The following is a 72,089-nucleotide window of genomic DNA, read 5'->3' as shown; positions in this document are numbered from 1 at the left end:
CCCAGTATCTGGATCATTAGTCCCAGTATCTGGATCATTAGTCCCAGTCTCTTAATCATTAGTCCCAGTCTCTTAATCATTAGTCCCAGTATCTGGATCATTAGTCCCAGTCTCTTAATCATTAGTCCCAGTCTCTTAATCATTAGTCCCAGTATCTGGATCATTAGTCCCAGTCTCTTAATCATTTGTCCCAGTATCTGGATCATTAGTCCCAGTCTCTTAATCATTAGTCCCAGTCTCTTAATCATTAGTCCCAGTCTCTTAATCATTAGTCCCAGTATCTGGATCATTAGTCCCAGTCTCTTAATCATTAGTCCCAGTATCTGGATCATTAGTCCCAGTCTCTTAATCATTAGTCCCAGTATCTGGATCTTTAGTCCCAGTCTCTTAATCATTAGTCCCAGTATCTGGTCATTAGTCCCAGTCTCTTAATCATTAGTCCCAGTCTCTTAATCATTAGTCCCAGTATCTGGATCATTAGTCCCAGTCTCTTAATCATTAGTCCCAGTCTCTTAATCATTAGTCCCAGTATCTGGATCATTAGTCCCGGTCTCTTAATCATTAGTCCCAGTATCTGGATCATTAGTCCCAGTCTCTTAATCATTAGTCCCAGTATCTGGATCATTAGTCCCAGTCTCTTAATCATTAGTCCCAGTCGCTTAATCATTAGTCCCAGTCTCTTAATCATTAGTCCCAGTATCTGGATCATTAGTCCCAGTCTCTTAATCATTAGTCCCAGTCTCTTAATCATTAGTCCCAGTATCTGGATCATTCATCCCAGTATCTGGATCATTAGTCCCAGTCTCTTAATCATTAGTCCCAGTCTCTTAATCATTAGTCCCAGTATCTGGATCATTAGTCCCAGTATCTGGATCATTAGTCCCAGTCTCTTAATCATTCGTCCCAGTCTCTTAATCATTAGTCCCAGTATCTGGATCATTAGTCCCAGTCTCTTAATCATTAGTCCCAGTCTCTTAATCATTAGTCCCAGTATCTGGATCATTAGTCCCAGTCTCTTAATCATTTGTCCCAGTATCTGGATCATTAGTCCCAGTCTCTTAATCATTAGTCCCAGTCTCTTAATCATTAGTCCCAGTCTCTTAATCATTAGTCCCAGTATCTGGATCATTAGTCCCAGTCTCTTAATCATTAGTCCCAGTATCTGGATCATTAGTCCCAGTCTCTTAATCATTAGTCCCAGTATCTGGATCTTTAGTCCCAGTCTCTTAATCATTAGTCCCAGTCTCTTAATCATTAGTCCCAGTATCTGGATCATTAGTCCCAGTCTCTTAATCATTAGTCCCAGTCTCTTAATCATTAGTCCCAGTATCTGGATCATTAGTCCCAGTCTCTTAATCATTTGTCCCAGTATCTGGATCATTAGTCCCAGTCTCTTAATCATTAGTCCCAGTCTCTTAATCATTAGTCCCAGTCTCTTAATCATTAGTCCCAGTATCTGGATCATTAGTCCCAGTCTCTTAATCATTAGTCCCAGTCTCTTAATCATTAGTCCCAGTATCTGGATCATTAGTCCCAGTCTCTTAATCATTTGTCCCAGTATCTGGATCATTAGTCCCAGTCTCTTAATCATTAGTCCCAGTCTCTTAATCATTAGTCCCAGTCTCTTAATCATTAGTCCCAGTATCTGGATCATTAGTCCCAGTCTCTTAATCATTAGTCCCAGTATCTGGATCATTAGTCCCAGTCTCTTAATCATTAGTCCCAGTATCTGGATCTTTAGTCCCAGTCTCTTAATCATTAGTCCCAGTATCTGGTCATTAGTCCCAGTCTCTTAATCATTAGTCCCAGTCTCTTAATCATTAGTCCCAGTATCTGGATCATTAGTCCCAGTATCTGGATCATTAGTCCCAGTCTCTTAATCATTAGTCCCAGTCTCTTAATCATTAGTCCCAGTATCTGGATCATTCATCCCAGTATCTGGATCATTAGTCCCAGTCTCTTAATCATTAGTCCCAGTCTCTTAATCATTAGTCCCAGTATCTGGATCATTAGTCCCAGTATCTGGATCATTAGTCCCAGTCTCTTAATCATTAGTCCCAGTCTCTTAATCATTAGTCCCAGTATCTGGATCATTAGTCCCAGTCTCTTAATCATTAGTCCCAGTCTCTTAATCATTAGTCCCAGTATCTGGATCATTAGTCCCAGTCTCTTAATCATTAGTCCCAGTCTCTTAATCATTAGTCCCAGTATCTTAATCATTAGTCCCAGTCTCTTAATCATTAATCCCAGTATCTGGATCATTAGTCCCAGTCTCTTAATCATTAGTCCCAGTCTCTGTATCATTAGTCCCAGTCTCTGGATCATTAGTCCCAGTATCTGGATCATTAGTCCCAGTCTCTTAATCATTAGTCCCAGTCTCTTAATCATTAGTCCCAGTATCTGGATCATTAGTCCCAGTATCTGGATCATTAGTCCCAGTCTCTTAATCATTAGTCCCAGTCTCTTAATCATTAGTCCCAGTATCTGGATCATTAGTCCCAGTCTCTTAATCATTAGTCCCAGTCTCTTAATCATTAGTCCCAGTATCTGGATCATTAGTCCCAGTCTCTTAATCATTTGTCCCAGTATCTGGATCATTAGTCCCAGTCTCTTAATCATTAGTCCCAGTCTCTTAATCATTAGTCCCAGTCTCTTAATCATTAGTCCCAGTATCTGGATCATTAGTCCCAGTCTCTTAATCATTAGTCCCAGTATCTGGATCATTAGTCCCAGTCTCTTAATCATTAGTCCCAGTATCTGGATCTTTAGTCCCAGTCTCTTAATCATTAGTCCCAGTATCTGGTCATTAGTCCCAGTCTCTTAATCATTAGTCCCAGTCTCTTAATCATTAGTCCCAGTATCTGGATCATTAGTCCCAGTCTCTTAATCATTAGTCCCAGTCTCTTAATCATTAGTCCCAGTATCTGGATCATTAGTCCCGGTCTCTTAATCATTAGTCCCAGTATCTGGATCATTAGTCCCAGTCTCTTAATCATTAGTCCCAGTCTCTGGATCATTAGTCCCAGTCTCTTAATCATTAGTCCCAGTCTCTGGATCATTAGTCCCAGTCTCTTAATCATTAGTCCCAGTATCTGGATCATTAGTCCCAGTCTCTTAATCATTAGTCCCAGTCTCTTAATCATTAGTCCCAGTATCTGGATCATTCATCCCAGTATCTGGATCATTAGTCCCAGTCTCTTAATCATTAGTCCCAGTCTCTTAATCATTAGTCCCAGTATCTGGATCATTAGTCCCAGTATCTGGATCATTAGTCCCAGTATCTGGATCATTAGTCCCAGTCTCTGGATCATTGGTCCCAGTATCTGGATCATTAGTCCCAGTCTCTGGATCTTTAGTCCCAGTCTCTGGATCATTAGTCCCATTATCTGGATCATTAGTCCCAGTATCTGGATCATTAGTCCCAGTCTCTGGATCTTTAGTCCCAGTCTCTGGATCATTAGTCCCAGTATCTGGATCATTAGTCCCAGTCTCTGGATCTTTAGTCCCAGTCTCTGGATCATTAGTCCCAGTATCTGGATCATTAGTCCCAGTCTCTGGATCATTAGTCCCAGTCTCTGGATCTTTAGTCCCAGTCTCTGGATCATTAGTCCCAGTATCTGGATCATTAGTCCCAGTCTCTGGATCATTGGTCCCAGTATCTGGATCATTAGTCCCAGTCTCTGGATCTTTAGTCCCAGTCTCTGGATCATTGGTCCCAGTCTCTGGATCAGTGGTCCCAGTATCTGGATCATTAGTCCCAGTCTCTGGATCTTTAGTCCCAGTCTCTGGATCATTGGTCCCAGTCTCTGGATCATTAGTCCCAGTCTCTGGATCATTAGTCCCAGTCTCTTAATCTTAGTCCCAGTATCTGGATCATTAGTCCCAGTCTCTTAATCTTAGTCCCAGTATCTGGATCATTAGTCCCAGTCTCTTAATCATTAGTCCCAGTCTCTTAATCTTAGTCCCAGTATCTGGATCATTAGTCCCAGTCTCTTAATCATTAGTCCCAGTCTCTTAATCTTAGTCCCGGTATCTGGATCATTAGTCCTGGTATCTGGATCATTAGTCCCAGTCTCTTAATAATTAGTCCCAGTATCTGGATCATTAGTCCCAGTATCTGGATCATTAGTCCCAGTCTCTTAATCATTAGTCCCAGTATCTGGATCATTAGTCCCAGTCTCTTAATAATTAGTCCCAGTATCTGGATCATTAGTCCCAGTATCTGGATCATTAGTCCCAGTCTCTTAATCATTAGTCCCAGTCTCTGGATCATTAGTCCCAGTCTCTGGATCATTGGTCCCAGTCTCTGGATCATTAGTCCCAATCTCTGGATCATTAGTCCCAGTCTCTTAATCATTAGTCCCAGTCTCTTGATCATTAGTCCCAGTCTCTTAATCATTAGTCACAGTCTCTGGATCATTAGTCCCAGTCTCTGGATCATTGGTCCCAGTATCTGGATCATTAGTCCCAGTCTCTTAATCATTAGTCACAGTCTCTGGATCATTAGTCCCAGTCTCTTAATCATTAGTGCCAGTATCTGGATCATTAGTCACAGTCTCTGGATCATTAGTCCCAGTCTCTGGATCATTGGTCCCAGTATCTGGATCATTAGTCCCAGTCTCTTAATCATTAGTCACAGTCTCTGGATCATTAGTCCCAGTCTCTTAATCATTAGTCCCAGTCTCTGGATCATTAGTCCCAGTCTCTGAATCATTCGTCCCAGTATCTGGATCATTAGTCCCAGTCTCTTAATCATTAGTCCCAGTCTCTGGATCATTAGTCCCAGTCTCTTAATCATTAGTCCCGGTATCTGGATCATTAGTCCCAGTATCTGGATCATTAGTCCCAGTCTCTTAATCATTAGTCCCAGTCTCTTAATCATTAGTCCCAGTCTCTGGATCATTAGTCCCAGTCTCTGGATCATTGGTCCCAGTATCTGGATCATTAGTCCCAGTCTCTTAATCATTAGTCCCAGTATCTGGATCATTAGTCCCAGTATCTGGATCATTAGTCCCAGTCTCTTAATCATTAGTCCCAGTCTCTTAATCATTAGTCCCAGTCTCTGGATCATTAGTCCCAGTCTCTGGATCATTGGTCCCAGTATCTGGATCATTAGTCCCAGTCTCTTAATCATTAGTCCCAGTATCTGGATCATTAGTCCCAGTCTCTTAATCATTAGTCCCAGTATCTGGATCATTAGTCCCAGTCTCTTAATCATTAGTCCCAGTCTCTTAATCATTAGTCCCAGTCTCTGGATCATTAGTCCCAGTCTCTGAATCATTAGTCCCAGTCTCTTAATCATTAGTCCCAGTCTCTTAATCTTGGTCCCAGTATCTGGATCATTAGTCCCAGTCTCTTAATCATTAGTCCCAGTCTCTTAATCATTAGTCCCAGTCTCTGGATCATTAGTCCCAGTATCTGGATCATTAGTCCCAGTCTCTTAATCATTAGTCCCAGTATCTGGATCATGAGTCCCAGTCTCTTAATCATTAGTCCCAGTCTCTTGATCATTAGTCCCAGTCTCTGGATCATTAGTCCCAGTCTCTGGATCATTGGTCCCAGTCTCTGGATCATTAGTCCCAGTCTCTGGATCATTAGTCCCAGTATCTGGATCATTAGTCCCAGTCTCTTAATCATTAGTCCCAGTCTCTGGATCATTAGTCCCAGTCTCTTAATCATTAGTCCCAGTATCTGGATCATTAGTCCCAGTCTCTTAATCATTAGTCCCAGTCTCTTAATCATTAGTCCCAGTCTCTTAATCTTGGTCCCAGTATCTGGATCATTAGTCCCAGTCTCTTAATCATTAGTCCCAGTCTCTTAATCATTAGTCCCAGTCACTGGATCATTAGTCCCAGTATCTGGATCATTAGTCCCAGTCTCTTAATCATTAGTCCCAGTATCTGGATCATTAGTCCCAGTCTCTTAATCATTAGTCCCAGTATCTGGATCATTAGTCCCAGTCTCTTAATCATTAGTCCCAGTATCTGGATCATTAGTCCCAGTCTCTTAATCATTAGTCCCAGTCTCTTAATCTTGGTCCCAGTATCTGGATCATTAGTCCCAGTCTCTTAATCATTAGTCCCAGTCTCTTAATCATTAGTCCCAGTCACTGGATCATTACTCCCAGTATCTGGATCATTAGTCCCAGTCTCTTAATCATTAGTCCCAGTATCTGGATCATTAGTCCCAGTCTCTTAATCATTAGTCCCAGTATCTGGATCATTAGTCCCAGTCTCTGGATCATTGGTCCCAGTCTCTGGATCATTAGTCCGAGTCTCTGGATCATTAGTCCCAGTCTCTGGATCATTGGTCCCAGTCTCTGGATCATTGGTCCCAGTCTCTGGATCATTAGTCCCAGTCTCTGGATCATTGGTCCCAGTCTCTGGATCATTAGTCCCAGTCTCTGGATCATTAGTCCCAGTCTCTGGATCATTAGTCCCAGTCTCTGGATCATTGGTCCCAGTATCTGGATCATTAGTCCCAGTCTCTTAATCATTACTCCCAGTCTCTGGATCATTAGTCCCAGTCTCTGGATCATTAGTCCCAGTCTCTGGATCATTAGTCCCAGTCTCTTAATCATTAGTCCCAGTATCTGGATCATTAGTCCCAGTCTCTGGATCATTGGTCCCAGTCTCTGGATCATTAGTCCCAGTCTCTGGATCATTAGTCCCAGTCTCTTAATCATTAGTCCCAGTATCTGTATCATTAGTCCCAGTCTCTTAATCATTAGTCCCAGTCTCTTAATCATTAGTCCCAGTATCTGGATCATTAGTCCCAGTCTCTTAATCATTAGTCCCAGTATCTGGATCATTAGTCCCATTCTCTGGATCATTAGTCCCAGTCTCTTAATCATTAGTCCCAGTATCTGGATCATTAGTCCCAGTCTCTGGATCATTGGTCCCAGTCTCTGGATCATTAGTCCCAGTCTCTGGATCATTAGTCCCAGTCTCTTCATCATTAGTCCCAGTATCTGGATCATTAGTCCCAGTCTCTTAATCATTAGTCCCAGTCTCTGGATCATTAGTCCCAGTCTCTTAATCATTAGTCCCAGTATCTGGATCATTAGTCCCAGTCTCTTAATCATTAGTCCCAGTATCTGGATCATTAGTCCCAGTCTCTGGATCATTAGTCCCAGTCTCTGGATCATTGGTCCCAGTATCTGGATCATTAGTTCCAGTCTCTTAATCATTAGTCCCAGTATCTGGATCATTAGTCCCAGTCTCTTAATCATTACTCCCAGTCTCTGGATCATTAGTCCCAGTCTCTGGATCATTGGTCCCAGTCTCTGGATCATTAGTCCCAGTCTCTGGATCATTAGTCCCAGTCTCTTAATCATTAGTCCCAGTATCTGGATCATTAGTCCCAGTCTCTTAATCATTAGTCCCAGTCTCTGGATCATTGGTCCCAGTCTCTGGATCATTAGTCCCAGTCTCTGGATCATTAGTCCCAGTCTCTGGATCATTGTTCCCAGTCTCTGGATCATTAATCCCAGTCTCTTAATCATTAGTCCCAGTATCTGGATCATTAGTCCCAGTCTCTTAATCATTAGTCCCAGTCTCTGGATCATTGGTCCCAGTCTCTGGATCATTAGTCCCAGTCTCTGGATCATTAGTCCCAGTCTCTGGATCATTGTTCCCAGTCTCTGGATCATTAATCCCAGTCTCTGGATCATTAGTCCCAGTCTCTGGATCATTAGTCCCAGTCTCTGGATCATTGTTCCCAGTCTCTGGATCATTGTTCCCAGTCTCTGGATCATTAATCCCAGTCTCTGGATCATTGGTCCCAGTCTCTGGATCATTAGTCCCAGTCTCTTAATCATTAGTCCCAGTCTCTGGATCATTGGTCCCAGTCTCTGGATCATTAGTCCCAGTCTCTGGATCATTAGTCCCAGTCTCTGGATCATTGTTCCCAGTCTCTGGATCATTAATCCCAGTCTCTGGATCATTAGTCCCAGTCTCTGAATCATTAATCCCAGAATCTGGATAATTAGTCCCAGTCTCTGGATCATTAGTCCCAGTCTCTGGATCATTAGTCCCAGTCTCTGAATCATTAATCCCAGAATCTGGATCATTAGTTCCAGTATCTGGATCATTGTTCCCAGTCTCTGGATCATTAATCCCAGTCTCTGGATCATTAGTCCCAGTCTCTGAATCATTAATCCCAGAATCTGGATAATTAGTCCCAGTCTCTGGATCATTAGTCCCAGTCTCTGGATCATTAATCCCAGTCTCTGGATCATTAGTCCCAGTCTCTGAATCATTAATCCCAGAATCTGGATCATTAGTTCCAGTATCTGGATCATTAGTCCCGGTCGCTGGATCATTAATCCAGTAAAACACTCACTCGAAAACGGTCCTCACAATCCATTAAAGGATGGAAATTCATTCACCTTCTCAGCAAAGTGCTCTCCACACTCCGTACCAGGAGCTGTTCTGTTCCTCCGTGACAAAGCATTCCATTCCCTCACGTTGACACCCAGTGCCTCAGTGAGCAGAACATCTCACTGAGAAATGACCATTTTTGGTCTTTTCAATTCCCCATTTCTCCTGCAATCAACAGGCTTTTAAAACACACTCTTGGTGTCACCAGGACCTTTCGATTCATCAGATCGTCTCTCCTCCTTTGTACAATCCAGAAGGCTGGCTGTATTTTAGGCCCGGCCTCATCGCTAGTTTCTCAATTGAAAATCAAAAACGTGGCTTGAAGTTTTAATCAGAACAATCCCAGCTCAGTTGTGAGGTCATTCAACATGCCCCAGATTATCACAGCACAGCCTCTCCTTGCAGAAAACTGACTGGCTGCTTAATGGTGAAATTTGCTTTTTAAATATCATTTTATTCCCACATCTGACTGATTACATCACTGTTTTTAAAGAGCACATTAAATCTCATGGAATTAAACTCTTCAACAAACAATTCCTCTTAATAGTGTGGAACTGTTTGAGTGGATCTTGCATTTCGAATGCCCTCTGGGTTAATTTTCATGATTTAGTTAAAAAAGCAAAATAATTTCCTATTCATAACCTCCAGGTGATTCAGAGACACATTTTTCACATTAATCTCACCGTTCAATTTCTGGGACATGTGTTAATGTACAGATACAACTCATAATCTTAAACATTATTATTGACGTACCTGTACACTGACAGGTGCCTCTCAGTCCCCTCTCTCTCAGGGTGATATCTGTACACTGACTGGAGTCTCTCAGTCCCCTCTCTCTCAGGGTGATATCTGTACACTGACTGGTGTCTCTCAGTCCCTCTCTCTCAGGGTGATATCTGTACACTGACTGGTGTCTCTCAGCCCCCTCTCTCTCAGGGAGATATCTGTGCACTGACTGGTGTCTCTCAGTCCCCTCTCTCTCAGGGAGATATCTGTACACTGACTGGAGTCTCTCAGTCCCCTCTCTCTCAGGGTGATATCTGTACACTGACTGGTGTCTCTCAGTCCCCTCTCTCTCAGGGTGATATCTGTACACTGACTGGTGTCTCTCAGTCCCTCTCTCTCAGGGTGATATCTGTACACTGACTGGTGTCTCTCAGCCCCCTCTCTTTCAGGGTGATATCTGTACACTGACTGGTGTCACTCAGTCCCCTCTCTCTCAGGGAGATATCTGTACACTGACTGGTGTCTCTCAGACCCCTGTCTCTCAGGGAGATATCTGTACACTGACTGCTGTCTCTCACCCCCTTCTCTCTCAGGGAGATATCTGTACACTGACTGCTGTCTCTCACCCCCCTCTCTCTCAGGGAGATATCTGTACACTGACTGATATCTCTCAGTCTCCTCTCTCTCAGGGAGATATCTGTACACTGACCGGTGTCGCTCAGTCCCCTCTCTCTCAGGGTGATATCTGTACACTGACCGGTGTCTCTCAGTCCCCTCTCTCTCAGGGTGATATCTGTACACTGACTGGTGTCTCTCAGTCCCTCTCTCTCAGGGTGATATCTGTACACTGACTGGTGTCTCTCAGTCCCCTCTCTCTCAGGGTGATATCTGTACACTGACTGGTGTCTCTCAGCCCCCTCTCTTTCAGGGTGATAACTGTACACTGATTTGTGTCTCTCAGAACCCTCTCTCTCAGGAAGATATCTGTACACTGACTGGTGTCTCTCAGACCCCTGTCTCTCAGGGAGATATCTGTACACTGACTGCTGTCTCTCACCCCCTTCTCTCTCAGGGAGATATCTGTACACTGACTGCTGTCTCTCACCCCCCTCTCTCTCAGGGAGATATCTGTACACTGACTGATATCTCTCAGTCTCCTCTCTCTCAGGGAGATATCTGTACACTGACCGGTGTCGCTCAGTCCCCTCTCTCTCAGGGAGATATCTGTACATTGACAGGTGTCTCTCAGTCCCCTCTCTCTCAGGGAGATATCTGTACATTGACAGGTGTCTCTCAGTCCCCTCTCTCTCAGGGAGATATCTGTACACTGACTGGTGTCGCTCAGTCCCCTCTCTCTCAGGGAGATATCTGTACATTGACAGGTGTCTCTCAGTCCCCTTTCTCTCAGGGAGATATCTGTACACTGACTGGTGTCTCTCAGTCCCCTCTCTCTAAGGGAGATATCTGTACACTGAATGGTGCCTCTCAGTCCCCTCTCTCTAAGGGAGATATCTGCACACTGACTGGTGTCTCTCAGTCCCTCTCTCTCAGGGAGATATCTGTACACTGACTGGTGTCTCTCAGTCCCCTCTCTCTCAGGGTGATATCTGTACACTGACTGGTGTCTCTCAGTCCCTCTCTCTCAGGGAGATATCTGTACACTGACTGGTGTCTCTCAGTCCCCTCTCTCTCAGGGAGATGTCTGTACACTGACTGGTGTCTCTCAGTCAGTCCCCTCTCTCTCAGGGAGATATCTGTACATTGACCGGTGTCTCTCAGTCCCCTCTCTCTCAGGGAGATATCTGTACACTGACTGGTGTCTCTCAGTCCCCTCTCTCTCAGGGAGATATCTGTACACTGACCGGTGTCTCTCAGTCCCCTCTCTCTCAGGGAGATATCTGTACACTGACTGGTGTCTCTCAGTCCCCTCTCTCTCAGGGTGATATCTGTACACTGACTGGTGTCTCTCAGTCCCTCTCTCTCAGGGAGATATCTGTACACTGACTGGTGTCTCTCAGTCCCCTCTCTCTCAGGGAGATGTCTGTACACTGACTGGTGTCTCTCAGTCAGTCCCCTCTCTCTCAGGGAGATATCTGTACACTGACCGGTGTCTCTCAGTCCCCTCTCTCTCAGGGAGATATCTGTACACTGACTGGTGTCTCTCAGTCCCCTCTCTCTCAGGGAGATATCTGTACACTGACCGGTGTCTCTCAGTCCCCTCTCTCTCGGAGATATCTGTACACTGACTGGTGTCTCAGTCCCCTCTCTCTCAGGGGGATATCTGTACACTGACTGGTGTCTCTCAGTCCCCTCTCTCTCAGGGAGATATCTGTACACTGACCGGTGTCTCTCAGTCCCCTCTCTCTCAGGGAGATATCTGTACACTGACCGGTGTCTCTCAGTCCCCTCTCTCTCAGGGAGATATCTGTACACTGACCGGTGTCTCTCAGTCCCCTCTCTCTCAGGGAGATATCTGTACACTGACCGGTGTCTCTCAGTCCCCTCTCTCTCAGGGAGATATCTGTACACTGACCGGTGTCTCTCAGTCCCCTCTCTCTCAGGGAGATATCTGTACACTGACCGGTGTCTCTCAGTCCCCTCTCTCTCAGGGAGATATCTGTACACTGACCGGTGTCTCTCAGTCCCCTCTCTCTCAGGGAGATATCTGTACACTGACCGGTGTCTCTCAGTCCCCTCTCTCTCAGGGAGATATCTGTACACTGACCGGTGTCTCTCAGTCCCCTCTCTCTCAGGGAGATATCTGTACACTGACCGGTGTCTCTCAGTCCCCTCTCTCTCAGGGAGATATCTGTACACTGACCGGTGTCTCTCAGTCGATCTCTCTCAGGGAGATATCTGTACACTGACCGGTGTCTCTCAGTCCCCTCTCTCTCAGGGAGATATCTGTACACTGACCGGTGTCTCTCAGTCCCCTCTCTCTCAGGGTGATATCTGTACACTGACTGGTGTCTCTCAGTCCCCTCTCTCTCAGGGAGATATCTGTACACTGACCGATGTCTCTCAGTCCCCTCTCTCTCAGGGAGATATCTGTACACTGACCGGTGTCTCTCAGTCCCCTCTCTCTCAGGGAGATATCTGTATAGTGACTGGTGTCTCTCAGTCCCCTCTCTCAGGGAGATATCTGTACACTGACTGGTGTCTCTCAGTCGATCTCTCTCTCAGGGAGATATCTGTACACTGACTGGTGTCTCTCAGTCCCCTCTCTCTCAGGGAGATATCTGTACACTGACTGGTGTCTCTCAGTCGATCTCTCTCTCAGGGAGATATCTGTACACTGACTGGTGTCTCTCAGTCCCCTCTCTCTCAGGGAGATATCTGTACACTGACTGGTGTCTCTCAGTCCCCTCTCTCTCAGGGAGATATCTGTACACTGACTGGTGTCTCTCAGTCGATCTCTCTCTCAGGGAGATATCTGTACACTGAGTGGTGTCTCTCAGTCGATCTCTCTCAGGGAGATATCTGTACACTGAGTGGTGTCTCTCAGTCCCCTCTCTCTCAGGGAGATATCTGTACACTGACTGGAGTCTCTCAGTCCCCTCTCTCTCAGGGAGATATATGTACACTGACTGGTGTCTCTCAGTCCCCTCTCTCTCAGGGAGATATCTGTACACTGAGTGGTGTCTCTCAGTCCCCTCTCTCTCAGGGAGATATCTGTACACTGAGTGGTGTCTCTCAGTCCCCTCTCTCTCAGGGAGATATCTGTACACTGAGTGGTGTCTCTCAGTCCCCTCTCTCTCAGGGAGATATCTGTACACTGACCGGTGTCTCTCAGACCCCTCTCTCTCAGGGAGATATCTGTACACTGAGTGGTGTCTCTCAGTCCCCTCTCTCTCAGGGAGATATCTGTACACTGACCGGTGTCTCTCAGTCCCTCTCTCTCAGGGAGATATCTGTACACTGACCGGTGTCTCTCAGTCCCCTCTCTCTCAGGGAGATATCTGTACACTGACCGGTGTCTCTCAGTCCCCTCTCTCTCAGGGTGATATCTGTACACTGACCGGTGTCTCTCAGTCCCCTCTCTCTCAGGGTGATATCTGTACACTGACCGGTGTCTCTCAGTCCCCTCTCTCTCAGGGTGATATCTGTACACTGACCGGTGTCTCTCAGTCCCCTCTCTCTCAGGGAGATATCTGTACACTGACCGGTGTCTCTCAGTCCCCTCTCTCTCAGGGTGATATCTGTACACTGACCGGTGTCTCTCAGTCCCCTCTCTCTCAGGGTGATATCTGTACACTGACCAGTGTCTCTCAGCCCCTCTCTCTCAGGGTGATATCTGTACACTGACCGGTGTCTCTCAGTCCCCTCTCTCTCAGGGTGATATCTGTACACTGACCGGTGTCTCTCAGTCCCCTCTCTCTCAGGGTGATATCTGTACACTGACTGGTGTCTCTCAGTCCCCTCTCTCTCAGGGTGATATCTGTACACTGACTGGTGTCTCTCAGTCCCCTCTCTCTCAGGGTGATATCTGTACACTGACTGGTGTCTCTCAGTCCCCTCTCTCTCAGGGTGATATCTGTACACTGACTGGTGTCTCTCAGTCCCCTCTCTCTCAGGGTGATATCTGTACACTGACAGGTGTCTCTCAGTCCCCTCTCTCTCAGGGTGATATCTGTACACTGACTGGTGTCTCTCAGTCCCCTCTCTCTCAGGGTGATATCTGTACACTGACTGGTGTCTCTCAGTCCCCTCTCTCTCAGGGTGATATCTGTACACTGACCGGTGTCTCTCAGTCCCCTCTCTCTCAGGGTGATATCTGTACACTGACTGGTGTCTCTCAGTCCCCTCTCTCTCAGGGTGATATCTGTACACTGACCGGTGTCTCTCAGTCGATCTCTCTCTCAGGGAGATATCTGTACACTGACTGGTGTCTCTCAGTCCCCTCTCTCTCAGGGTGATATCTGTACACTGACTGGTGTCTCTCAGTCCCCTCTCTCTCAGGGTGATATCTGTACACTGACCGGTGTCTCTCAGTCCCCTCTCTCTCAGGGTGATATCTGTACACTGACTGGTGTCTCTCAGTCCCCTCTCTCTCAGGGTGATATCGGTACACTGACTGGTGTCTCTCAGTCGATCTCTCTCTCAGGGAGATATCTGTACACTGACTGGTGTCTCTCAGTCCCCTCTCTCTCAGGGTGATATCTGTACACTGACCGGTGTCTCTCAGTCCCCTCTCTCTCAGGGAGATATCTGTACACTGACTGGTGTCTCTCAGTCCCCTCTCTCTCAGGGAGATATCTGTACACTGACCGGTGTCTCTCAGTCCCCTCTCTCTCAGGGAGATATCTGTACACTGACTGGTGTCTCTCAGTCCCCTCTCTCTCAGGGAGATATCTGTACACTGACCGGTGTCTCTCAGTCCCCTCTCTCTCAGGGAGATATCTGTACACTGACCGGTGTCTCTCAGTCCCCTCTCTCTCAGGGAGATATCTGTACACTGAGTGGTGTCTCTCAGTCGATCTCTCTCGCAAGGTCAATGAAAGCAGCATCAATGTGACGACATCAATAGAACGGAATTTCCCTTGAAAGTGGCTGTTCCATGGTGCTGTCAAACTAAACAAGGATTGTTGAAGAATTAATCTTTTAAAACTTGAAATGCCACGCCATTTATCACACACAAATTTAACTTCCAGTGGTAAAAGAAGCACCCCTGCCTGAGGAGTTTTCTTCTCATTCCCTTTTTAGCTCTTTGCTTCAGCGCAATAAGAAATAAATACAAATCCCTGTTCACAAGGAGCTTTCCCAAACCCACTGTACAGACAGCATGATTTTCCCCATAACAAAGCACCCATACCAGGGACAGGAAGGTAACACTGAGACTCTACCTGTCAGTTAGGGTTACCAACCCTGGTTAGACGTAACCCTGTAAATTTCATTGCATGACCTCCCACCTCTAACATTGCCCCCTCCACCCAGTAAAACACCCTGTTCCCCATCTCCAATATTTTTTAGAACTAACAATTAGAAACATTCAAAGGAATTGAAAGAAAACACATCATCCTTTTTAGTGCCCCTACCATTTCCCTTCTGGGTTTTTGCTCGGAGCAGTATCCCAGAGATTAATCATTAATTGCTGGAGACTCCAGGGCAACCCTAAGGTCAAGTGATTGCCAAGTTAGTGCCAGGCCCCCGTAATTTATTGGGAAGGTAATGGAGGGCATTTGAGATGGGCCTGGAGCAGGAGTGTGAGAGAACCAACACTGGAGACATGTAGGCAGCTTGCTGAACCTGCCATGATTTATGACAGTGGGACATGCAATGTTATGTATTCCCTAGTTGGCCCCATGGCCTGGCGCCATGGTAACTCACCTCTGAGATGGATGCTTTTACTTTAAGATGATGGCTGGGAGGGAAGCAGAAATAAGGAATGCCAGTACTGCTCTGAAATACCTCTAAGTAGAAACAGATCTTCCCTATGAGCACTTGAAATGCCATAGCATACAAGACTACGGGCCAAGTGATGGAAAATGGGATTAGAATAGTTAGGTGCTAGATGGTGGGCATGGACACGATGGGCCGAAGGGCCTGTTTCTGTGCTGTATGACTCTACAGTGGTTGGGGAGGGTTTAAAATAAAATGGCAGGGGGATGGGAACCTTTGCAAGGAGTCAGAGCAGGGGGGGAATCAAAGACAAGAACAAAAGACAGTAACGGGAATAAGAAAAGTGATAGGCAGAGAAATCAAAGGCCAGAATCAAACAGGGCCACAGTGAAAAATAGTGGGAAGGGGACAAGTAATGTTAAAAAGACAAGCCTTGAGGCTTTGTGCCTTAACGCACGGAGCATTCGCAATAAATTGGATGAATTAATCATGCAAATAGATGTAAATGGGTATGATATAGTTGGGATTACGGAGACATGGCTGCAAGGTGACCAGGGATGGGAAATGAACATCCAGGGATATTCAGTATTTAGGAAGGACGGACAAAAAGCAAAAGGTGGTGGAGTTGCATTGCTGGTTAAAGAGGAAAGTAACGCAATAGTGAGGAAAGATATTAGCTCTGATGATGTGGAATCTGTATGGGTAGAGCTGAGAAACACTAAGGGGTAAAAAACATTAGTGGAGGTTGTATATAGACCCCCAAACTGTAGTGGTGATGTTGGGAATGGCATTAAACAGGAAATTAGAGACGCATGCGATAAAGGAACATCTGTAATTATGGGTGACTTTAATCTGCATATAGATTGGGCAAATCAAATTAGTCACGATACCGTAGAGGAGGAATTCTTGGAGTGTATACGGGATGGTTTTCTGGACAATTACGTTGAGAAGCCAACGAGAGAACCGGCCATCCTAGACTGAGTATTGTGTAATGAGAGAGGAATAATTGACAATCTAGTGGTGCAAGACCCCTTGGGGAGGAGCGACCATAATATGGTAGAATTCTTTATCAAGATGGAGAGTGACGTAGTTGATTCTGAGACTAGGGTCCTGAATCTTAGTAAAGGAAACTACGAAGATATGAGGCGTGAGTTGACTATGACAGATTGGGAAACGTTACTTAAAGGGATGACGGTGGATAGGCAATGGCAAACATTTAAAGAGCGCATGGATGAACTGCAACAATTGTTTATCCCTGTCTGGCGCAAAAGTAAAACGGGGAAGGTAGCCAAACATGGCTTACAAGGGCAATTAGAGATAGCATTAGATCCAAGGAAGAGGCATATAAATCTGCCAGAAAAAACAACAGACCTGAGGATTGGGAGCAGTTTAGAATTCAGCAAAAGAGGACCAAGGGATTGATTAAGAAGGGGAAAATAGAGTACGAGAGCAAGCTTGCGGGGAAACATAAAAACTGACTGTAAAAGTTTCTATAGGTATGTGAAGAGAAAAAGTTTGGTGAAGACAAATGTAGGTCCCTTACAGTCAGAAACAGGGGAATTTATTATGGGGAATAAAGAAATGGCTGACCAACTAAATGCATACTTTGGTTCTGTCTTCACGAAGGAGGACACAAATATCATACCAGGAATGTTGGGGAACACAAGGCTTAGTGAGAGAGAGGAACTGAAGGAAATCAGTATTAGTAGAGAAATTGATGGGATTGAAGGCCGATAAATCCCCAGGGCCTGATGGTATGCATCCCAGAGTACTTAAGTAAGTGGCCCTAGAAATAGTGGATGCATTGGTGGTCATCTTCCAAGATTCTATAGACTCTGGAACAGTTCCTACAGATTGGAGGGTAGCTAATGTAACCCCACTATTTAAAAAGGGAGGTAGAGAGAAAGCAGGGAATTATAGACCAGTCAGCCTGATGTCGGTAGTGGGGAAAATTCTAGAGTCCATTATCAAAGATTTGATGGCAAAGTACTTAGAGAACAGTGGTAGAATCGGACAGAGTCAGCATGGATTTACAAAAGGGAAATCATGCTTGACAAATCTACTAGAATTCTTTGAGGATGTAACTAGTAGAGTTGATGAGGGGGAGCCAGTGGATGTGGTTTATTTGGACTTTCAGAAGGCTTTCAACAAAGTCCCACATAAGAGATTAGAATGTAAAATTAAAGCACATGGGATTGGGGGTAGTGTATTGCGATGGATAGAAAATTGGTTGGCAGACAGAAAACAAAGAGTGGGGATAAATGGGTCTTTTTCCGAATGGCAGGCAGTGACTAGTGGGGTACCGCAGGGATCGGTGCTAGGACCCCAGCTATTCACAATATATATTAATGATTTAGATGAGGGAACTAAAAATAATATCTCCAAATTTGCAGATGACACAAAACTGGGTGGGAGGGTGAGTTGTGAGGAAGATGCTGAGAGGCTTCAGGGTGATTTGGACAAGTTAAGTGAGTGGGCTAATGCATGGCAGATGCAGTATAATGTGGATAAATGTGAGGTTATCCACTTTGGTAGCAAAAACAGGAAGGCAGATTATTATCTGAACGGCTATAAACAGAGAGAGGGGAATATGCAGCGAGACCTGTGTGTCTCGTACACCAATCGCTGAAGGTAAGCATGCAGGTGCAACAGACGGTAATAAAGGCAAATGGTATGTTGGCCTTCATAGCGAGAGGATTCGAGTACAGGAGCAGGGATGTCTTGCTGCAATTATACAGGGCCTTGGTGAGGTCACACCTTAAATATTGTGTGCAGTTTTGGTCTCATCTGAGGAAGGATGTTCTTGCTATACAGGGAGCGCAGCGAAGGTTTACCAGACTGATTCCTGGGACAGTGGGACTGACTGTATGAGGAGAAATTGAGTCGGTTAGGATTATATTTGCTGGAGTTCAGAAGAGTGAGGGGGGATCTCATAGAAACCCATAAAATTCTAACAGGACTTGACAGAGTCGATGCAGGAAGGATGTTCCCGATGGTGGGGGAGTCCAGAACCAGGGGTCATAGTCTAAGGATATGGGGTAAACCTTTCAGCACTGAGATGAGGAGAAATTTCTTCACCCAGAGAGTGGTGAGCCTGTGGAATTCGCTACCACAGAAAGCAGTTGAGGCCAAAACATTGTATGTTTTCAAGAAGGAGTTAGATATAGCTCTCAGGGCGAAAGGGATCAAAGAGTATGGGGAGAAAGCGGGAACAGGTTACTGAGTTGGATGATCAGCCATAATCATAATGAATGGCGGAGCAGGCTCTAAGGGCTGAATGCCCTACTCCTGCTCCTATTTTCTGTGTTTCTATGTTTCTATGACTCCAGGTAAAAGTGATTAACTTATGTTATCATTAAGAGAAAATTAGGCCTCGAAAACTAGGAGCAGGTTTGAGAAGTGTCATGTCAGATTGAGCTTAGCCCTGAGAGCAGAGGATCCAAGACCGTGTGCTGGGAATTCCTTCTGCACACAGCTGAACCATCTCCTTCAGTGGGGCAGCTAGCAGCACTGCTCTGAAATTCAAAATAAAATAACCATTTTAAGCGAGAGAGAAATTTTTAACAAAAGTTTGCACTTGGCTCTCTGAGGGCAAACAGCTTTTTTAAAAATAATAAAATCTGGGCCTGGCCAGGCCAGCATTTATTGCCCATCCTTAATTGCCCTTGAGAAGGTGGTGGTGAGCTGCCTTCTTGAACCACTGCAATCCATGTGTGGTAGGTACAGCCACAGTGCTGTTAGGAAGGGAGTCAGTAGAGGCTTAGAGTACGAAAGCAGGGACGTTATGGTGAATATTTATAAAACACTGGTTCGGCCTCAACTGGAGTATTATGTCCAGTTCTGGGCACCACAGGTCAGGAAGGATGTTAAGGCTTTGGAGAGAGTGTCATGCAGGCCCCCACCTGCCAGGAATGAGGCATATTAATTTTGCCACATGGACATTAAATTTCAAATTGTTGCTTGGAAGAAGAGAAGGCCTGTTACAAGGGCTGCCAGACCTTGGCTGGAAAAAGACATTTGCATATTAACAGACAGTGTTTGGAAGAACAAAGCAGCCAATCCCTGACATTCAACCCACAATGGAATTTTCATCACCAGACATTGAAGGTGGGGTGGGTGGGTGGGGGGGAGCTCGCATTCCAGGGTAACTGCTAAGATGGCCAAATACACAAACGGACATGGTCAAACCAGCTAGTCACATGACTAACCTGCTGGGCAACCTGAGATTTTTGAATTTGTACAGTTTGGGAAGAAAGCTGTTTACTCCTGGACTGAGAAGATCTCTCCTGTCTGCTCCCATCTCTTTCCCACAAGCCTCTGAATCCACTGAAGAGAGAAAAGTCTCCTACAGTGAACAGGTTTAAGAAGAATACTGGGCCCCAAAGAAAAGCAAGATCTACCAAAATCAAGGACTCTACCGTGAGCTCAAAGAAATGTAACAAAAATTCTTCAGATATTGCCTCAAACTTTTCCACTTTATTTTTCTTCTGCTCTTTTCTGTCTCTATTTGCATGTGTGTATCACGTATGTATGCTAGCGTAGGCACGTTGTGTATCCGTAGGCATCGACCGAATTAGAGTTTAAGTTTAATAAATTGCAACTTTGCTTCTTTAAATCTAAGAAAGCCTGTTTGTGCTGGTTTCTTTGCCTTCTAATTGGAAAGCGGTGAACAAGGATTCACCAAGGGGGAGCTAAAAAAAAAGTGTTTAAAATTAAACCCTGTTAGAAAAAGACCAGGTGAAGGCTGAGAAGGAACCCTAGACCTCTTTCGCACCTGGTCGTAACACAATGCAGAAAAGATTCACGAGAATGGTTCCAGGGATGAGGAATTTCAGTTACGTGGATAGTTTGGAGAAGCTGGGTCTGTTTTCCTTAGAGAAGAGATTAAGAGGAGATTTGATCGAGGTGTTCAAAATCATGAGGGGTCTGGACAGTGTTGATAGGGAGAAAGTGTTCCAATTCCGATTGGTGGAAAGATCCAGAACCAGAGGACACTGATTTAAGGTGATTGGCAAAAGAACCAAAGGCGAGAAGGGGAAAAACGTTTTTACGCAGCGAGTGGTTAGGATCTGGAATGCAATGACAGAGTGTGGTGGAGGCAGATTCAATCCAGGCTTTCAGAAGGGAACTGGATAATTATCTGAAGAGAAAAAATTTGGAGGGTTATGGGGGAAAGGCAGAGTGGGACTAGGTGAGTTGCTTTTGCAGAGAGCTGGCACAGTCATGACTGGCTGAATGGCCTCCTTCTATGCTGTAACCATTTCATGATTCTATATGACCAACCAGGACTATCTTAAGTTCTACCCCAAGTCTGTGGGAATTACTAACAAGTAGTTAAAAAGTCAAACCTGATTGGACCCCCGATACTATTAGGTGAATGCACCAACTCTCATCCTTGCTTTCAAATCTCTCCTTTGCCTCGCCCCTCCCTACCTCTGTAACCTCCTCTGGCCTAAGCCCTCCAAGGTCCCTGCACTCCACCAATTCTGGCCTCTTGCACATTGGTGATTTTCATCGCTCCCCCATTGGCAGATATGCCTTCAGCTGCCTGGGCCCCGAGCTCCAGAATACGCTTCCTAACCCTCCCGCCCTCTCTCCTCCTTTAAGACGCTCCTTGAAACCTTTGAGCAAACTTCTGGCCACCTGCCCTGGTATCATCTGTGGCTCAGTGTCAAATATTTGCTCCTGTGAAACACCTTGGGGTATTTTTAAGTATGTTAAAGGCACCATGAAAATGCAAGTTGTTGTGTGGCACTGAGTCACATGAAGCAGGAAGATCCCAGCTTCGATCATTGTGCCCAGCTGATCTCGATGTTCCCAGACTCAGAACTGAGGAAAATCAGCTGCTGGCTCCACCTCCTGAGGGAGTCTCGTTGGAAACGTGGACATTGGCGGAGGTCACAATCCAGGACCCACGGGCTAATGCTTAGCTGACTCTCCCTCCTTAGGACAGGTCTCTGACCCACCTCAGTATCGCCCTGCAGGTAATGACTCACTTCCAACCCCCAATTGTACCTCCACTTGCAGAGATTTGAGCAGCGTGGCTTTAAATAAATGAAGCAGTTAAACGAGTGGTCCAGAATAGAAGCTTTCCTGCAGGCTCCCTGATGACTGACACCAGCGTTTAAACTAGGTGCCCTGGGAGCTGAGTAAAGCAGATAACACTGTCAATGATTCGCGAACCGAGCTCTCCCTCCCTGACCGATGTCTCCGATTGTCTGCAGTACACAGACTGCATTCCTCCACCAGACAGCCACTTGCTTTGATCTTTTCTCTGAGAATGGATTTGCCCTGGTGCCTGTTTAATGCAGCAAGGTTTTAAGCAGCATCACTCAGTGCCATACGCTTTTTTTAAAGATTGAGTGCGTAGTTAAATTCTGATCTGAACGATAACCCAGCCTTGAGAGACTCCAGGCTCTGTTACATTATGTATGGGGCACTGACGCAGCAGCCTGCCCCTCGAGAGGCACCAGCCTGGTACAGCAAGGGGGCACAGTTCTGTATCTACTTTAGATATGATAGTTAGCAATTTTCATTCTGACAGCACACAGGGTAGTTCAAATACCAGCATTAACCCATCTATTTTTATGCTTGTGCTGGAAAATGTATTAAATATTCACTTCCAGCCAGCATTACGAAAAGTTGTTAGTACTGGGGAACAGGACCTACAGAGGTACCTGTGTTAGCAGTTCTGATGAAAGGTCACAGACCTGAAACGTTAACTCTGCTTCTCTCTCCACGGATGCTGCCAGACCTGCTGAGTTTTTCCAGCACTGTGTTTTTACTTCAGCATCTGTTTTCTCTGGTAACACTTCCACAAAGCACCTTGGCACCTTTTACTAACTTAAAGATACAACAATGCCAGTTCTCCTGGAACTGTAAACCACTCTTTCTCTCGAGGAGATCAATGACTATTCCTGTAAGAACACAAAACGCAGTGACATTCGGATTTTAACAGCGATTTTATTGCAAAATTTAATCTCAATTTACACCAACATTGTGCACCCCAGCAGAAATGAACTAATTTTTCATCTTTAGATGCAATTATAAATTAGGGATGTAACACGGTTGTTCCAACCAATCATATGGTAATATCCCTCGAATACGAACATTGCCCTGCACTATTCCTAAAAGGAGCATTCCTAATCTGCCTGACTAATGGGATTTCTCTTCCCCACAACAGTTCTGTTCAAATTAGTCAAATCTATGAAATAGTACAATGGCCTCTTCCACACTTTTCTCACCTTCAAGTCAGGTGGTTGTGGGTTCAAATCCCACTCCAGCACAATACCTAGAGACACTCCCAGTGCAGTACTGAGCGAGTGCTGCACTGTCAGAGCTGCCACCTCTCAAGTGAATTGTCTGCCCTCTCAGGAGAATGTAAAAGATTCCAAGACACTATTTCAAAGAAGAGCAGGGGAGTTCTCCCCAGTGTTCTGGCCAATATTTAAATCACTCAAGCAGATCATCTGGACAGGGGACTGCAGTTATGTTGTGAGACTGGCAAAACTGAGGGCTGTTCTCCTCAGAGAGGTTAAGAGGAGATTTGATAGGGGTGTTCAAAATCATGGATGCTTTTGATTGAGTAAATAAGGAAAAACTGCTTCTAGTGGCAGAAGGGTCAGTAACCAGAGGGCACAGATTTAAGATCAGAGGCGAGATGAGGAGAATTTCTTTTTTAAAACAGTGAGCTGTATGACTCTGAACCATACCCAGCTCTTCAGAGAATAGGAAGGTGCTGGTCTATTACAAGATGGGGATGGTGGCGGTACCCAATTGTGAGGGGAAAATCACAACAACTTGCATTTCGAGGGAACCTTTCACAACTTCACGACATCCCAAAAGGGTTTGACACCCACTCAAGTACAGTTCAAAGAGTGGTCGCTGCAATAAATACCTCAATGCACCATTAAATCCCTCATTTTAACAGGTATGTCACCAGCTAACAGCACCAGATATTTCTTCTTAACATGGTAACCACACAGTCGCTCACCTGGATGTACAGAATGCTGAACGGGGAGAGAACTGAAAGGCAGCTCCATGCCACACAGTGCACCAGACTCCCCCATCAGAAGCCGACTGTAGTAGGGAAGCACGGCCTACTCCCCAGGCAGAGGAGAGGGGGGAAATCTCTTTGGAAAGGCACTGGGAGCAATGAAAGAGCAAGCAGGAAACATCCGGCGAGGCAACTTTTCCAGGTTTTTGCACTTATGGAAAATGAGGGAAAGGAGAGAGAATTCCAATTATTTTTGAAGTGAGGGGGAAAGGGAGATTAAAAGGGATGTTGGGATCTATAAATGAATGATTGGAGTTGCAACAGTTGCTATAGGAACTCAATCACTTCAAGTATTCAGACTAAAAGTTTCTGCTTGCTTTTAGCCATAAAAAGAATTCAAGTGTGACCAGTTTAAAATAACTTTTTTTTTAAATATGCACATTGTAACTTTAAGACATTTCGCTTTCTGAAATAGTTCAAGAACGGTAAATAAAACCCAGGTCAAGAATGAGAGAGATACTGGTCCCAGGCTTCCAAAACTCATCATGCTAGGCCCCCACCTGCCAAGAATGAGGCACATTAATTCTGTCATGAACATTGATTTTAAACTGTTACTGGAGTGAAGAAAGGACTTGTTAAACAGATCAGCCGTGGCTGGAAAAGATATTTGCATAGTAACAGATGGTGATTGGAAGGACAAAGGACCATTCCCTCACACATTCATCCCACAATGGACTTTTGAACCCCAGACGTTGAAGGTGGGGGGGGGGGGGGGGGGGAGCTCGCATTCCAGGTTGACTGCTAATATGGCCGAATACACAAACGGACATGGTCAAACCAGCTAGTCACATGATTAACTTGCTGGGCAATCTGGGTTTTTTGAATTTGTACAAACAGTTTGGGCAGAAAGTCAGTTTGCTCCTGGACTGAAGATCTCTCTCCTGTCTGCGCCCATCACTTTCTCATAAGCCTCTGAATCCACTGAAGACACATGAACCCCAAGAGAGAAAAGTCTCCTAAAGCGAACAAGGTTTAAGAAGAATACTGGGCCCCAATGAAAAGCGAGATCTACCTACAATCAAGGATTCTACAGTGAGCTCGAAGCACAGTAACAAAAAAAACCCACTTCAGAGATTGTCTCAAACTTTTCAACTTTATTTTTCTTCTCTTTTCTGTCTCTATTTGTATATGTGTATCACGTATGCATGCTAGTGTGGGGCACGGAGTGTATCCGTAGACATTAACTGAATTAGAGTTTAAGTTTAATAAATTTCAACTTTTCTTCTTTAAATCTAAGAAAACCTGTTTGTGCTGGTTTCTTTGCCTTATAATTGGAAAGCGGTGAAGAAGGATTCACCAAGGGGGAGCTAAAAACATAATGTGTTTAAAATTAAACCCCGTTACGGTAAGACCAGGTGAAAGCTGAGGGGGACCCCTAGACCTCTTTCTCACCTGGTCCTAACAAGCTGTAAAGGACAAACTTCAGTGTGTTTTTTATTTTAATAAAAGGGAAACTCCAGTCATTTTGGCAAAGTATTTCTGACTTCTTATCCCTAAAGTGTGGGTCAGCTCCCTTTATTGAGGCCCAAAAGTAAACTAAAGTCTAAAAATTAATTAAACAGTAGTTAAATAAAGATTTAGCCACAGATTTGTTTTAAAACCCGTTCCTGTTTCTTCACCTCATCTGGAAATTTAACAAAACTTTTTTCTCCCCGTCCTATCAGGTCTCAAGAATCACAGGCATTACCAACTTGGTCACCAACACCCGTTAGGATCGTCTTCACCTTCACTTTCCTCTGATCCCATCCCTTCTTCCGATCTCATCCTTTGCTGCGTTTGCACTGTCCCCTTTGACCTTATGCTCTTTAACCCTGAACAGTCTGTCCTCAGCTTCATCCCCTCACCCCTCCACCTCAATGCATTTCGAGCTCGGCCTGATGCTGAGCTCTTCTTCCGTCATCTTCACCTCCGCGCCCACTTCTTTGGCCAGAAATCCTCCCCCTGTTCAGCGGATTCTCACTGTGGCCTTCAGAATTCACAGCCCATATTCCCATATTGTATGGGGGACGTTGGGGTGCACGGCCAGTCCTTTTTGGGGGGGGGGGGGGGTGGATTATTGGGGTGCGCGGCCAGTCCTGTATGAGGGATATTGGGGTCTCTACAGGTTGCTCAGTGGAAGTAGTAGTGAAACCTGACACTGTAGTGAGGGTTGACAGTTGCTGAAGGTCACAAGTAAGATATCAATGAACGGGGCCCGTGTGTCTTTGGCCAGTGGATGTGGGGCTCAGAGAGAAAAAACTTCATCAAATTCCATTTATTGCAGAGAAAATTTGTTCCTTCATGAGAATCATTAGTCAATGATGAATGGTCAGTGATCACTAACTCCCAACTTCACGCGGGTGCCAGGACTCCAAAGTGAATCCTCAACTGCTCCAAGAACAAAAAGGTCAGGACGGTGTGAGGCATCAACCGGATCCCAGCTGGAACACAGCCCTGCAAAAGGCAAAGGTGCCTGTTAGAGTCAGCAAACCTGAAAAGACAACACGCTTCAATCAACAGAAGATCGAGTGGATCCCTGTACTGCCGGACTGAGCTGTGGACAGCAGGAAGTGTCAGCTCCCCCTCCAATTTCCCACTTCCCCCACCCTCCACCCTAACTCCCACTCTCCTCCCCTCCCTCAACCTCCTGCCACCTCTCCCCAACTCACCCCACTACCCCTCCCTGCTCCAACCTCCAGGAAAACCCAGCAGGTTTTAATTTTAATAAGTTTTATTTTGTCCCCCGAACCAAATACAAACGGCTCCACCCCAGCGACACAGGCTGCGGCCTAGTCCAAGGCACCTTCTTCACTCAAATCCATCTTGTGATCTACGTGCAGACATTGTGAGCCACAAACCCCACAACCACCACTGCCCCCACCCACCCCCCACCAGCTGCTGAGGGGAAATGTCCGGTTTCCGATTCACCACCTTAGTGTCAAAATAGTCCAATGATGATCAGGAGCCCAGGCTGAGGGGATTGTGGGTACAATGCCCTCTCTAATTCACAGAGTAATATTTCACCTCACCTTGTAGAAACCAAGAGGTCCCAGTTGAGAAGTCTCTGCGACACAATGCCAGAGACCCTAGAGAAAACAAACCATACAGTGACCAACGGTGCAGAACCAACCAATCCCAGCTCACCCCAGTAACCGCATCCCATCTCACCCCAGTCACCCCAATAACCCCATCCCAGCTCACCACACACCCCAACAACCCCATCCCATTTCACCCCGCACCCCAATAACCCCATCTCAACTCACCCCGCACCCTAGTAAACTCATTCCAGTTCACCCCAAACCCTAGTCAGCCCATCCCAGTAGGGAGGCAGATGATGTCTTGCTGTTACAGTCAATGACACACAACCACCCTCCTCCCCCCAGATGAAAGCTGAGACTCAGTGCACCACCTCTGACCCAACACTTTCACTGTCAGAACATTAAAGCCTCCCTCTGTCATCCCATTACCATAAACACACACTTGATGTCACTGACACTGCTATTTGCTTCTCATCTTCCCTCTTACATTTTTTTCCCCCAAACATGGGCCCCTGACCCTTCATCCTTATCTTCTCAATAAACTAAAATGCACATGGAACACAGCCTGAGGTACAAGTCCAGAGAAACTAGAAGCAATGTGGACCAAACCCTTTGACAAGACAGAACTGGACGAACAAACATCACCTGCCGTGTAAACAAATGCTGAATGTTTAAAGTTTGAGCATGTGAGCTGAAGTAAATCCTCTTCAAATACCGGGAGCCAAAGTCTCCTCTCTCAATATGGCTGCCAAACCTTGGCCTTTCTACTGGAGCACTCGGTCAATCACAGCGACAGGAAGGTTACCCACCAGAACGCCCTCATGGTCCCTTACCCGATATTCCCCTTTAGAATTCATTAGCCTGGTCTTGATAACGTCCAGTGGTTGGCATAGTAAAGTGGCACAAGCACCCTACAACAAGAGGAGAGTGTTAGACATGGACATTTCAGTGCCACTTACCCACCGAGCACCTGAGAGGGGGAGAGGGCGACAGAGTGAGAGGGAGGGTAGAACAGGCATAAACACAAAATGTACGTGAGAGAACTAAGCAGGGGGAGAGAAATGCGATACTGAGTGAAAGAGCAACTGATGGTGAGAACGCAGGTCATGCAGTACAAGTGAGAAAGTGCGTAACAAACAACAAGAGTCACTGAGGTACAAGAGAAGTACCAAAGAACTCCAGGCCCCAGACGGAAGAGAGGGTATATAAAAATGGCACTTACAGCGATAAAACTGGAGAGGAAGTGGGTGAAAATGTTGTCGGACAGGACGCCAGTGCTGAGGAGCAGCTGTTTCACTTGATCGTAACAGGCGAGCTGTGGGAGAAAGACAAAACACATTGATCCATGCAACCAACCTGCCGAGGACCCCATCGCTGCCGACAGGGGCTAGCCGACAGGGGCTAGCCGACAGGGGCTAGCCGACAGGGGCTAGCCGACAGGGGCTAGCCGACAGGGGCTAGCCGACAGGGGCTAGCCGACAGGGGCTAGCCGACAGGGGCTAGCCGACAGGTATCTGTGTGAGAATAAATCACAAACACATCAAGACATTTGGACAGAATCATTTTTTTATTTGAATGGCTCCAATCTTCTGTGTCAGTTGTAATTGTGAGAGTAAAGTGAATTGTGTTATAATTACACTTCTCCGTGTGAGTGGTAGGGGAACTCGCGGCTCCCCAGAGGACAAGCTCTGAACTTGCTCACGGTGCTTTATTCCCCCATTCATTCAGGGGATGTGGGTGTCATTGGCAAGGATGGCATTTATTGCCTATCCCTAGATGCCCTTTGAGGTGGTGGCAGTGGAGCCTTTCCTTGAACTGCTGCAGTCCCACCGGGTAAAGGTAATTTTTTCCTAGTGATTTGTGAGGCCCGAGTGGTTGGCTAGGCCACACCAGACAGTGGTTAAGAATCGACTGCACTGGTGTGGAACTGGAGTGACCACAGGCCAGGTGGATAAAGACAGCACCAAAACAAACAGAGACATTAATCCACCAGTTTGGTTTTTACGACAATCCTCACAGTAATTTTTTTTTAAAACTGGTACCAACTTTTAATTTCCATAAATTTTACTTTAAATTGAAACCAAATTCTTAAACTGCCACAGTGGGATTTGAACTCTCGTTCTCCAGATGATTAGACCAGTAAGATCACCACTAAGTTACCCTGTGAGGAGCAGGAAGCCATTAAGTCACCTCAGTGGGGTGGAGAACGGGAATCTTCAAGAAGGAGCTCCCTTCTCTTACACACACACACACGAGCAGTCAGGCCCACACTCACAATCCCTAATCAATAAAAGTGAAAATTACGGAAGAAATAAAGTCGTTTGTTTTCGGAAGAGCCCAGTCGTCACTCCGTCGCACACCACTGCACATCTCCTGCTCGCTGACACCTGGTTAAAACAAATGGAGGGTGCAGCCTACCTGTCCGATCGTAACGAGCGCCCCTCGGCTTGATGCCATCGTTGCTCCAGAGAACAGCTTCCTTAACCCCTCTGCGGGAGGAGACACAGCCAAGTTAGAAACTTTACAAACTCCACAATTACAGCTCAGAGCTCGTTAAGTTTGCTGGGTTGGCAAAATTCGCTTCAAAAATGCTCGAAGGCATCGATCCTCCAACTAGGCCTGGACCGTATAGGGACGCCTCCGTAACAGCTGCAGCCGGACTGGGGCAACCAACCAGCAAATGGCATCAGTAAGCTGGGCCCAGGTGTGAGAGCCGAGCCCACCCCACCACACCACACGCTCACAGCGCACTCCAGGGTATCTGCTACACTAACCGATTCTGCAGCAGGATCAGGACCAGACCAGCATGTCTCATAGGAACAGGAGGAGGCCATTCGGCCCCTCAAGCCTGCTCCACCATTCGATTCGATCATGGCTGTTCTTAGCCTGCATTTCCTCCATTATCCTTTACCCAGGAAAGAATATAATCAATCTCAGTCTTCACCCAACATCCACTGTCTTTTTGGGGACGAGAATTCCAGGTTTCCATTATCCCTTGTGTGATAAACTGTCTCCTGATTTACCTTCAGTTTTCTTTATTTTAAGATTGTTCCCCCTTGTTCTGGTTTCTCTCACCAGAGGACAGAATTTCTCCCTCTACCCTCTCAACTCCTTTTATCATCTCCCCCACCTCAATTAGATCACCCTCTATACTCAGTTAACTACAAGCCCAGTCTGTGCAATTTATCCTCAATGTTCCCTCTAAACCCCGGTATCATTCTGGTGAATCGGAGCTGTACCCCGAGGTGCTATTAGGACAGATGGCCGAAAGCTGTTTGAAAGAGGTAGGTTTTATGAAGCGTCTCACAGCAGGAGAGAGATGTGGAGAGGTTTAGGGAGAGAATCCCAGAGCTTAGGGCCCAGGCAGCCAAAGGCACGGTCACTAATGGTGGAGCGATTAAAAATCGGGAATGTGCAAAAGGACAGAACTGGAGGAGTGCAGAGATCTTGGAGGGTTGTGGGTCTGGAGGAGATTACAGAGGTAGTGAGGGTCAAGACCCTGGAGGAAATTTGAATACAAGGATGAGAATTTCAAATGCTAGCTCTCTAGATTGACTGAGATTATCTGGTTGTTTGAAATTTGCTTCGCATATCCCCTACAAGCTGTGCCTGAGAACACTGCTCACAGCTCCTGGTTTCAGTCTGCTCCTGCTGATGGTTAGACACTGCACTGGCACCTCCCAGTGGACTACAGCCTAATTACACCTCACAGCCACACAGAGAAGACCGGTCCTGTCTTCAATCTCAATTCCAGTCTCTGCGAGTTCCCAGTTCGTCTCGGTCCCCCCTGTTTGATTGCTATCCATGGGCACATAGACATGGAGGGGGGGTAAGGGTGGCCACACAGCTCCCCACAGTCGAATAGCCTGCCAATGCTCAGATTAGATTCACATCCGAGAAAAAAAAAGGAAGCCTTCAGGGAGGTAAGGGAGCAGTAAAAGAGGGGTGGACAGTGAGTCAGCAGTCAGTTACCCCTGGGCTCCATGTGTAGGACTAACCACTGACTGAGTCACATGCATACTGCTCTTTAGCCGGGTGTCGGTGATTGAAGGAGACAGGCAGTCAGCTTACCCTCCTGGAAAACTCGATAAAGACCATCCACTGCGTGTTTATAGCTGCAAGGAGAGAGAGAGGGAGAGCGATAATCGCACAGTGTAATGTCCAAATACATAAAAACATGGAAAATAGGAGCAGGAGTAGGCCATTCAGCCCTTCGAGCCTGCTCCGCCATTCATTATGATCATGGCTGATCATCTAACTCAATAACCTGTTCCCACTTTCTCCCCATATTCTTTGATCCCTTTAGACCCAAGAACTATATCAATTCCTTCTTGAAAACATACAATGTTTTGGCCTCAACTGCTTTCTGTGGTAGTGAATTCCACAGGCTCACCACTCTCTGGGTGAAGAAATTTCTCCTCATCTCAGTCCTGAAAGGTTTACCCCATATCCTTAGACTATGACCCCTGGGCCTGGTTCTGGACTCCCCCACCATCGGGAACATCCTTCCTGCATCCAACCTGTCAAGTCCTGTTAGAATTTTATAGGTTTCTATGAGATGCCCCCCCTCACTCTTCTGAACTCCAATGAATATAATCTGAACCGACTCAATCTCTCCTCATACATCAGTCCCGTCATCCGAGGAATCAGTCTGGTAAACCTTCGCTGCACTGCCTCTATAGTAAGAAGGTCCTTCCTCAGATAAGGAGACCAAAACTGCACACAATATTCCAGGTGTGGCCTCACCAAGGCCCTGTATAATTGCAGGAAGACATCCCTGCTCCTGTACTTGAATCCACTCGCTATGAAGGCCTACATACCATTTGCCTTTTTTTAAACCGCCTGTTGCACCTGCATGCTTACCTTCAGCGACTGGTGTACGAGAGCACACAGGTCTCGCTGCATATTCCCCTCTCTCTGTTTATAGCCGTTCAGATAATAATCTGCCTTCCTGTTTTTGCTACCAAAGTGGATAACCTCACATTTATCCACATTATACTGCATCTGCCATGCATTAGCCCACTCACGCAACTTGTCCAAATCACCCTAAAACCTCTCTGCATCCTCCTCACAACTCACCCTCCCACCCAGTTTTGTGTCATCTGCAAATTTGGAGATATTACATGTAGTTCCCTCAACTAAATCATTAATATATATTGTGAATAGCTGGGGTCCTAGCACCGATCCCTGCGGTACCCCACTAGTCACTGCCCATCAGTGACAGATCAGGCCACAGCAGCTCAGCACTCACTCAGAGGGTCCCAGATCCAGCAGAAGTCCCCATCACCACCTCTTCCCCCTGCCCCCGTATCAGAGTCAGAGCCAGTGATTATTGCAGAGTCGAGTGATTGATAGTGAGGGGAAACTCTCATAGCCCAAGCTGAAAACACCACACAAATTGCAGGAATTTCTGTAGGGATTTTCTCCGCTGCTCCACTGGAGGCGTGGGACCCAGCTGGAGTTCCGTTCCACAAACACTGCCGGCCTTCCAGCATCTTCCAACCTGGCCACTGTCTCCACGTGTGAGCGTTTCATGGGCTGTTCGACTGTTGAACCATCGCTGTAAATTCGATCACAGACACACATACAGCAGCTCCCTGTAGGAACCAGTGTGCAGGAATGACCCTGCCTGACTTTCTCCCGTCTACCCCAGGGCTGTCCAGTCCCATTTTAACACCCCCAGCTGCCTCTCCAATACCCTTCCTCGCGAGACCAGACAGCCCCAGATTGAATGGCACAGGCTGAGGGGACTGATTGGAGGCCAGATGGTGTTCCTAACAACTGACCACAGAAATTCCACATGGACTGGGAAACACTCACTTTCTCCGCAGGTTGACTGGAAGTTTCATGTCATTCTGCATCCTGGGGAAGAAAGAAATAAAAGTCATCAGTTATAACCTCCCTGACAGGTCCCCTCCTGTCAATGTGAAGCAGCACTGTATGGGGCAGTGTTCAGGCCCAGGGAGCAGTGAGCTTGGGGGCTGAGAGAGAGCAGACAGAGGGTGCAGAGCGGGCAGGGCGAGGGTCGATGGTGGTGCCTGTGGGCAGCAGTGCGGGCATGGAACACTGACCTGACATTCACCAAATCGGCTGGCGTCCCGACAAATCCGCCGGTGAAACCTATGAAAACAGAGGCAGTCGGTTAAAGGGGCAGCACGCACATTCTGGCATTTAAAGTGGCACGTTTTCATATGAAACTGTTTCAACCAGCACCAGTATCTCCCCCACCAGTCTCCCCTCAACGGGGTGGGGGGGGGCAGTCACGGGAGAATCCACACCCTGTGTACACGCAACCAACCCCACCATACAGCTGGAACAACTGCCTACACATCCCCACACCCAGGCAGGGACCGTCACCCAAAGCCAGACCCAGGCAGGCACCGTCACCCAAAGCCAGAGCCAGACCCAGGCAGGCACCGTCACCCAAAGCCAGACCCAGAGCGGCACCGTCACCCAAAGCCAGACCCAGACAGACCTCCAAAGGCTCCCAGTAGAACTTTCTGGTAAAAAGGAAGTGGTTGTTTTGTTCCTCCGCTGAGCCTGTCCCTCACCGTCTCATAAATGGCGAATCGAGTCAGTGAGTATGTCAGCTGTGGAGGAGAGAGAGAGGCAGGAAAATTAACACAGCTCAAAGTTCCCTCACTCCCCCAGTCCATACCTCTGGTGAGCACCAGGTGTTCTTAAGGACCCTGCACTAAACACTGATGTTCGGCTAAAGGGGAATTTCTGCTTCAAAACACTGGAAAACAGCCTCTCGAAGCTTACAGGGTAAGTTAAAGCAAAAAAAGAAAGCTAATCACGATCTCAAAAATCTTATTACTTTAGAAAGCCTAGAGGAGTATAGAAAGTATAGGGTGAAGTAAAAAAGGAAATTAGGAAAGCAGAAAGAGGACATGAAAATATATTGGCAGGTAAAATCAAGGAAAACTGAAAAGATGTTTTATCAGTACATTAAGAGCAAGAGGATAACTAAGGAAAGGGTAGGGCCTATCAGAGATGTACAAGGGTACTAATGCATGGATGCAGAAGATGTGGGCAGGGTTCTTAACGAGTTTTTGTCCCTGTCTTCACAAAGGAGAGAGTTGATGTAGACATTGTAGTTAAAGAGGAGTGTGAAATATTAGATATGATAAGCATAATGAGAGGAAGTATTACAGGGTCTGACATCCTTGAAAGTGGATTAGTTGCCAGGGTCGGATGGATTGCATCCTAGGTTGTTAAAGGAAGCCAGAGAGGACATAGCGGATGCGCTGAGAATATCTTTAAATCCTCACTAGATACAGGAGAGGTACCAGACGATTGGCGATCTGTGAATATTACACCATTGTTTAAAAAGGGTGCGAGGGATAGGCCAAATAATTATAGACCAGTCTGACCTCAGTGGTGGGTAAATTGTTAGAATCTATTCTGAGGGACAGGGTAAAACGCCTCTTAGAAAGGCACGGATTAATCAGGGATCGTCAGTATGGATTTATTAAGGGAAGGTCATGTCTTACTAACTTAATTGAGTTTTTTGAGGAAGTAACAAGGAGGATTGATGAGGGTAGTGCAGTGGATGTGGTCTACATGGATTTTAGTAAGGCATTTGACAAGGTCCCGCATGGCAGACTGATCAGTAAAATGAAAGCCCATGGGATACAGGGGAATGTGGCAGGTTGGATCCAGAATTGGCTCAGGGCCGGGAAACAAAGGGTAATGGTCAAGGGATCTTTTTCTGAATGGAAAGCTGTTTCCAGTGGCGTTCCACAGGGCTCAGTGTTGGGTCCCTTGCTGTTTGTGATGTATATTAATGATTTGGACTTAAATGTGGGAGGCATGATTGGGAAATTTGCTGATGACACAAATATTGGCCGTGCAATTAATAGTGAAGAGGATAGCCGTAGACTCCAGAATGATATCAGTGGTTTGGTTGAGTGAGTGGAAAAGTGGCAAATGGAATTCAATCCAGATAAGTGTGAGGTAATGCATTTGGGGAGGGCAAACAAAGCGAGGGAATATACAATAAACAGGAGGATATTGACAGGAGTAGAAGAAGTGAGAGACCTTGGAGTGCATGTCCACAGGTCCCTGAAGGTGGCAGGACAGGTAGATAGAGTGGTAAAGAAGGCATATGGAATACTTCCCTTTATCAGCTGACGTATAGAATACAAAAGCAGGGATGTAATGCTGGAACTGTATAAAACGATGGTTACAGTTGCATACAGTTGTGGTCATCACATTACAGAAAGGACAGAATTGGTCTGGAGAGAATACAGAGGAGATTTGCAAGAATGTTGCCAGGGCTTGAAAGTTGTAGCTATGAGGAAAGATTGGATAGGCTAGGGTTGTTTTCCCTAGAACTGAGGAGAACATAAGAACATAAATAGGAGCAGGAGTAGGCCATTCAGCCCCGCAAGCCTGCCCCGCCATTCAATAAGATCATGGCTGATCTGTCCCACCCCAACTCCTCTTTCGGGCCTGTTCCGCCTAACCCTCGACTCCCCGAGATTTCAAAAATCTATCTACCTCCTCCTTAAATACATTTAGTGACTGAACCTCCACAACTCTCTGAGGCAGAGAATTCCAGAGGATCACCACCCTCTGAGAGAAGAAATTCCTTTGCATCTCAGTTTTAAATGTGTGCCCCCTTATTCTATAACTACGTCCCCTAGTTTGAGATTCCCCCACTAGTGGAAACATCTTCTCAACATCTACCCTGTCAAGCCCCCTTAAAATCTTATATGTTTCTATAAGATCACCTCTCATTCTTCTAAACTCCAATGAATAAAGGTCTAACCTGTTTAGCTGTTATTGATAAGACAAACCCTTCATCCCAGGAATCAGCCTGGTGAACTTTTTCTGAACTGCCTCCAATGCTAGTACATCCTTCCTTAAATACAGGGACCAAAGCTGTACGCAGTACTCCAGGTGTGGCCTCACCAACACCCTGTACAGTTGTAACAAGACTTCCCTATTTTTAAAACTCTAACCCCCTAGAAATAAAGGCCAAAATTCCATTTGCCTTCCTAATTACTTGCTGCACCTGCATGTTAACCTTTTGTGTTTCATGCACAAGAACACCCAGATCCCTCTGTACTGTAGTATTTTGTAGTCTTCCTCCAACTAAATAATAATCTGCCTTTTTATTCTTCCTACCAAGGTGGATGACCTCACACTTTCCCACAATGAACACCAACTGTCAAGTTTTTGCCCACTCACTTAACCTATCTATATCCCTTTGCAGATTCTATGTGTCCTCATCATAACATGCCTTCCCACCTATTTTATATTGTCAGCAAATCTGGATACACTACACTCTGACCCTTCCTCCAAGTCATTAATATAGATAGTAAATAGTTGAGTTTCTAGGACCGATCCTTGTGGAACTCCACCAGTTACAGCTTTCCAACCTGAAAAAGACCCATTAATCCTGACTCTCTGCCTTCTGTGTGTTAGCCAATCCTCAATCCATGCCAACACGTTAGCCAATACCCTGAGCTCTTACTTTGTGCAATAACCTTTTACGTGGCACCTTATTGAACACCTCCTGAAAATCTAATACACTACATCTACCAGTTCCCCTTTATCCACTCTGCTTGTTATATCCTCAAAGAACTCTAACAAATGTGTCAAACATGATTTCCCTTTCATAAAACCATGTTGACTGTTTGATTTCATTATGTTTTTCTAAATGTCCTGCTATTTCTCCCTTCATAATGAACTCTAGCATTTTCCCAATGACTGATGTTAAACTAAATGGTCTATAGTTTCCTGCTTTCTGTCTCCCTCCTTTCTCATATAGGGGCGTCACATTAGCGGTTTTCCAATCCGCTGGTACTCTACCGGAATCCAGTGAGTTTTGGTATATTATGACCAATGCCTCCACTATCTCTGCAGCTACTTCTTCGAAAACCCTTGGATTCAGGCCATCAGGTCCTGGCGACTTGTCTGCCTTTAGTCCCAACAGTTTGTCAAGCGCCTTTTCCCTTGTGATAGAGACTGTTACAAGTTCCTCCCTCCTGTTTACAGCTTGCTCATCTATTATTGTTGGGATGTTTATAGTGTCCTCCACTGTGAAGACCTATGCAAAATATTGGTTTAAATTATCTGCCATTTCCCTATTATTAATTCCCCATTCTCATCCTCTAAGGGTCCCAACACTTAGTTTAGCTACTCTCTTCCTTTTTATATCCCCATAGAAGCTCTTACTGTTCATTTTTATATTTCTTGCCAATTTACTCTCAATCAATTTTCTCCCTCTTCATTAGTTTTTTAGTCACCCACTGCTGGTTTCTAAAAGATTCCCAATCCTCTGGCCTACCACTAGCTTTCGCTGCTTTGTACGCCTTTGTTTTTGATTTGATACTCTCCTTAACTTCCTTTGTTATCCACGGGTGGTTCATCGTTCTCTTCGAGTCCTTCCTTCTGAGCGGAATAAATGTTTGCTGAGTGTTATGAAACATCTGCTTAAAAGTCTGCCACTGCTCATCTACTGACTTCCCCTGTAGTCTATCTTCCCAGCCCGCGTTAGACAACTCTTTCTTCATACCTCTGTAATTGCCCTTGTTTAAGTTGAAGACACTGGTTTGAGACTCTAGTTGCTCACCCTCAAACTGAATTTGAAATTCTACCATGTTATGATCGCTTCCCCCTAAAGGATCCTTAACGATGAGATCTCTTATTAATCTTACCTCATTACACAATACCAAATCTAAAATAACCTGTTCCTGGGTAGGTTCTGCAACATATTGCTCGAAGTAACAATCCCTGAGGCACTCTACAAATTAGTCTTCCATTCTACCCTTGCCGATTTGATTTGTCCAGTCTATATGCAGATTAAAATCACCCATGATAAGTGCAGTGCCCTTCTTACACGCCTCCATTATTTCCTGATTAATATCTTGTCCTACAGAGAGGCAACTCTTCAGGGGCCTATAGACCACTCCCACCCATGATTTCTTCCCCTTGCTATTCCTTACTTCCACCCAAACTGATTCTACATCATGATCTATTACACCTATATCATTACTCACAACTACACTGATTCCTTCCTTTAATAACAAAGCTACCCCACCTCCTTTTCCTTTCTGACTATTCTTCCAGAACGTTGAATATCCTTGAACATTTAGATTCCAGTCCTTGTCATCCTGCAACCACGTCTCAGTGATAGCTGAGGAGACTGAGGGGTGACTTAATTGAGGTGTACAAAATTATGAGGGGCCTAGATAGCATAGACAGGAAGAACCTGTTTCCCCTATCAGAGAGGTCAATTACCAGAGGGTACAGATTTAAGGTGATTGGTAGAAGGATTAGAGGGGACATGAGGAAAAACGTTTCCACCCAGAGGGTGGTGGGTGTCTGGAATTCGCTGCCAGGATCGGTGGTGGAGGCAGAAACCCTCAACTCATTTAAAAGTGCTGTAACCTGCAGGGCTATGGAACAGGTGCTGGAAAGTGGGATTAGATTGAGTGGCTAGTTTTTTCGGCTGGCACAGACGCGATGGGCTGAATGGCCTCTTTCTGTGCTGTAATTTTTCTATGGTAGAGAGAGAGACAGAGAGAGAGACAGAGAATGAGCACAATAATTTTTTTTAATTCATTGATAGGATGTGGGCGTCACTGGCCAGCCCAGCATTTATTGCCCATCCCTAATTGCCCTAGATTATATAGATTAACACGAGAGGGAAAGCAAGTGAGAGACAGACAGACAGACTGGCACGAGAGAGATAGAAAAGAGAGAGAGAGAGCACAAGTGACAGACAAGAGAGAAAAAAAAAAGACACAGAGAAAGGGATTGAATTGTAAATGTGGATCTGGAACCAGCTCTCAGTACTGAATGGCTTTATTCAGAACTTTCAAACTCAACAGTTTTGTAACAATCTCCTTGACAACAATTCATTGAAATTTTTCATCAGCAGCAAAAGTTCTCACTATTCACCCTCTAGAATAGATTCTACTGTTGGTCCTTAGATTAATCACCTCCCAATTAACCCTCCACATCTTATCCCAGACACTTCCTCATTTAAATCCTAACCCTTGCTGTGTAACTCTCGGTTTCCCATGAATCCCCATAGTGAATTAAATTTTATTATGACCACTGTCCCCAAGATGCCCCCTATCAGATCGCTAACTGTTTATGATTTGCTACTAATTGCATGTTCTTTGCTCCCTTATTGGGTTGAAGGCTTTAGAGAACTTAACTTGGGTGCATTCAATAAATGCTTTCCTTCCTGCGTAGTTAATTCTCCAAGTATAAAGGATGGAGTGCCTATTAACAGCACAACTTCCCTTGTTCCGATCTCCCGCATCTTCATATCCAGACATTCCTCTGAAGCATCACCCAACCTTCCCTGTTCTTCAAACCACAGTCACTCCAACTGCTCATTACACTCCTTATCTTCCATCGTGACTGTACCCTTTGTTAATACTGCCCCACGATGGGCCAAACAGTCTCATTCTGTACTGTAATAGGCTATAGTTCTTCACTTCTCTTTGGAAGTCTCTTGTAGCCTGGCATTACTCGCTCCCAGGCCTCTGGTAGCTGTTACCATATCAAACCCCTCCAGCGGGACTGGGGTTTCTCAATCCTGCCCTTTTTGTACAATGTGCTGCCAGTGTTGGTACTAAGGCAATTCCATTCAGTGGCAGCTTCGTTCCTCTCTTCGTTTCCTACCCGATGGCCCATTACATCCGAGCTACATTATTACCACTCCTTGTAACCCAAACCCCAAGCTTTCCCCATAACCCACCCTTCCATATCCCAACACCCACCCCCATCCCAAACCCCTATTACCCTCCCCCCTGCCAAATCTCCATCTTGTTCAGGAGGCCTTGAAGGAGGAGTGGTGATACTGGCACCTACATCTACCACCTCACAGACACACCTGGTCTTTACCTGTCGGAAGAGTGAGGCACTCAGCCCATTGTAGAGTGCCAGAAACCCATCATTTCGAATGACGTGCAACGCCATCCCTGTCATCCTCATCTTCACCTCCTGCTGCGTCTGCAGGTGGACCTGTTGCAGGGAAACAAGAAACTTGTCATCGCACGTTGTTACAACAGAGGCGGGAGGAGCGCACTGTTTATTCCAGTTCCACTTCGTCACGTATCAACATATATTTAAATTTTTCCCACTTACAATACAATTAATCATAGACTCATTTTTATCCCAGAATAAAATACACCAATCAGGTTTCTTTAATAAAACAAAATTATCAGATTATAAAACAAGTCAACTAGTAATGAAGCAAAGCATAAACACACAGATCAAAATATAAAAGTTCCCCTTTTACCTTAGCCCCCAGCGCGACCCACACACACTTACTGAAAAAATAGAGATTTACTCTTCAGAGCTCAGTATAAAAAAAAAGTCAGCCAAAATACTTGCTAACTCTTGAAGAAAAAAACAAGATGTCAGAAGTCCTTTTCTGGTTTGCCGTCCCAAATATGTGTAGACGGCTGTCACTGGGATCTTCCTGTAACAGTTCTTGTCATGCGATGTTGAAGATCAGCTTGGGCAGGCTTACCAGGTAAAATGCAGTAACAGGAGATTCTGACAGTTTCTTACATTTGCTTCTCAGCTTCTCAAGAGATGGAAAACTGGCAGACTTTTCCAAAGAGCTGGGACAGACTGAGCTGGGTGTTGCTCTCTGGGCAAGTTTTTCTCCAACTGTCTTTTAAAACCATCGTCCATATCCCAACTCACTGTCCAAAGTGAAACCAAAACCAATGTCACAAGAATCAAGCCTCCTGACCCCTTATAAATCTTGACCTGTCATTTCTTTGTAAACATCTTGCCCCAAGTCAAAAATAACCCCTGCTGGGTAATTATTTGAAAACAGGTGCCTTCCAGTAACTGTTTACAATCTAGACCTCTCAGTGATACTTGTTAAAAAAAAATTCATGGACTCCTTTTCAGTTTTAAACCACAAATGTTCAAAATTTAACAAAAATATGGAAGCACTGGGTAGCAACATCCAGCAGAGAACTGACCGTCTGCAACCACAAAAAAACAAGACAAACCAGCCAGGGGGAAGAGGAGGAGAATTAATTTTGTTTTGTAAATGCGGTGATCTGGAATGTATTGCCTAAAAGGGCAGTGAAAGCAGATTTGACACTGGAGTTAGATCAATACTCGAAACGGAGAAATGTGCAGGGCTATGGGGAAAGGGCAGGGGAGTGGGATCAATTGGATAGCTCTTTCAAAGAGCTAGCACAGGAAGGAGGAGCCAAATGGCCTCCGCCCACATTGCATGGAATCTGGCAAAGCAGAGGGCGTGATCTGCAGCCTGCACTGAACGATCAGAGCTGAGCCAGGGCAGTAACTGAGACACTGCAAAGGATTTCAACTGAGAGGAGGGGGAAATGGGGAATCAATGATACAAAATAAAAACCATTGAGGTTTCTGCTCCTGACACTATCCGGGAAAAACACTTACACAGCTGGGAGAGGGAATAGGGGAAATTCCAGGAAGTGGGGGAAATTAACACATTCCAAAATTACTCAGGTGGACCACGTACCCTCCGGTGAACTTGCTCCCTCGGGCAACAGACATCAGCCAAGGTCAGGACAAGGCTCGGCTGGGATGCAGACTAGTCCGTCCGCAGACTCTCCATCAAAGCCTGCTAAAGAAAAAACGAGTTTCTTGGGAGGTGTGCAGTGCAGATTCACCAGAATGTTACTAGATGTCCAAGGGTCAGATTATCAAGAGAGATTACACAAACTAAGCTTGCATTCCTGGAATATAGAAGGTTAAGGGGTGATTTGATTGAGGTTTTAGGCCTTTGAAGGGAACTGATAGGGCGATGGCAACGGTCCATCCCGGGAGACGATGGACTGCGCCCCAGGTGTATGTCACTTCTGGATTGAACATTGTTGTGGATGTAGAGGCCGACTTGTCAGTGGCAGTCCCTTCTGCAGCTGTTATAGATGAATAATGTTCGCCCAAGGTCAACTGGCGATTTTTGCTTCCGTCGGGCTCTCTTTTTCCGCCATCTGGTGGTTTATTTCATCCTCTGCTTTTTCCATGCCCTTCCTGACTGCCATTCTCCAGGAACTCTGGTCAGCAGACCACTTCCCATACATCAACTCCAATCCCAGTCAACTTGAGGTCTCACTTGCAGCCATTCTTGTATCACAGACCTGTTCTCGTGCCAATAGCAAGCTCGCCATAGAGCATGTCCTTGGTGTAGCTGTCATCCATTCAGCTCACGTGACCCAGGCAATGGCGTCACCGCTGGCTCAAGGGCAAACGTGCTGGGGATCCCTGCACGTTGGTGTACTTCCGTATTGGACATCCTGTCCTGCCAGGAGCTGGTGTGCTTCCGTATTGGACACCCTGTCCTGCCAGGAGCTGGTGTGCTTCCGTATTGGACACCCTGTCCTGCCAGGAGCTGGTGTGCTTCCGTATTGGACACCCTGTCCTGCCAGGAGCTGGTGTGCTTCCGTATTGGACACCCTGTCCTGCCAGGAGCTGGTGTGCTTCCGTATTGGACACCCTGTCCTGCCAGGAGCTGGTGTGCTTCCGTATTGGACACCCTGTCCTGCCAGGAGCTGGTGTGCTTCCGTATTGGACACCCTGTCCTGCCAGGAGCTGCCCAATATTCGTCTGAGGCAGTGGAGGTGGAAGCTGTTCAGCTGCTTTTCTTGGCTTGCACAATTTGTCCATGCTTCACTTCTGTAAAGCAGGGTGCTGAGAATACAACCCTGGTACACGCGGAGCTTTATATTTTTGATTAGTTTACTATTGGTACACACTTGCCTGCTCAACTTTGACATGACGGCTGCAGCCTTGGCAATCCTGGTGCTCATTTTGGCATCAAGGGGCAGGCTGCTGGTGATTGTTGATCCAATGTATGTGAAGCTGTTGATGACCTCCAGAGTGAGGTTGTCGATGTTGATGAAAGGTAGAGTCTCTACGTCCTGGCCGTATCCTTGGTCTTCCTGGCGCTGATCGTCAGTCCAAACCCCTTACAGACCATGGAGAACCGATCTCCCAGCTGTTGTAAGTGAAGTTCAGTATGGGATGCCAGCGTGGCGTCTTCAGAAAACAGCAACTCTCGGACTAGAAGTTACGCACTTCGGTCTTGGTGTGCAGTCTTGCCAAGTTGAACAGCTTGCCGTCAGCTCTGGAATGCAGGTAGACATCCTCCTTTGAGTCACTGAAAGTGTACAATAGCAGCATGGAGAAAAATATGCCGAAGAGAGCTGGCGCCAGGACGAAGGCCTGTTTTACCCCACTGCTGATCTTGGAAACATCTGATGTTGCTCCATTGTAACTGATGGAACTGAGCATGCTCTCATGGAAAGAAGAAACGACATCTTGGAGAACAGCCTATTTTCTGCAGCATTTGAAGATTTCGGCTCTGCTAGATAAGAAAGAAACCTTTTCCGCTGCTGGGGCTGCCTGTGACAATGGGTTTTAACCTTAAAATCAGAGCCAGGCGATTCGAGAGAGAAGTCAGGAAACACGTCATCGCACAAAGGGTAGTGGAACTGCGGAACTCAATTAATTTTAAATCTGAGATAGACAGATTTCTGCTAGACAAGGTGTAAAAGGATATTGAGCCAAGGCAGGGGAATGGCGTTAAGCTACAGATGGAGCCAGGATCTGAGTGAATGGCAGAACTGGCTTGAGGGGCTGAATGGCCTCCTCCTGTTCCCTTCAGCCCTGCCTGACACTCTGGGAACAATATCCCAGCGGGAAGGCCACATCTTCAGGGAAGCAGAAGAATGAGTGGGTGGGCATGAAATAAGTCATGTGTGGTTGCTACTGACCACCCCCCTCCAGTCACAAGACAGGAACGGTCTCCTCCCAGGAGGAACAAGGCACCTACTCTGACTGTGAGGGACGGGAAGAAGCCTCATACCTGCTGTGATTATCTGCAAATCTAGAACTGTTATTTACAGTCACTAACTGCACAGACAATACAAGCCTAAGGGCAAAGACAACAGCTCATTGAACAGCCTGCTGGGGAACTGACACAAGGCTGGTTAATGCTGGGCCAGTCCAGATTTTGAGTGAGCCATCTAGAAATTCTTAAATGACACTCTAACCTGCAGTCCAGATTTCTATTGGTGTGTCTTGTGGTGTAGCGGGACCTGCTCTCAAAATCAGTCAGCCTTTATTCAGTCAGTCAGTCAGTCGTTTAGTCATTTGGCTCAGGAAGGGTTAAGAGTCAATCTTTGGACATTGCTGAGTCAGTGCATCTCAGCCAGCCTTACAGAAACAACACCTAAAATCTACCTCAGCACCTCTGGGCTGGGCAGAGAAATCAGTAACATATTCAGAGTGCAGATAGGAATTTATAAATGCAAAGGTCATAAGGCAGTGAGTAGAAGTCAATAAGAACTTTAATCTGGAGTACTGTGTACAGCTCGGGGCACCACACCTTAAGAGTATATACTGACCTTGGGAAGGAGTGGAACCTAGATTCACCGGAGTGTTATCAAGGTTGGACCGTGAGGGCCATGTATAAACATGGCTTGTATTGTCTGGAATCGAGGTGGTTAAGGGGTAATCTGACTGAGGTTTTTAAGGATATTGAAAGAATTTAGTAGGGTAGATAGAAAGTTTTTCCACTGGTGGGTGTGGGAGTCTAGGACAATGGGGTACACCTTTAAAAATCAGGGCCACGCCATTCAGGAGGGAAGCTGGAAACACTCCTTCACGTAAAAAAAGTGGTAGAAATGTGGAATTCTCTCCCACAAAAAAGCAGCAGATGCTAGCTCCGTTAATAATTTTAAATGCAAGACCAATGGATGTTTGCTCGACAATGGTATAAAATGATATGGAGCCAAGGCAGTGAATGGATTTGAGAGACAGTGCAGCCAGGATCTCACTGAACAGCAGGCTAAATGGGCCACCTCCTGTTCCTTATAGAATCTATATGCACCTATTATATAGATGAAAAACACCATCTGTAAACAGGGCTATCCAGATCAATCGTGCGATGTGACACCATTAGGAACTGGATTATCCTCAGCGTGCGGACAAGTTAAATACAACTGTTCAACAGAACCATTGTGCTCTCTCTATTTTCTTTCTCTTTCTGCGGGGAGTCACAACACAGACCCATATCTCACCAAGAGAGCAGCATGGCCCAGGTTTGATTCCTCTCCTGGGGCAGTAGTGGGAATGTGAACACTCCGGGGACATGGAGGAAAGGTTTCTCGGGCTCCTGCTCAAGTGACTCTGTGCAGAGTGGGACCTGAACACCCAAGTCTCTCTGTACATCAATTTTTCCCAGGACTTTTCCATTTACTGTATAGTTCACTCTTGAATTGGATCTTCCAAAATGCATCACCTCGCATTTGCCCTGATTGAACTCCATCTGCCATTTTTCTGCCCAACTCTCCAATCTATTTATATTCTGCTGTATTCTCTGACAGTCCCCTTCACTATCTGCTACTCCACCAATCTTAGTGTCGTCTGCAAACTTGCTAATCAGACCACCTATACTTTCCTCCAAATCATTAATGTACATCACAAACAGTGGTCCCAGCACGGATCCCTGTGGAACACCACTGGTCACACGTCTCCATTTTGAGCCATTTATATAGTGCCTTAATGTAGTAAAACATCCCAAGGCAATTCACAGGAGCATTATAAAGCAAAATTAGACACCCACCCTAATATAGATATTAGGACAGATGACCAAAAACTCTCTGAAAGATGTAGGCTTTAAAGGAGCAACTTCAACAGGTGGTACAAGAGGCAGAGAGGCTTAGGGAAGAATTGGCTTAGGTAGGAGAATTGAGGGAAGGTGTGGATGTGGTAGGAATATGGGATTAATGTAGGATTAGTATAAATGGATGGTTGATGGTCGGCACAGATTCGGTGGGCCGAAGGGCCTGGTTCAGTGCTGTATCTCTCTCGGACTCTAAGAGATTAAAAGAAACTCCACGAGTGCTGACTGACGTTACATCAATAGAGATTTTCAGAAAAGTACAGGATAATTAAAGGATTCGGGAAGAAATCAGGAAAAATGGGATTGAGAAGGGCTTAAATTTAGTGCAGGCAAAAAAACCCATAGCCTCCTCCAAGCTAAAATTTCCATGTATCTATTGCGAGACAGTGAGTTCCTCTTATTAAATTAGTGACACACAGAAACAGTAATAAAACTGAAGAACTCTTGTGTGGTTATAATTAGTAAGGCAGCCTTTGAGTGAACCATAAAACATTTGCAGTTTGGCAACAGAATTAGCTCTCTACTCAAGCCTCTCTGATATGCAGGCTGCAACATGTGGGGGCAGGAAATGCTTGTGCGTGTGAAAGAGAGAGAGAGAGAGAGAGAGAGAGAGAGAGAGAGAGAGAGAGAGAGAGAGAGAGAGACCAAATAATGGGAAAACGGCTTTGAAAACACACAAAACATTCAGCTCCGAGCACAACATTCACGAGACTCGCCCGCTCCCAAAACCAGCCGTTTTCTTGCAAAGCTCTCCACTGTTCCGACATGTTGTGGTTAAAATGACTCCAGATTCAGATTGGGATTGCAACAGCCCCCTCTCGTCAAGAGTTGCTCCCATTCTTTCAAAGCTTTTGAACATGTTGTCAGAAACTGGGCACAGGGCCCAAACTCTGAACAGTGCACACACAGGCACTGGGTTACACTGAAAGAAAAAAAAAGACTTGCAATTCAACTGCAGCCCTCGGGACCTCAGGGTTGTCCCAAAGCAGTTCACAACCACTGAAGTATTTTCTATTTGAAGTGTTCAATATGTAAATGGCCGGGCAAATGGTTTTGAAAGGCATAAGCAGATTTAAAAATCCAAGAGAAATAGTGAGAATTAGCAGACGTTGAAAGAAGAAATTTACAACGTTGTTGTACGATAGGAAACAGAGCAGCCAATTTGTGCACAGCAAGTTCCCACAAACAGTAACATGATAATAGTCTGATAATCTGCTTTAGTGATGTTGGTCCAGAGTTAAATAGGTCATCGGGAAGATTAGTGGAATGGGATCTTTTACATCCACCCGAGTGCCTCGGTTTAATGTCTCATCCAAAGACGGCACCTCCAACAGTGCAGCACTCCCTCAGTACTGCACTAAGGAGTCAGGCTAGGTTATGTGTTCAGAGTCTCTGGATAGGGACTTGAATCCAGAACATTCTGACTGAGAAGCGACAGGGCTACCTGTGGGAACAAGTGTCCACATTTTCCGAGTACCTCAACGTCCTGGAGAGTCTGTGAGAACAGCACATAACGAATTAAGCATGAGATTACAAATTATATTGCATTAGGGAGTATTCTGATAATAAAAGGTGTTTTAGAACCATGGCAATAAAGTAATTGAAGAGTTTATAAGAGCAACATAAATGATAAAAAAAAATAATGACTGGACGAGATCTAGGAAGGGCTCGTGATTTTTTTTGCTGAGTTCACGTTGGTTAACATTGCGCAATTCCACCCCGTATTAACTCATCTGCTGCTGAAACACTCATTCAAGCCTTTGTTATCACTTGACTATTCCAACACACTCCTGGCTGGTCTCCCACATTCTACTCTCTGTAAACTTGAACTCATCCAAAACTCTGTTTGAACTCACACCGAGTCCCATTCCCCCATCACCCCTGTGCTCGCTGATCTACACTGGCTCCCAGTCAAGCAATGTCTTGATTTTAAAATTCTCATCATTGTTTTCAAATCCCTCCATGGCCTCGCCCCTCCCTATCTGTGTAATCTCCTCCAGCCCTACAACCCTCCAAGACATCTGCACTGCTCTAATTCTGGCCTCTTGCGCATCCCCGATTTTAATCGTTCCACCACTGGTGGCTGTGCCTTCAGTTGCCTTGGCCCCAAGCTATGGAATACCCTCCCTACACCTCGCTTTCCTCTTTTAAGATACTCCTTAAAACCTACCACTTTGACCAAGCTTTTGATCACCTGACCTAATATTGCCTTATGTGGCTCGGTGTCAAATTTTGTTTTATAATGCTTCTGTGAAGTGCCTTGAGATGTTTTATTACGTTAAAGATGCATATTAATTATAAGTTGTTATTTCATTGTGGTGAGGTAAAGATAAATAAAAGTGACAATGTATTCCTGATATGGATGGAGTGTATTTACCAAAGAAAAAGGTGAGAGTAAATCACTATAAACGCTGCACTCATACATGAATCGTGGATACGATGTCTCAATAAAGACCTGATCCGACATTGTTACAACCATATGTGTGGAATCTGCCATTTCAGGTAATGACACAAATTCAGATGCGAAAGCAGTCCAATGTCTTGTTGACCCCCAACATGATATTTTAAAATTTTATGAAGTGGGCGTTGGTTTGAGGAAGTGTTTCCCACAGCTCAGTTCGAGGGGCGAGTACTCTTAGGGGGTCCGACCTAAAGGGGATCTCCAGTTACCAAAGGGAGGAGCAGAGAATATTCTGGACAAGGTTCAGTCATTTCTTAATAAACAGATCGACTCTAAAGCCGGGCCTTACAGAATAGTGCAGGAAACAATTAGAAGAGGATGGAGACACAAGGCAGTCCTTAGTGATACAGTAAGGGTTAGTGGTCCAATGTCTAACACTGGGAACTCAGAAGTTAAGAGAAGAGACTAAGGCCAGAGAGAGCACGAGAGAGCAAAGTTTCAGAACTTAGAGTAGCTAGCAATAGCCAGGAAAGATGAAGAGAACTGGCAACTGCCGGCTGGGGACAGCCAGGACTGTTCCAACACCGGATTGTCTTGCTGATGAACAAAACACGCATCACAAGGCAGAGAAAGGAATATCTTGAGAGAGGAGTCCCTGCTACCCACCGTCTTCTGAAGGCGAAGAGAGGGCAGCAGGTGGCAGTACCGGCTTGTCCAGAAATTGATTTCTGCTGGAGTTCAGAGGATTCCACAGGTCCAAGAGTTAAAAAAGTGGACTAAGGGACAGGGAGCACAGCCACCTCTCCCTTCCTCACCCCCTTTACCTACTCAGACTTCACAGCTCCAAACCCACACTGTACAAGCAATGACGGATACCGGACGGCGAGCAGTTCGACGCCTCTTCAGCTCCTGAGACACGTGCCAACCTGAATGACATCACCCAGCCTTCCAGTACTCTGAAGAGCGGCAGGAGCACATTCAAGCGGGCAAGGTGAGGGCATGACCATGAATCTTCCACTGCCTCTGGAGGGCATAAAGACAAAACTACCTTTAGTGGTTTTGGGAATTCCTGGCATGAGGGGGGAGGGGCAAATTTACAGGAAGTGACAGAAAGATAGATTATGCAGCAGGATGTAGAGTTAGTATGAGGTCATTCATGGCACACAAGTGTAAAAAAAAGAGTTCCATGTTGCATCAGAGAGCGAGGTCCATGCAAATAAGAGTAGGAAAAAACAAATTCAAGGCTCTTACTGGACGTGTGAAGCATCCGCAATAAGATAAACGAACTAGTGGCACAAATAGCAATAAATGGTTTAGATCTAATCGCCATTACAGAGACATGGTTACAAGGTGATCAAGGTTGGGAAATAAATATTTCAGGATACACAACATTTCAAAAAGAGACAGAATAGAAAAGTAGGAGTAACCCAGATAGCAAAGATGCAGAAGGACAGTAGTGAGAAAGGATCTAGGCTTGGAAATCAGTATGGGCGGAAATTAGGAATAATAAGGGTCAGAAAATGCTGGTGGGAGTAGTTTATAGGCCTAACAGTAGATATACCGCTGAACAGAGCATTAAGCAAGAAATAATTGGATCTTGTAACTAAGGCAATGTAATAATTGTGGGGGGCTTTAATCTTCATATACACTGGGACAATCAAATTGGCAAAGTGGTCTGGAAGATGAGTTTGTAGAATGCTTTCGTGACACTTTCCTGGAATAATACATTGTGAAACCAACTAGAGACAAAGCTATTTCAGATCTAGTGTTGTGCAATGAGGCAGTGTTAATTAGTAATCTCATAGTAAAAGAGCTGCTGGGAAAAAGTGATCAGAGTACAAATTAATTCCATATTAAGTTTGAAAGTGATATACACCAGTGCCAAACAAGATTTTTTTCATTTCATGGGATGTGGGCATCACTGGCAATGCCAGTATTTATTGCCCATCCCTAATTGCCCTTGGCAAGGCAGTGGTGAGCTGCCTTCTTGAACCACTGCAGTCCATCTAATGTAGGTATACCCACAGTGCTGTTAGGAAGGGAGTTCCAGGATTTTGATCCAGCGACAGTGAAGGAACGTCGATATAGTTCCAGGTCAGGATGGTGTGTGACTTGAAGGGGAACTTGCAGGTGGTGGTGTGCCCACACGTCTGCTGCTCTTGTCCTTCTAGGTGGTTGAGTACGCGGGTTTGGAAAGTGCTGTCAAAGGAGGCGAACTTAAACAAAGCCAATTACATAGGTAGAGGGGAGATTGGGTAAATAGACTAAAAGGTATGGTGGGTGGTAAGCATTTAAAGAATCAATTCAAAATGCTGAACAAAATACATTCCATTAAAAGACAAAAACTCAGCAAGAAAGATCCATCCCTGACTTACTAGGGAAGTTAAGGATAGTATTAGATTAAAAGAAGAGACTTATAATGTTACAAAGAAAGGCAGCAATCATGAGATTGGGAGTGTTTTAGAAACCAAAGAGTGACCAAAAAATTGATAAACAGGGAAAAAATAGAATGAGAGTAAATTAACTAGGAATATAAAAACAGATTGTAAGAGCTTCTACAAGCATATCAAAAAAGAGAGAGTAGCTAAAGTAAATGCTGGTCGCTTAGGGGCAGAGACAGGAGAAATTATCATCAAGGGGAATGAGCAAATGGCACAGACATTGAAACAATATTTTGCGTCTGTCTTCACAGTAGAAAACAAATTGCATACCAGAAATAAAGGGTAACCAAGGGGCGAATAAGAGTGAGGCAAATGAAGTTAATTAATTAAGGCAGAGAAACAGTATTGGAGAAACTTAAGGGACTAAAAACCGACAAATCTCCAAGACTTGATGGCCTACATCCTCGGGTTCTAAAAGAGATAGTGGATGAACTGGTCATGATTTTCCAAAATTCCCTAGATTCTATAACGGTTCCAGCGGATTGGAAGTTAGCAAAAGTAACACCGCTATTCAAGGAAGGAGAGAGAAAACGGAGAATTACAGGCCAGTTAATCTGACATCAGTCATTGGGAAACTGCTGGAATCTATTATTAAGGAGTCGTAACAACGTGCTTAGAAAATCATAGCACAACCAGACAGTCAACATGGTTTTATCAAAGGGAAATCGTGTTTGACTAATTTATGAGCGTTCTTTTGAGGATGTAACTAGTAGGGCAGATAAAGGTGGAACTAATAGATGTAATATACTTGGATTTCCAAAAGGCACACAAGAGGTTAATATGCAAGATAAGGGTTCATGGAGTTGGGGGCAATATATTAACATGGACAGAAGATTGTTTAACAAACAGGAAGCAAAGGGTCGGGATAAACAGGGCATTTTTAAGTTGGCAGGCTGTGACCAGTGGAGTGCCACAAGTTCAGTGCCGGGGCCTCAACAATTTACGATCTATACTAATGACACAGATGAAGAGACAGAGGGTATTGTATTTAATATTGTATTGTTGACAATATAAAGCTAGGTGGGAATGTAAGCTGTGAGAAGGACACAAAGAGGGTGCAAAGAGGTACAGACAGGTTAACTGAATGAGCAACAAGCTGGCAGATGCAGTATAATGTGGGGAAGTGTGACATTATTCACTTTGGTGGTAAGAATAGAAAAGCAGAATATTTTTGAAAGGCATGAAACTTATATTGATGTTCAGAGGTACTTGGGTGTACTTGCAGAAGAACACAGAACGTTAGCGTGCATGTACATACAGCAAGAAATTAGGAAGTCAAATGGCATATTGGCCTTTAGACATAGTCCGAGTTAGACAGCACAGAAACAGGCCCATCGTGTCTGTGCCGGCCATAAAACACCTATCTATTCTAATCCCATTTTCCAGCACTTGGCCCGTAGCCTTGTATGCTATGGCGTTTCAAGTGCACATCTAAATACTTCTTAAACGTTGAGGGTTCCTGCCTCTACCACCCCTTCAGGCAGTGTGTTCCAGATTCCAACCACCTTCAGTGAAATTTTTTTTCCTCAAATCTCCTCTAAACCTCCTTCCCCTTGGTTATTGGTCCCTCCTCCGCTAGGGGAAAAGTTTCTTCCTATCAATGCCCCTCATAATTTTGTATACCACAATTAGGTCCCCCCCCTCAGCTCCAAGGAAAACAACCCTAGCCTATCCAGTCTCTCTTAATAGTTGAAATGCTCCAGCCCAGGCAACATCCTGGTCAATCTCCTCTGTACCCTCTCCAGTGCGATCACATCCTTCCTATAATGTGGTGACCAGAACTATACACAGTACTCCAGCTGTAGCCTAACTAGCTTTTTATACAGCTCCATCATAACCTTCCTGCTCTTATATTCTATGCCTCGGCTAATAAAGACAAGTATCCAAAATGCCCTCCTAACCACCTTATCTACCTGTGCTGCTGCCTTCAGTGATCTGTGGACAAGTACACCAAGGTCCCTCTGTACTTCCTAGGGTCCTACCATCCATTGTATATTCCCTTGCCTTGTTAGTCCTCCCAAAATGCATCACCTCACACTTCTCAGGATTAAATACCATTTGCCACTGCTCCACCCATCTTACCAGCCCATCTAATTAGTCCTGTAATCTAAGGCTTTCCTCCTCACTATTTACAACACCATCAATTTTCGTGTCATTTGCAAACTTACTGGCCATACCTCCTATATTCACTCCAAAATCATTAAATTATTGCAAGGGGATTGGAGTACAAGAATAAAGAAGTCTTACTACAATTGTATAGGACTTTGGCGAGACCACTCCTGGAATACTGTGCGTAGTTTTGGTCTCCATATCTAAGGAAGGATATACTTGCATTGGAGGCGGTACAACGAAGATTCACTATATTTGTTCCTGGGATTGAGGGGGTTGTCCTATGATGAGAGGCTGAGTAAATTGGGCCTATACTCTCTGGCGTTTACAAGAATGAGAGGTGATCTCTTTGAAACATACAAAATTCTGAAGGGACTTGACAGGGTTGTTTCCCCTGGCTGGGGAATCCAGAACACGAGGGCACAGCCTCAGGATAAGGGGCCGATCATTTAGGACTGAGATGAGGAGAAATTCCTTCACTCAGAGGATTGTGAATCATTGCAATTCTCTATCCCAGAAGGTTGTGGATGCTGTCATGGTCCTGTAGTTTTCTTATTTGGAATATGCGGTTTGCCTTTAAGGCTTGCAAGAGATCAGTATTGCTTTAAGAACTGACAAGCCTCAGGAGTTAAGAAAGGTGCATTTTCGGTTGCCATTAGAAACAGCCATTTGGAGACTGCGATTCAAAGGGCGCATTCTCATTACCATAGATATAGCCACTGGGAGTGAGTAGCAAGCGATACATTTGTTACAATTCAGTTTTGAACTGACTTTTAGTTGAAGACAGTTTGTCAGAAGGCAAACACACAGAGGACACAGACAGCTGTGGTGTTTAGCACTCGAAAAAAAAAAGCTCTCAACCATTTAAACTGAAGGAAGAGGATTTTAGTCAGTTTAATTATTACCTCTCAAAATTCTAAAAAAAATCAAGCCTAAACAGAGATCTCTGGTAATTTAAATTCAAGAACAGGAAGTTAGACTGTGACAATCTTTCATCCCTCAAAAACTCTAAAGTCAGCTTGATTCCATTGAAAGACTTTGCAAGTCGTTAATTTTTGAAATTCGCTGGAGAAGGAAAGCAACATTCTGTGAGGACTTCAAGCAACATTGGTCTGTATATTTGCAAGGACTCTAATTTTTTCTATTTTAAATGTTGTTTATAGCTTCATAGTGTTTATGAATTTAGTTCTTCTAATTAAAAAGAGTTAATTTGTTGATTTAAAGACACCCGGTTTGGTTAGCCTCATTCAAGGGTTAATAGAGGATACAATTTGGCTGGGTGTTTCTTTAATTTGGAAAGTTTTAAATGATATGTTAGGCGATCTGTGGAGCGATGGGACTAAATTATCAGTGCGTCTCTCCCACCACAATCAGAATCGTATATTTTGATTGAGGGCTTTGACTGGAGCGATCGGTCGTAACATATTTATTGGGGGCTCGTTCGGGACTTGAACAACATATTAATTGGGGGCTCACTCAAGATTTGAATCGCATATTAATTGGGTTGCTGGATTTGAATCATATCTTAGTTGGGGACTTGCTTGCAGTTGAATCGTATTTAATTTGTTGGCTCGCGTCTGGGATCAGAATCAGACTAATCTGGAGGGCTCACATTTGGAAACATAGTAATTACTCATCTCTGGGATAACTCACTTAAATTAGGGTCTTGCGTTTGGCATCAGATTAATTGCTCTCAAGTCTGGGATCTTATCAATTAGAAACTTGATTGTTGGGAGCTAAATCTGACACTAATTACAAAGAAATTAAAAGTACCAGGTCTCTTGTATAATAAAGTACAGTCGATACCATTGTTATGGCATTAGTAGTTGTAGCAGAGTTTTTGGGAAAGCAGAATGTTTCCCTGAGTGACTTGATAACTTTAACTAAGAACAAATTCAAAGAATTGGCAGCGAAACTGGGGTTGGAATTGAAATCAGGTGCCAAAAAAAAGCAGAGATAATTGAAATAATAGCCAAACATCTGGAATTAGTAGAAGATGATGATAATACAGATGAAGGTCAATACGAGGAACAAGAAAGGGAATATGAAAAATAGGAAGGTAATAGGTCCGAGACTGATGCAGTGGAATTGGCTAGGATTCAGTTAGAAATGAAAAAGCTGGAGCTTCAGCAGAAAAAAAAGAAAACTTGAATTGGAAAAAGAGGAAAAGGAAAAAGAAAAAGAAAAAGCAAGAAGAAAACTTGAATTGGAGGAAAGGGAGAAAGAGAGCATTTCGGAGAGAAAGTGAAAGAGAGGGAATTTAAGTTAAAAGAGATGGAACTAAGACAAAAAGGGTAGTCTTGAATCCAGGGAAAATTCGGGTTAGGAAGAATCTGAATTTAGATCAGGACCCAGTGAGAAGTTGTTTAAATTTATACAGGCTCTTCCTAAGTTTGAGGAAAGGGATGTCGAGGCATTTTTCGTATCTTTTGAAAAAATAGCCAAACAGATGAAATGGCCGAAAGAAAGCTGGACATTGCTCATGCAGGACAGGCTGGTAGGCAGAGCTCATCAAGTTTATGCCATGCTTTCTGAAGAGGCTTCTGCAGATTATGAGATGGCAAAAAGGGCTATTCTCGCTGCACATGAGTTAGTCCCTGAAGCTTACCGTCAGAAGTTTAGGAACTTACGGAGATTGGCTGGGCAATGCAGTATTTGAGAGGGTAAAGCAAATTAATTTTGACCTTTGGATACAGGCATTAAAGATAGAAACCACGTATGAGAACCTTCGAGAACTGATTCTTAGAAGAGTTTAAAAACTCCATTCCTTCAGTAGTGAGAACTTATATAGATAACCTGAAAGTTTTGAAAGCTAGGCAAGCAGCAGAGATTGATGATTTTGAGCTTGTGAATAAGCCAACCTATTTTGTCCGTCACTCCCATAAACTGGAGAAGGATAGAAAGTGGGAGAGTGAAAGGAAGGCAAGTAGCCGTGGATAAGAAGGAACAGCTGGGAATGTCCCAGGATCACCACTTCAGGTCAGAAAGGAAGGTGCTGAGGGTAAAAGTGAGGTTCGCAAGCCAAGGTGTTATCATTGCAACAAAACAGGTCATCTTCGTTCAGAGTGCTGGAAATTGCGAGGTAAACCCATAGGATCTGTTGGGGTACGCAAAGTTAGTGCAGAGGAAAAGACTCAGTATAGCACACCAGGCTATAGCTTTAATGACAACTGTGAATGTGAAACCAGATACTAAAGCTAAGAGGAGTGTAGTGGTTAAGAAGAAAATACCTGAGTGTTATAATGATTTTTTGTCAAAGGGGAGAGTAACTATGTATCCTGTAAGCAAGGCAGGAAAACCTATTATACTCAGGGATACAGGAGCAACCCAAACACTCTTACTGGGGAAAGATATGAGGTTTCAACGCTAAAGTTTTAGTTAACGGAATTGGCGGGGTGTGTATACCCGTACCTTTATATAAAGTACGCCTAGAGAGTGACTTAATAACTGGGGTAGTAACTGTAGGTGTTGTCCACAGTTTATCAGTAAAGGGAATTGATCTACTCCTAGGAAATGATTTGGCTGGATCAAAAATATCAGTTTCTCCTATAGTTACAGAAGAACCATGTGAAATTGAGGAAACGGAGCAATTACAGGAGCAAGTTCCGAGAATATTTCCTGCATGTGTAGTTACCCGAGCAATGGCTAAACAGGATCCATTGTCGGAGGTAAAAGGGGCACCACAAAAATAATCAGGCATCTGAAACCTTATTTGGGGATTCAGATAATCCAAATGAGATGTTTAACAGATCGTCTATCATTGCAACACAGCAAGCTGATCCAGAGATATACCAAATAGCACAGATGGCTCTGTCAAAAGCTGAGGTGAAAGGAGTTCCGGAAGGCTATTATATGGCAAATGGGGTTTTGAGGAGGAAATGGAGACCGCCTCTTAGACCTGCCGACGAAGACTGGACAGTTGTTGAACAGATAGTGGTACCACCTAGATATAGACAAGGATTATTAAGGTTAGCACACGGCATTCTTTTTTCAGGACATAGGGGAATTCGGAAGATCAAATCACGCATAAGCAAACATTATTACTGGCCAGGTCTTACAAAGGATGAGACACAATTTTGTAGGGCATGCCGTACCTGTCAAATGGTGGGAAAACCACAACCTACCCTAAAACCAGGAGATGAGGTATTAGTGTTGTTACCGTCACAGGGAGAACCATTAAAAGCACGGTTCAGTGGCCTATATAGAGTGATCAAAAGAGTGGGTAAGGTAGATTACTTGATTGACACCCCTGATCGCCAGATGAAGAACCGGTTGTGTCACATTAATTTGCTCAACTATATTACTGCAGGGAGGAGAATAAGCCAGTACAGGTATGTCAGTTAATCGGGACTGTGGAGAAGGAAAAGGACAGTGAGGATGAGGCAGAAGTAGGCCTTGGAAATTCTCAGATTGAACCTCAAACTATCCAATCAGTGAATACAGAATGGCTAGGAAAATTAAACAATAGGCTTTTACACTTGGAGACAAAACAGCGTGAAGTCCTAACCAGGGTTTTCACAACGTTTCTAAAAGTTTGTAGGGATAAACCAGGATGTGGGTAGGGGGGGTGGGGGGAACCGTTCCTTTAAAACAACATCCTTGTTGCTTAGGTCCAGACAGACAGGCCCAAGTGGAAGCAGAGGTACAATGCATGCTGAAGGGCAGCTTAGATGAACCTCGTCAGGACAGCTGGAATTCACAGATGGTCTTGATGACTAAACCTGGTGGGTCGGCTCAAATTTGCATAGACTCTAGAAAAGTCACTGTGGTAAAGAAGGCAGACTCCTAACCAAATTCTCATTTAAAGGACTATATGGACAGAGCGGGCAACACAATTTGTCTTAAAGAGACCGATGTGTTGGAAGGATGCTGTCAAATTCCTTTGATACCCCAGGGTAAGAAAAAAAATCAGCTTCGATTACACCAGACAGGGTTTTCCAGTGTCAAGTGATGCCACATAGGTTGCGAGGTACTTCAGAAAGGTCTCAGAGAATAGTGAACCACGTTGTGGTCAGTGCTCCTAGCTGTGCAGCTCACCTGGCTGAGGTGATGGACAATAGGCACACTTGGAAGGAAAACACGAAACTATTGGAAGATTATGCTTGGAAATTTGAAATGGGTTAATTGGAACAACCTTTTGAAAATTTAAAGCTGAAATGTTCTGGTGGAACTTGTTGCTGTAGACTAAACATTTTTTTTTAAAAGAAATGTGTATATCTGTAAATGTGTGAAAAAAAGTTAGCATTTTTTCAATTTGCATTTTTTTTTTTACCCATTGTAATGAAACGCATTTAAAGAATGGCGTTTCATTCCACTAGGGGTGGAGATGACATGGTCCTGTAGTTTTTTTTCCCCGGAATATGCAGTTTGCCTTTAAGGCTTGCAAGGGATCAGTATTGCTTTAAGAACCGGCAAGCCTCAGGAGTTATAGAAAGGTGCATTTTCGGCTGCCATTAGAAACAGCCATTTGGAGACTGCGATTCAAAGAATGTATTCTCATTACCATAGATATAGCTACTGGGAGTGAGTCTCATGCAATACATTTGTTTCAATTAAAAGCCAGTTCAAAACTGAATTGTAGAGAACACAGACAGAGGACACAGATACAGACAGCTGTGGTGTTTAACACTTGGAAAAAAAGAGCTCTCAATCATTTAAACTAAAGGAAGAGGATTTTAATCTGTTTAATTATTATCTCTCAAAATTCTAAAAAAGTCAAGCCTAAACAGAGATCTCTGTTAATTTAAATTCAAGAAAGGGAAGGGAGCCTGCGACACAGTGGCGCAGTGGTTAGCACCGCAGCCTCGCAGCTCCAAGGACCCGGGTTCGATTCCGGGTGCTGCCTGTGTGGAGTTTGCAAGTTCTCCCCGTGTCTGCGTGGGTTTTCTCCGGGTGCTCCGGTTTCCTCCCACAAGCCAAAAGACTTGCAGGTTGATAGGTAAATTGGCCATTATAAATTGTCACTAGTATAGGTAGGTGGTAGGGAAATATAGGAACAGGTGGGGGTGTTTGGTAGTAATATGGGACTAGTGTAGGATTAGTATAAATGGGTGGTTGATGTTCGGCACAGACTCGGTGGGCCGAAGGGCCTGTTTCAGTGCTGTATCTCTAATCTAATCTAATCTGTTGTCCCTCAAAAACTCTAAAGTCAGCTTGATTTCACTGTAAGAGTTTGCAAGTCATTAATTGTTGAAATTCACTGGAGAAGGAAAGCAACATTGGTGAGGACTTCAAGCAACATTGGACTGTGAATTTGCAAGGACTCTAACTTTTTCTATTTATAATGTTGTTTATATCTTCATAGTGTTTAAGAATTTAGTTCTTCCAGTTAAAGAGTTAATTTGTTGATTTAAAGACACCTGGTTTGGTTAGCCTTATACGGGGTTTAATAGATGATACCATTTGGCTGGGTCTTTCATTTAAAGCTTCCCAAATTAAAGAAAAAATTCTGAGGGACAGGATTAATTTCCACTTGGAGAGGCAGGGATTGATCAGGGATAGTCAGCATGGCTTTGTCAGGGGGAGATCGTGTCTAACAAATTTGATTGAATTTTTCGAGGAGGTGACTAGATGTGTAGATGAGGGTAAGGTAGTTGATGTAGTCTACATGGACTTCAGTAAGGCTTTTGATAAGGTCCCGCATGGGAGATTGGTTAAGGTGGTAAGAGCCCATGGGATCCAGGGCAATTTGGCAAATTGGATCCAAAATTGGCTTAGTGACAGGAGGCAGAGGGCGATGGCCGAGGGTTGTATCTGTGAGTGGAAGCCTGTAACCAGTGGTGTACCACAGGGATCAGTGCTGGGACCCTTGCTGTTTGTAGTGTACATTAATGATTTAAACGTGAACATGGGAGGTATGATCAGTAAGTTCGCGGATGACATGAAAATTGGTGTTGTAAATAGTGAGGAAGAAAGCCTTAGATTACAGGATGATATAGATGGGCTGGTAAGATGGGCAGAGCAGTGGCAAATGGAATTTAATCCTGAGAAGTGTGAGGTGCTGCATTTTGGGAGGACTAACAAGGCAAGGGAATATATAATAGATGGTAGGACCCTAGGGAGTACAGAAAGTCAGAGGGACCTTGGTGTACTTGTCCATAGATCACTGAAGGCAGCAGCACAGGTAGATAAGGTGGTTGTGAAGGCACATGGGATACTTGCCTTTATTAGCCGAGGCACAGAGCAGGGAGGTTATGATGGGGCTGTATAAAACGCTAGTTAGGCCACAGCTGGAGTACTGTATACAGTTTGGGGCACCACACTATAGGAAGGATGAGATTGTACTGGAGAGGGTGCAGAGGAGATTCACCAGGATGCTGCCTGGGCTGGAGCATTTCAGCTATGAAGAGAGACTGAAAAGGCTAGAGTTGTTTTCCTTATGGCAGAGAAAGCTGGGGGGCATGATTGAGGTATACAGAATTATGAGGGGTATTGATAGGATAGATAGGAAGAAACCTTTTCCCTTAGCGGAGGGGTCAATAACCAGAGGGCGTAGATTTAGGGGATTTGAGGAAAACAAGTTTCACCCAGAGGGTGTTTGGAATCTGGAACACACTGCCTGAAGAGGTGGTAGAGGCAGAAATACTCAGCGGGTCTGGCAGCATCTGTGGAGAGAGAAGCAGAGTTAACGTTTCAGGTCTGTGACCTTTCATCAGAACTGGCAAAGGTTAGAAACAGGGTGTGTGATAGAGCAGAGGGCAGGAGAGATTAAATAATAAAGATGTCATGGGCCAAAGGCAAAGAGTGTGTTACAGTTTGTGGTGAAAGACAAAGCATTTATCCGGAGAGATTGTTAATGGCAGAATAATGAGCAGTTCCATCCAAAAGCATCCTACGAAAAACAGGTACATGGTTAAAAAAAAACAAAATTTAAAAAACTGAAAAATATAAAAACAAAGGCCTGTCATGCTCTGAAATTGTTGAACTCAACATGGAGTCTGCAAGGCTGTAGAGTGCCTAATCGAAAGATCAGGTGCTACTCCTCAAGCTTGCATTGATGTTCACTTGAACACTGGAGCAGGCAAAGGACAGAAATGTGGGCATGAGAGCAGGGGGAAGTGTTGAAATGGCCAGCAACCGGAAGCTCGGGGTTATGCTTTCGGACTGAGTGGAGGTGTTCCGCAAAGCGGTCACCTAATCTGCGTTTGTTCTCCCCAGTGTAGAGGGGACCACATTGTGAGCAGCAAAAGGATCATCCTCCGCCAATTCCACTACCTCCAGTACGATGCCACCACCCAACACATCTTCCCCTCCCCTCCCCGTCAGCATTCTGAAGGGAACACTCCCTCCATGACACCCTGGTCCTCTCCTCATCCAATTGCAGGTGGTGTAATACCTGCCCTTTTATATGAAGGTTAAAGTCCCGCATTGTTATTACATTACCTTTGTTACAAACTCCAATTATTTATTTCTTAATATTCTGTTCAACAGTATTACTACTGTTAGTGCGGAGAGGGGGGGGGGGGGGGGGGGGGGGGGCGGGGAAGAGGGGAGGAGGGGGAGGCTTATGAACTACTCCCACCAGTGTTTTCTGACACTTGTTATTCCTAATCTCCACACATACTGATTCTACTTCCTGATCTTCTGAAGCAAGTTCCTTTCTCATTACTGTCCTTATGTCGTCCTTTATCAGGGCTACTTCTCCTTTTCTGCCTGTCTTTTCCTGTTCAATATGAACAGTGTGTTACAGCATTGATATCCATCACTCAATAATTGACGGTTGGTTTATAGCAAACTGATGTTTTAAAGTGAAGAAAATTACATATCCTCTATATAAATAATCACCTAGAAGTAGAATTTAATTGTCTTCTTGCCGGGTAATTTCAAGAAAATGGGGAGTCTTACTATTAATTAACAATTATGTCTTAATGCAAGTTATTTTCTTCACTGGAGAGCAGGAATATAAATTAATGGAACTGACTGAATTATTTGTATTTTTCAATCAGTTTACACTGTTGGATGTACCTTGGGTTGAATTTCTTGGCTACCTACATTCAGTTTATTCCTTTTGTAGATGCTGTGAGACACTGTCCTCAGATCTGTATTATTGATGTAACTGCTTTGGTGCTATTGTCTGAGCTCATTCGAACGGTTAAAAAAAAGACTTGCATTTATATAGTGCCTTTCTTGACCACCGGACATCTCAAAGTGCTTTACAACCAATGAAATACTTTTTGAAGTGTAGTCACTGTTGTAATGTAGGAAATGTGGCAGCCAATATGGGCACAGCAAACAATTAAGAGGCGATTTGATTGAAACATACAAGATCCTGAGGGGTCTTGACAGGGTGGATGTGGAAAGGATGTTTCCCCTTGTGGGAGAATCTAGAACTAGGGGGGTCACTGTTTAAAAATAAGGGGTCGCCCATTTAAGACAGTGTTGAGGAGAAATTTTTTCTCTGAGGGTCGTGAGTCTTTGGAATTCTCTTCCTCAAAAGGCGGTGGAAGCAGAGTCTTTGAATATTTTTAATTCAGAGGTAAATAGATTCTTGATCAGCAAGGGGGTGGACGGTTATCGGGGGTAGGTGGAAATGTAGAGTAATCAGTTCAGCCATGAACTTATTGAATGGTGGAGCAGGCTCGAAGGGCCGAGTGACCTGCTCCTAATTCGTATGTTTTACCTCCTGCCTCCTCACCATCCAAGGCCCCAAACACTTCTTCCAGGTACTTGGTTCAATTTGGTATACTATAGTTGCTGCTCACAGTGCAGTTGCCTCTCCATTGGGGAGACCAAACGTAGATTAGCTTTGTGGAACACCACCGCTCAGTCCGAAAGCATGATCCCGAGCTTCCGATTGTTTGCCATTTCAACACACCCTCCCCTGCTCTCATGCCCACATTTCTGTCCTTGGCCTGCTGCAGTGTTCCAGTGAACATCAACGCAAGCTCGAGTAACAGCACCTCATCTTTCAATCAGGCACTCTACAGCCTTGAGTTCAACAATTTCAGAGCATGACTGGGCTTTTTAAATATTTTTCAATATTATTGTATTTTTTAACCATGTGCCTGTTTTTCATGGGTTGCTTTTGGACAGAGCTGCTCATTACTCTGCCATTAACACTCTCTCTGGACAAATGATTTGTCTTTCACCAAAAGCATTAAACACTCTTTGCCCCATGACATCTTTGTTATTTAATCTCTCCTGCCCTATCAGACACCTTCCTTTTTCTAACCTTTGCCAGTTCTGATGAAAGGTCACAGACCTGAAACATTAACTCTGCTTCTCTCTCCATAGATGCTGCCAGACCTGCTGAGTATTTCCAGCACTGTGTTTATTTCAGATTTGCAACATCTGCAGTATTTTGCTTTTACATCCTGTAGTGGATTTTACTGCAGAGCTACTTCACAGAATGTTTAAACATTATTAGTGGTGTTACTAATCTGCCTTTTTATAAAGCTACAAAAGGAGTTATACATTTCTGCTGAGAGGCAGTTTTATTCAATTCACCAAGCACAGAAAGTTCAAAGTTCTAAAACTGGAATTGAGAAGATAAATTGATATGAGCTGCTGTTCCAAAAACTCAAAAAAGGGAAAATTTACCTGAGGGGAATTGTTTAACACCAATTTAGGATCCATAGGGGTTGACATGGGGTTTTTCAATATACTGGATGCAGAGGTTTTTCGTAAGAAATTACTGGTGATGACCCAGGTTGAAACAAAGGGGCAGTACACAAGGTTATACTGACAGAGGACTGGAAATTCCTAAACAATACCTCAAGTAATTTCAACCAGAATACCTACTGTCCTGATGGCCTTCGGGAACTTAATGCTGCAGGGGCAACTATATGTGCAATTGCGTCTGAATGAATTAGTGAGGAATATTGTTCTATCTTTATTCAACCAGAATTGGCCGCTGGATTTGGCCTGCACTGCCCTGGGACCATTTGGACCCGAATGAGTTGAGGATCACTTGAGGGACAATCAGCTCAATAGCTGTTTGTTTCTGGCTCTGGACCCACGTGACACAGCCAAACAAGTTGCATTGCCCATTGTAAATTTTGGATATTTGAGTGACAACGTCACAAATGAGAACCCAACGTACACTCTATATAACAAAGAGAATAGGTCCCACTCAGAAACTGATGAGATTTTGCTGGGATCAGGGCAATGGTAATTTAACATCCTGTACAGAACAATCTCACCAATGCAATGTTGAAACTTGGTGTTTAAATGAATCTACAATTGTGGATATAAGGTTTGGGCAATTGTTTGACAATAATGGTCTTCGTAATGGTTTTGTTATCACTAATGACCAGATATATATACCTGTGTATATAAACACGCTTGGAAATTGGATCTTATTGTTCTAGTCAGTCTCTTCTAATTGTGGAGTGTGGCAATTTGCAATTCTGTTGACTCAAACACAGACCAACAGATTTTCAAATGGCATCCTGAAAACTAGTCTGCAGCAACCCTACTTCGATCCTAATCGTTTTGCTATTTGGAGGTGGGGAGGAATGAAGCACGAGGTTTCAACAGCTTCAGCACTCGAATCAAGCAATTCTTGTGGACATGAACCATCGTAGTGCTGAGACCAAGGACATATGCGTAACTTTGTATCAGGTTGGACATGAGAGTTGCTGGAGTCATTTTTACTGGTGTGATGAACACAATGATACATCAGCTCTTGTGTCGTTGCCGTTTCAGATAACATGCTGGTAATTTAAATATACTGTGAAGGACATGTTCAAAGACAAGATCTACAACTAGAAAAGTGCTGCCGAAAGGGCTAAAATGATTATACAAATACTACCCACATGTCTTTCTCTTTTCTGCCAGGAGTAAAGAATTAGGGAAATGTGGAGGTTATAGTCCACACTTTGAGTATCTGAACGTTCTGGGTCGTCTGTGGAACCAGCACATGATGAGCTAAAACATTTACTGGCGAGCATGAGATTTTAAACTATGTACTGTATCTGGGTGTTTCAGGCAAATGTAAGTCCACAGATAGAGGGCAATATAAAAATGGTAATGAAATAATCGGTTTATGAGGGCTATATAAAAATGGTAATAAAATGATTGGAAGACATCAGAATTTTTGCTGTGCCCATGTTTACTTTTCCATTGTCACTTTTATGTACCTTTGCTTCATTACAATTTATTGGTGATATGTGTGATATCAAAGATGCTAACAAGAAAGGAAACAAGAGGACGGAAAATACACCAGTTTAAATATGTTCTAGATGGTCTCCTGAGAAAGATGAGGTCAAGTCTTCTAAGATAGAGCCAATCAGGTTCAGAGAAATCCTTGATCAAGATTTAATTTAGCTCAAGAACAATGTGACATCTTTATTATTTTCGTTACAACAGTCAGCCATGCCTCACTAAGGAGTTAATCAGTTCACCTTTCAGAGGATTCAAAGGCATATAGGATAATAGGGTCTTCAAGCATAGGAGGCCATCCAGCCCATCACACCTGTGCTAGTTGTTTGAAAGAGCCATCTAGTTAGTCCCGCTCCCCTGCTCTATCACCATTGCCATGCAAAATAAAAACTATTCCCTTTTGAATGTTACTATTGAATCTGCTTTCACCTCCCCTTTAGGCAGTGCATTCCAGATCTCCAGAAGAGCAATTCACTCAGTTCCATTCCCCTGCACATTCTTCTTTTTCATATAACAGTCTGATTCCCTTTTGAATGCTTCAATTGAACCTGCCTCCACCACACTGTCAGGCAGTGCATTACAGACCTTAAACACTGTCTGCGTGAAAAAGATTTCCTCAGATCACTTTTGCATTTCTTACAAAATACTTCAAATCTGTGCCACTCGTCAGCAATTCTTTCACAAGTGGGAACAGTTTCTCTCTATCTACTCTGTCCCTCATGTAGGAGACAGTCTGAACTTCTCCAATCTAGCTTCATAACTGAAGTTCCTCATTCCTGGAACCATTCTCGTGAATCTTTTCTGTATTCTCTCCAATGCCCTCACATCTTTCCTAAAGTGCGGCGCCCAGAACTGGACGCAATACTCCAGCCGAGGCCGAGCTGGTGCCTTATACAAGTTCAACATAACTTCCTTGCTCTTGTACTCTTATGCCCCTAATAATAAAGTCCAGGATACTGTATGCTTTATTAACCGGTCTTCAACCTGTCCTGCCACCTTCAATGACATATGCACATATACACCCAGGTCCCTCTGCTCCCTTTAGAATTGTACCCTTTATTCTATATTGTCTCTCCATGTTCTCCCTACCAAAATGTATCACTATACATTTCTCCGCATTGAACTTCATCTACCACCTGTCTGGCCATTCCACCAACTTGTCTATGTCCTTTTGAAGTTCCACACTATCCTCTTCACAGTTCACAATGCTTCCCAGATTTGTATCAACTGCAAACTTTGAAATTGTGCCCTGTACTCAAAGGTCTAAGTCATTAATATATATCAGGAAAAGCAAGGGTCCCAACACTGACCCCTGGGGAACTCCACTACAAACCTTCCTCCAGCCCAAAAAACATCAATCAACCACTACTCTTTGTTTCTTGTCACTCAGCCAATACCGTATCCATGTTGCTACCGTCCCTTTTATTCCATGAGCTATAAGTTTGCTCACAAGTCTGTTGTGTGGCACTGTATCAAACGCCTTTTGAAAGTCCATGTACACCACATCAACAGCATTGCCCTCATCAACCCTCTCTGTTACCTCCTCAAAAAACTCCAGCAAGTTAAACATGATTTTCACTGAGGAAAACCATGCTGGCTTTCCTTGATCAAGCTGCATTTATCCATGTGACAATTAATTTTGTCCCAAAATATTCTTTCTAGAAGTTTCCCCACCACCGAAGTTAAATTGATTGGCCTAGAGTTGCTGGGCTTATCTTTACACTCTTTTTTGAACAAGGGTATAACTTTGCAATTCTCCAGTCCTCCAGCACCACCCCCGAGTCTAAGGAAGACTGAAAAATTATGGCCAGTGCCTCTGCGATTTCCACTCTCACTTCACTCAGTATCCTTGGATGCATCTCATCCGAACCTGGTGCTTTATCCACTTTAAGTACAGACAGCCTGTCTACTACAGCCTCTATCAATTTTAAACCCTTCTAGTGTCTGAATTACCTCCTCTCTCACCATTGCCTGGGTTGCATCTTCTTCCTTGGTAAAGACAGATGCAAAGTATTAATTTAATACCTCAGCTATGCCCTCTGCCTCAGTGTGCAAATCCCCTTGTTGGTCCCTGATCGGCCCTGGAACCAGGGGCCACTTACGTGAGAGGCTGATGGTACTCAGCCCAGGATAATGTCACGTAAAGACTCGGAAACCAAGTGTACTACATCTTACAAGAACACCAAGGATTTCTTTGGGGGTGGTGTTCCACATGGAGGGAAGCAGAACAGAAGGGCATTGTTCCATGATTATAGGTCACAATGCAGAGCTGGCACAGAAAGGAGAGGGGTATATGTGGTCTTGTTGTTCCCATTCCAACTTTCCGATCTCGAGCACATGCCATTCCGTTGCACTCGACCTTTAGCATTGGCGCTGGGCAGGGCGACATCCAAACATGAGAACATAAGAAATAGGAGTTGCGATAGGCCATTCAGCCCATCAATCCTGCTCTGCTATTGAACATCATGGCTGATCTCCTACATCAGCTCCGCTTTCCCACCTTACCCCCACATCCCATAGTGCCCAAAAATATATCAATCTCAACATTGAATATACTCAACAACTGAGCACCGACAGCCCTCGGAGATAGAGTTCCAAAGATTCACGACCCTTAAATTCACAAAGCGTGACCGCGTGGTGAGAAATGGGGGATTTGGGGAAGAGATAACAGCGTGCCCTAAAAAAGCACATGAGTGTGTCAGAACAGAGGGCAGAATCACAGGCAGGAAATTAGACAGGGAACTCTGAAAATGCAAAAACAGCCCCAACTGCGGGGGAGATGTGTACATGACTGGGCACAAAATATCAATGTAAAAATCATACAGGATGAAGTGAACCACAGAACATGCCCCAACGCGCGCGCGCACACACACACACACGCACTTACCATGGCACGTGCGACCAATCAGAAACAGAGACAAAAAAAAACTCGATAATTAAATTGTCGAAAAAGCCTGGTGACCTGCAAACCTTGGCAACTACAAGGAAAAATGCAAATTCTGCGATTGGCTTGTTCCAGTTTCAGGTCCCCCAATAAAGCAATGAGTGCAGTTTGTGCAATAAACTGAACGATTTTGGGAAGGCTTAGAATTAGAATTTCCAATATAATAAAAACAAGAAATGCTGGAACCACTCAGCAGGTCTGGCATCATCTGTGAAAAGAGAAGCAGAGTTAACGTTTCGGGTCAGTGACCCTTCTTCGGAACGGAATTTCCATATGTGCATAACCAGGTAGTTTCTCCTGCACATGATGGGATGCAGTTAGTCTGACACAAAACACACCCAGCCTTTACTAAGAGCTGCTTTGGGCGAAGGAAGCCTCTCTCACCTGGGACAACTCACCTTGAGCAGGTCCAGCGGGTGGGTGCAACACGCCGCCCCGCAGGATGCCAAGCCTCCAAAATACCAGCGGGATATTCGCTTCTCAGTCATGACTGCCAGCTGCTGCTGCTGCTTTTTCTGGCCTTGCTCGGGAGCTCCTGCCTTGCTTGCTGGAGCCCGGCGGGGCAGACGCCTCTCCCCGCCCGCCTACAATTCCGCCCCCCTACTAAACGCAGAGGCTCAGTCACAGCAGCATCGAACAGCGACCGGCTCCTGTTGCCGTTCAAAGGGATCAACCTTTCCGGGAGCTCCGCCAACCCAATTCATCAACGTCCCTGCCTGGAAAAGGGGGCGAGGTTGCAGCGCAGCCAATCTATAAGCCACTTCCTGAAGCTCAGCCTCCGCCCCGCGGCCAATCAGCTGAAACGGACCGAGTTGCAGCTACAGAAAGATACAAGCAAATGGAACGTCGCCTGGACAGCGGGGGCGGGGCGGGAACTGACTGACAGCAGTCTCCTCCAATCATCGCAAAGCCCCTGCCGCTTCCCACCAATAGTCTTGCGAGGACGGCTTGACTGACAGCCCAGTGTATTCTTTTTCAACGTCTCCAAGAGGAAGTGTTTGCTCTCCAGAGTGGTGTTTGTGGCTGTTGCTGCATTAAAAATTCACTTCGTTGTTTTCAAATGATTCATTTTGACAGGAAAAACAGAGGCAATATAAATTAAAGGATACAATTCTAAATGGGGTGCAGGAGCAGAGGGACCTCGGGGTATATGTGCACAAATCATTGAAGGGGGCAGGTTGAGAAAACAGTGAATAAAGCAGACGGGATCCTGGGCTTTATATGCAGAGAGTACAAGAGCAAGGAAATTGTGAAAAAAAACTTGTATAAAACACTTTCAACTTGCTGATTACCACCTACCCCCCTCCCCCCTCAGCTGATATCAGTGCTCCTCCATGTTGAACAGCACTTGGAAAAAGCACTGAGGGTGGCTAAAGTGCAGAATGTGCTCTGGGTGGGGGACTTCAATGTCCATTACCAAGAACGGCTTGGTAGCACCATAGCTGGCCGAGTCCTAAAGGACATAGCTGTGAGACTGGGTCTGCAGCAGCTGGTGAGGGAACCAAGAGGGAAAAATAAACTTGACCTCGTCCTCACCAATCTACCTGTCGCAGATGAATCTGTGCATTACAGTATTGGTAGGAGTGACCACCGCACATTCCTAATCCAGCAATGCAAAACTGGGCATCCGTGAGGCGCTGTGGGCCATCAGCAGCAGCAGAATTGTACTCAACCACAATCTGTAACCACATGGCCTGGCATATCCCCCACTCTACCATTACCATCAAGCCAGGAGACCAACCACGGTTCAATGAAGAGTGCAGGAGGGCATGCCAGGAGCAGCACCAGGCAAAGCACAAAATGAGGTGTCAACCTGGTGAAGCTACAACACAGGACTACTTGCAAGCCAAATAGCATAAGCAGCATGCAATAGACACAGCTCAGCCAACCAATGATCCATCTCGGTCTCCTCCTGAGGTCCCCAGCATCACAGATGCCAATTGTTAGCCAATTCGATTCACTCCACCTGATATCAAGAAACCATAGAATATAGAAAACCATAGAAAAATTATGGCACAAAACGAGGCAATTCAGCCAATCGTGTCTGTGCCAGGCGAACAAAGTAGCCGCCATCTAATCCCATCTTCCATCGCCTGGTCCGTAGCCTTGCAGGTTACAGCACCTCATGTGCATGTCCAGATACCTTGTAAAAGAATGGAGGGTTTCTGCCTCCATCACCATTCCTGGCAGTGAATTCCAGACACCCACCACCCTCTGGGTGAAAACATTTTTCCTCATGTCCCCTCTAATCCTTCTACCAATCACCTTAAATCTGTGCCGCCTGGTAATTGAAGCGGGGAGAGAGCGGGGTGGGGGAGGGGGGGAGCGGGGAGAGAGCACGCCCGCAGCCACTGACTGCAGGCTGCTCAGTCCCTGTTCCCCCGCCTGCCTCCCGGTCCGGCCACTCGCTCCCTGCTTCCCCTCAGTCTCCTCTGTTCTAAAGAAAACAACACTAGAAAATCCAATTTTTCCTCATAGCTGCAACTTTCAAGCCCTGGTAAGGTTCTGAAGACACTGATTGAAGACACTGAATACTGCAAAGGTTATGGTCCCTGACAACATTCCAGCAATAGTGCTGAAGACCTGTGCTCCAGAACTTGCCGTGCCCCTAGCCAAGCTGTTCCAGTACAGCTACAACACTGGCATCTACCCTGCAATGTGGAAAATTGCCCAGGTATGTCCTGTACACAAAAAGCAGGACAAATCCAACCCGGCCAATTACTGCCCCATCAGTCTACTCTCAATCATCAGTAAAGTGATGGAAGGTGTCGTAGACAGTTCTATCAAGCGGCACTTGCTTAGCAATAACCTCAATGATGCTCAGTTTGGGTTCCGCCAGGGCCACTCAGCTCCTGACCTCATTACAGCCTTGGTTCAAACATGGACAAAACAGCTGAACTCAAGAGGTGAGGTGAGAGTGACTGCCCTTGACATCAAGGCAGCATTTGATCGAGTATGGCATCAAGGAGCCCGAGCAAAACTGAGGTCAATGGGAATCAGGGGGAAAACCCTCCGCTGGTTGGAGTCATACATAGCGCAAAGGAAGATGGCTGTGGTTGTTGGAGGTCAATCATCTCAGCTCCAGGACATCACTGCAGGAGTTCCTCAGGGTAGTGTCCTAGGCCCAACCATCTTCAGCTGCTTCATCAAAGACCTTCCTTCAATCCTAAGGTCAGAAGTGGGGATTTTCGCTGATGATTGCACAATGTTCAGCACCATTCACGACGACTCAGATACTGAAACAGTCCGTGTAGAAATGCAGCAAGACCTGGACAATATCCAGGCTTGGGCTGATAAGTGGCAAGTAACATTCGTGCCACACAAGTGCCAGGCAATGACCATCTCCAACAAGAGGGAATCTAATCATCTCCCCTTGACATCCCCCACTATTAACAACTGCGGGTTACCATTAATCAGAAACTGAACTGGAGTAGCCATTAAATACTGTGGCTACAAGAGCAGGTCAGAGGCTAGGAATCCTGTGATGAGTAACTCACCTCCTGACTCCCCAAAGCCTGTCCACCATCTACAAGGCACAAGTCAGGAGTGTGATGGAATACTCTCCACTTGCCTGGATGGGTGCAGCTCCAACAACACTCAAGAAGCTCAACACCATCCAAGACAAAGCAGCCCACTTGATTGGCACCCCATCCACAAACATTTACTCCCTCCAACACCGATGCACAGCGGCAGCAGTGCGTACCATCTACAGGATGCACTGCAGCAACGCACCAAGGCTCTTTAGACAGCACCTTCCAAACCCACGTGCTCTACCACCTAGAAGGACAAGGGCAGCAGATGCATGGGAGCACCATCACCTGTAAGTTCCCCTCCAAGCCACACACCATACTGACTTGGAACTATATCACTGTTCCTTCACTGTCGCTGGGTCAAAATCCTGGAGCTCCCTTCCTAAAAGTACTGCGGATGTACCGACCCCAAATGGACTGCAGCGGTTCAAGCAGGCAGCTCACCAGCACCTTCTCAAGGGCAATTAGGGATGGGCAATAAATGCTAGCCTGGCCAGTGACGCCCACATCCCATGAACGTGATCCCATCCAACATGAATCGATCCTAGGGCCTCAACTATTTACTATCTATATTAATGACTTGGAGGAAGGGACAGAGTGTAGTGTATCCAGATTTCGTGATGATACAAAAATAGGTGGGCAGGCATGTTGTGATGAAGACACAAAGAACCTGCAAAGGGATATAGATAGGTTAAGTGAGTGGGCAAAAACTTGGCAGATGGAGTTCAATGTGGGAAAGTCTGAGGTCATCCACATTGGTAGGAAGAATAAAAAGGCAGATTATTACTTAGATGGAGAAAGACTACAAAATACTACAGTACAGAGGGATCTGGGTGTTCTTGTGCATGAAACACAAAAGGTTAACATGCAGGTGCAGCAAGTAATTAGGAAGGCAAATGGAATTTTGGCCTTTATTTCTAGGGGGTTAGAGTTTAAAAATAGGGAAGTCTTGTTACAATTGTACAGGGTGTTGGTGAGGCCACACCTGGAGTACTGCGTACAGCTTTGGTCCCTGTATTTAAGGAAGGATGTACTAGCATTGGAGGCAGTTCAGAAAAAGTTCACCAGGCTGATTCCTGGGATGAAGGGTTTGTCTTATCAAGAACGGCTGAACAGGTTAGGTCTTTATTCATTGGAGTTTAGAAGAATGAGAGGTGATCTTATAGAAACATATAAGATTCTAAGGGAGCTTGAAAGGGTAGATGTTGAGAAGATGTTTCCACTGGTGGGGGAAATCTCAAAATAGGGGATATAGTTACAGAATTAGGGGGCACATAATTAAAACTGAGATGCAAAGGAATTTCTTCTCTCAAAGGGTGGTGATCCTCTGGAATTCTCTACCTCAGAGAGTTGTGGAGGTTCGGTCACTAAATGTA

The 72,089-nt window shown here is 45.0% G+C and overlaps 1 protein-coding gene across 1 annotated transcript; it reads right to left on the bottom strand.

The window, feature by feature from the left end:
• Positions 1-22,389: 22,389 nt before the first annotated feature.
• Positions 22,390-67,913, bottom strand: slc25a10a (solute carrier family 25 member 10a). Its single transcript, XM_068058439.1, has 11 exons — positions 67,582-67,913; positions 39,393-39,512; positions 32,995-33,109; positions 32,591-32,639; positions 32,340-32,381; positions 30,591-30,634; positions 28,938-29,008; positions 27,742-27,834; positions 27,353-27,430; positions 26,511-26,567; positions 22,390-25,935 (listed from the first exon to the last, which is right to left on the bottom strand). The coding sequence occupies exons 1-11, from the start codon at positions 67,669-67,671 to the stop codon at positions 25,834-25,836; spliced, it is 861 nt and encodes a 286-aa protein (XP_067914540.1). The 5' UTR covers positions 67,672-67,913; the 3' UTR covers positions 22,390-25,833.
• Between the last annotated feature and the right edge of the window lie 4,176 nt (positions 67,914-72,089).

The sequence above is a fragment of the Heterodontus francisci genome, chromosome 26 (assembly GCF_036365525.1).
Source record: "Heterodontus francisci isolate sHetFra1 chromosome 26, sHetFra1.hap1, whole genome shotgun sequence".
Classification (NCBI taxonomy): Eukaryota; Metazoa; Chordata; class Chondrichthyes; order Heterodontiformes; family Heterodontidae; genus Heterodontus; species Heterodontus francisci.
Note: the sequence above shows the minus strand (reverse complement) of the source record. Positions and strands in the feature narration are given on the sequence as shown.

Coding starts and splice junctions, on each gene's coding strand:
- slc25a10a (XM_068058439.1), bottom strand. CDS start 67,671: ATGACTGAGAAGCGAATATCCCGCTGGTATTTTGGAGGCTTGGCATCC. Junction 30,635..32,339: donor CCAGTCAACCTGCGGAGAAA/GTGAGTGTTTCC, acceptor CTCTCCTTGCAG/CTATAAACACGCAGTGGATG. Junction 29,009..30,590: donor TTATCGAGTTTTCCAGGAGG/GTAAGCTGACTG, acceptor CTCCTCCCGCAG/AGGGGTTAAGGAAGCTGTTC.